Source organism: Salvelinus alpinus, chromosome 9, assembly GCF_045679555.1.
Source record: "Salvelinus alpinus chromosome 9, SLU_Salpinus.1, whole genome shotgun sequence".
Lineage (NCBI taxonomy): Eukaryota > Metazoa > Chordata > Actinopteri > Salmoniformes > Salmonidae > Salvelinus > Salvelinus alpinus.
The window spans coordinates 73,050,686-73,122,774 of record NC_092094.1 but is presented as its reverse complement, the minus strand read 5'-3'; the positions used below and the strand labels follow the sequence as shown (position 1 = coordinate 73,122,774).

The 72,089-nt window shown below is 42.5% G+C and overlaps 1 long non-coding RNA gene across 1 annotated transcript; it reads left to right on the top strand.

Annotated features, from left to right (window-relative positions):
- Positions 1 to 38,690: 38,690 nt before the first annotated feature.
- LOC139530595 (uncharacterized) lies at positions 38,691 to 63,565 on the top strand. The gene is made up of 4 exons (XR_011666076.1): positions 38,691 to 38,881; positions 39,186 to 39,316; positions 57,015 to 57,115; positions 63,399 to 63,565. It is a non-coding gene; the product is annotated as an uncharacterized lncRNA (long non-coding RNA).
- The last annotated feature ends 8,524 nt before the right edge of the window (positions 63,566 to 72,089 follow it).

Sequence of the window (72,089 nt, the reverse complement as noted above, 5' to 3'; positions counted from 1 at the left end):
CTGTCCCGACTGTATGACACAGAGGAGCGGCCCATGGATCCCACTCCCATACTCCCAGCCTCCTGCCTGGTGGCACCGGTAGTGTGGGAGCTGGACGCAGACATTGAGCAGGCGTTGCGTGCAGAGCCCGCTCCCCTCCAGTGTTTGGCTGGGCGTCTGTACGTTCCGTCTGTTGTCCGTGACCGGTTGATCTATTGAGCCCACACGTCACCCTCCTCTGGTCATCCTGGGATCGGTCGGACAGTGCGCTGTTTGGCTGGGAAGTACTGGTGACCTACTTTGGCCAAGGATGTGAGGGTTTATGTTTCCTCCTGCTCGGTGTGTGCACAGTGTAAGGCTCCTAGGCACCTGCCCAAAGGGAAGCTACACCCCTTACCCGTTCTACAGCGACCTTGGTCGCACCTGTCGGTGGATTTTCTTACCGATCTCCCCCCTCACAGGGAAACACCACGATCCTGGTCGTTGTGGATCGGTTCTCTAAGTCCTGCCGTCTCCTCCCTCTGCCCGGTCTCCCTACGGCCCTACAGACTGCGGAGGCCTTGTTTACGCACGTCTTCCGGCACTATGGGGTGCCTGAGGATATAGTGTCCGATCGAGGTCCCCAGTTCACTGAGGGGTTTGGAAGGCGTTCATGGAACGTCTGGGGGTCTCGATCAGCCTTACCTCGGGGTTTCATCCCAAGAGTAATAGGCAGGTAGAGAGAGTGAACCAGGATGTGGGCAGGTTTCTGCGGTCCTATTGCCAGGATCGGCCGGGGGAGTGGGCAGCGTTCGTGCCCTGGGCTGAGATGGCTCAGAACTCCGCCACTCCTCCACTAACCTCTCCCCCTTCCAGTGCGTACTGGGATACCAGCCAGTTCTGGCGCCTTGGCATCAGAGTCAGACCGAGGCGCCTGCGGTGGACGACTGGTTCAGGCGCGCGGAGGAGACATGGGACGTCACCCATGTTCACCTCCAGCGGGCCGTGCTGTGCCAGAAAACCAGCACAGACCGTCACCGCAGTGAGGACCTCAACCTGAAACTTGCCCCTCCGCCTGCCCTGCCGGAAGCTGGGTCCACGGTTTGTGGGGCCATTTAAAGTCCTGAGGAGAGTGAACGAGGTTTGTTATAGGTTACAGCTTCCCCCCGATTACCGTATTAACCCCTCTTTCAATGTGTCTCTCCTCAGGCCGATGGTGGTTGGCCTGCTCCAGGAGGCTGAGGTGCGGGAAGTTCCTCCGCCCCCTCTGGACATCGAGGGGGCCCCGGCACACTCCGTTCGCTCTATACTGGATTCGAGGTGTCGGGCGCGGGGCCTTCAGTACCTCGTGGAGTGGGAGGGGTACAGTCCGGATGAGAGGTGCTGGGTTCCGGTGGAGGACGCGTGGACTCTTCAATGCTGCGGGAGTTCCACCGTCTCCGTCCGGATCGCCTTGCGCTTCGCCCTCCGGGTCGTCCCTGAGGCCGGCGTTGGCGCGCGGCTCGGGTACTGTCACGACTTCCGTCGAAGTTGGGTCCTCTCCTTGTTCCGGTGGCGCTCGGCGGTCGGCGTCGCCGTTCTTCTAGTCATCATCGATCCACTTTTAATTTTCCATTTGTTTTGTTTTGTTTTCCTCACACCTGGTTTCAATCCCATCAATCACTTTTTGTGTATTTAACCCTCTTTTCCCCCCATGTCTTTGTGTGGGATTGTTTATTGTTTCATGTATGCGCACGTTAGACTGGTTGCTCTGGGTTATGTCATCCCGTATTGTATTTCGTGTTCGTTGTGCCGTGTGTTTTTTGTTCGCCTAAATAAAAGGCTCGGTTTGCTACCCAATATCTGCTCTCCTGCGCCTGACTCCCTTACAGCCATTTACGCATACCTAACCCATACCTTTTGACAGTGATTTGTAGGTCCCCGGAATGGAATAAGGTTGGGAAGCGCTGAATTTAAAGGGTTTACAGTTTTTTTTTCGATGATGGGATTCAACCCCATGACTGAGAATCTGTGTTTTTACCCTGACATATTATTTAGCTACTGATGTGATTTTTCCAACTCTAGTGTCTTGTCTTATATCCACACAACAGCAATGGTTAGAGTGCTTTCTCATGCAAGCTCTAATTTTAAACCAACTTTTATAGCGGAGTTAAATGTTCTGCTCCTAATGTGCTGAAAAAAATGCTGAATTACAGAATGATTATTTTATTTGTGAGAATAAATTAACCATGTTTTCTATGCATATAGAGAGCTGAATTGCACTTATAATTAAATCAGTGTTGTTGCATTAAACATAATTTGTGTTAATTTGAACACCTGTGGAATAAATAATTGAAGAACAACATTTTGGGGAATTATTACCCCCAAAAAGCTACAACAATCATTCAAGCATCACAAGCAATACATTTTTGCTCTGGAGTAAAAACATGTTTGGTCTGCCTGAATTTGATTCACTTGTATGTACCTGCAAGCAAACAGATATTTCAAGATAATAGGCTCAGCTTTATATACACATTCTCCATTGAGGATAATGATAGCAAATGTGCACCTTATCTGATCATTTTGATTTCAAATTGTATGTATTCCTAACAGATGGTAATATACTGCCTACAATTAGCCAGAACATGGCCAAGATCTGTCAATTTCTTGAAAATAAAACAGACATATTCCCCAGTTATCTGCCAGTATCTGACATAAGTCTGGCAATGGGAAAATGTACTTGGCAAGGCCTCTAATGCCAGTGGCATGCTTCCGTATGCAACTTCTGTTCTCCTCCCGATCTTGATAGTTTCACTTTTTGCTCATGTTGGACAGTAAGAAGTTGGGAACCAATTTCGATGTGATACTTAGAAAGTCAAACTACGACTCAATGAACATGCAGTCTTGTTTCATTTCAATCCAATGTCTTCCCTCTCCATTCATTCACTGAAGGCCTATCAATCTAAAACTTGAATTATATACACTGCTCAAAAAAATAAAGGGAACACTTAAACAACACAATGTAACTCCAAGTCAATCACACTTCTGTGAAATCAAACTGTCCACTTAGGAAGCAACACTGATTGACAATAAATTTCACATGCTGTTGTGCAAATGGAATAGACAAAAGGTGGAAATTATAGGCAATTAGCAAGACACCCCCAATAAAGGAGTGGTTCTGCAGGTGGTGAACACAGACCACTTCTCAGTTCCTATGCTTCCTGGCTGATGTTTTGGTCACTTTTGAATGCTGGCGGTGCTTTCACTCTAGTGGTAGCATGAGACGGAGTCTACAACCCACACAAGTGGCTCAGGTAGTACAGCTCATCCAGGATGGCACATCAATGCGAGCTGTGGCAAGAAGGTTTGCTGTGTCTGTCAGCGTAGTGTCCAGAGCATGGAGGCGCTACCAGGAGACAGGCCAGTACATCAGGAGACGTGGAGGAGGCCGTAGGAGGGCAACAACCCAGCAGCAGGACCGCTACCTCCGCCTTTGTGCAAGGAGGAGCAGGTGGAGCACTGCCAGAGCCCTGCAAAATGACCTCCAGCAGGCCACAAATGTGCATGTGTCTGCTCAAACGGTCAGAAACAGACTCCATGAGAGTGGTATGAGGGCCCGACGTCCACAGGTGGGGGTTGTGCTTACAGCCCAACACCCCGTGCAGGACGTTTGGCATTTGCCAGAGAACACCAAGATTGGCAAATTCGCCACTGGTGCCCTGTGCTCTTCACAGATGAAAGCAGGTTCACACTGAGCACGTGACAGAGTCTGGAGACGCCGTGGAGAAAGTTCTGCTGCCTGCAACATCCTCCAGCATGACCGATTTGGCGGTGGGTCAGTCATGGTGTTTCTTTGGGGGCCGCACAGCCCTCCATGTGCTCGCCAGAGGTAGCCTGACTGCCATTAGGTACCGAGATGAGATCCTCAGACCCCTTGTGAGACCATATGCTGGTGCAGTTGGCCCTGGGTTCCTCCTAATGCAAGACAATGCTAGACCTCATGTGGCTGGAGTGTGTCAGCAGTTCCTGCAAGAGGAAGGCATTAATGCTATGGACTGGCCCGCCCGTTCCCCAGACCTGAATCAAATTGAGCACATCTGGGACATCATGTCTCGCTCCATCCACCAACGCCACATTGCACCACAGACTGTCCAGGAGTTGGCAGATGCTTTAGTCCAGGTCTGGGAGGAGATCCCTCAGGAGACCATCCGCCACCTCATCAGGAGCATGCCCAGGCGTTGTAGGGAGGTCATACAGGCACGTGGAGGCCACACACACAGACCATTTTGACTTGTTTTAAGGACATTACATCAAAGTTGGATCAGCCTGTAGTGTGGTTTTCCACTTTAATTTTGAGTGTGACTCCAAATCCAGACCTCCATGGGTTGATAAATTTGATTTCCATTGATCATTTTTGTGTGATTTTGTTGTCAGCACATTCAACTATGTAAAGAAAAAAGTATTTAATAAGAATATTTCATTCATTCAGATCTAGGGTGTGTTATTTTAGTGTTCCCTTTTGAGCAGTGTATTTTCTAAATACATTACAATTGTATCAGTGTTAGATTTCTCTGCCTTTTTGATAGTTTAAAAAGTAACAAAGGGCCTGTGCGAACATTTAGGACATCAAAGAGAAAACTTTAAAGCTTAAACGATATGTACCCATAACATAACTTACAGATGCCTCATGAGCTTAGTTCGAAAGTCGCACCCCAACAGAACCCCAAATATCAGTAAATGTAAGCAAACGGTGTATAGCCTCAAAATATAGTTAAAACTATCAGGATTATATCATGAATGGTCAATCCTTCCATCCATGATGCTGTCTATGAATTTGATCGTGGTTACATTTCTCCAGCCCCATCCCTCAGCTTTTTACTGAAACAGCGGCAGGGTTCATTTGTTATCGTTTCAACTGCGGATTGCCCCTTTAAATGATTGAGTTTGAGAGCAGGCGTGATCAAACCCCCAGGGAACCAACACCTGCTAACACTACAGTGATTTCAATGGCTTCCCATCTGAGAAAACTTGAGCCTTGTGCCATGTAATCAACAGAGAGAAGGAGAGAAGGAGGAGGAGGATGAGGAGGAGGAAGTAAAGGGAACTCCCTCCTTTCACATTGTTCCTGACACACGACCACAACACTCTTTTCAGCCTCCGAATAGGGGTGGGGGCCTATGGAAAACCACAAGGAGTCTTTTATCTTTAGTTAATGATTGAACAAACATGCCTTGCCTCTGAGCCCTCTTTTCTTGTGGGTGTGGTTACCCTAGGGGTCACAGAGAAGCTTTCTAATAAGCATCCCTCACAAAAGCCCAATATTTGCTTGGCTAGTGGGGACTGGGTAGGGGGAGGGAGGGAGGGAGGGAGGGAGGAGGGGGTGCACCCTGGAGACGAGAAGCCGGAGGAGGAGAAGGGTTGGTGGGGAGAGGGTTGGCTGTAGAGTGGGGCAGTCAGATACCACCAGGAACAGATGGAGCCTGATAAATCCTGAAAGGGAGGCATTACCTGCCCAAGTCACCAAGCAGCCACAATTATCACAGGGCTCTGGGTTCATTGTCAATTAGAGTGGCAGTTAAAGCCAGGCAGCAGCTGTGGCAGATGGCGGAGATCCAGTGGGGCTGGGAGAGGCCGGGACAGGGGCCAGCCCCCAGGCAAACCTCTCTCAGCCTGATAGAGCACAGAGTTGTCACTCGTTCAAAGCAGATAGCAGCCAGGAGCATGGTGATCGGATCTAAAGCCACCAGAGAGAGAGAGAGAGATGCAATAGTCACTTCATAGAGAAAGTGAGAGAACATGAGAGAACAAGAGTGCTCACTGGTATTGAGACCTAAGTGAAATAAGTTTGCAGTAATGCCGCGTGTCAACACCCAACTTATGTAATTTTCTGGTTGTATAAGTTATATTCATGATTATTTGGGAGAGGAAATTATATTTTCCATTGCTGTACCTTATACAATAGCTAATCTCTGACCACAATTCTAACAGCTTGGAGGTGAGATCATAATCACATGTTTGGAACTGAAATGAAGAATTTTTCTAAACTGACTTGTTAGTTGCCATGTAAATAGGAGATTTAATACATTTACACATTCATAGAGTAACTGTTGCTATTTGTCACTTTTGTCGTCTTTCACTTCCAAGCTACCCACTCGAACAGCGCTGGAGGACACACAAACTCAAAACATTCCCTTTAGTTTTAGTGGGTTTAATTAGACTTTGTGCAGGAATATGTTGGAGTCCAGCTACAGTAGCCTTCCTCTTTGGTGCAATGCCCAAAGTCAGCCTGGAGTTGGCGACTCAAGGGCAGCCGTTTGCTGAGTTTGTCGCCCTGTTTTCCAGGCCTGGCTCCCTTGCCTCCCCTAAGCCCAGCCAAGGCACACCAGCAGGCTTCACATTCAGCAAGTGCCACCATTGATCACCAGGCAGGGGGCTGAGGGTGGGAGACTGGGGGGGACTGCAGGGGGCTGGAGTAGCCCCCCTCTCACTGGCTGCCTGATGAGAATATGCAGGCCTCCGCCATAGACATACATACAGCATCGCAACTACACTCCTCTCTTACACCCTTCACAAAGGCCCTCCGCTTTCATTGGGCCAGGCCTCTCCCTCTCCTCTCCTCCCTCCTCTTTCTCTCTCTTTCTCTTCCAACCCCTGTCCCCGTTACCCCTTTCTCCCCACAGAGGCATCATTCCTTCTACTTTGTTCTGCCACACTTGGACCTTGTGTCTGGGCCCTGCTGATAGCGAGGTGGGCCCATCCATCTGCCAGGGGCCAGGGGCCTGTGATGAAGAGAGCGGAGCAGAGGTCCTCAGTCTCAACAATGCCCATTAACAATGCTAACAGCACTGCTGCTGTAAGGGGGCCCGCCAGGGTAGCCTAGGCCGCTGTCGTCGGGCAGAGTTGGAGATAGCAGGGATGTGATAGGTCTACGGGACGGACAGCAGCTATAGTCTAATGCATGTTGTTAGGCGCTAAGCAAGCAGAGAGTCAGAGTCTCACAGGGTTTCTGAGAAATATCATTTTTTTTCCATGGCCGGCTGGTTGGCACGTGAAGTCAGCCTAGTGTGCTAGCTCGGCACTATCGCAGGGTGGTTTCTTGTCAAGTTAGGAGGTTGCAGTTCCACATTGGTTATCTGGGGTTACACAAACTGTTTGTTTGCGAAGAAGACTTGCACAAAATCATTAAGTTAATGCATATTCTGTGTTGGAGGGCGAACTGAAGAAAATAAGTGACTACCGACTACTTCAGTACAGCAACCTTTTGCTCCACAGGGAACGCAGAGGATACAGTAAGTTCAGTCAAAGTACCAGACTAAGCGGTAAAGTTAATGACAACCACACAATAGGTATAATGACTTCTCCACATAAGTAACACTTAACTTAAGAAAAGCCTGCGCTCCCCTCCTGCGTTTTGACATATTTTCACATTTATCAAGTTGTCTATCTATCTAGAGCAAACTACAAAAAAGACCCCCGTCCTCAGAATGACACCGCATGAGGCCTCCTCTCAGCAGCAAGTCCTCACAATGCTTTTTATCCCTGCAACCAAACTGTTTAAAAAAATGCAGTTCTTTACCATCACTCTGTTCTAATTAGATTTGGATGGTTTTCAGATCCGTTTTAGTTACCTGGAATTGAAAATTGTGTGGAAAAAGAAACCCACATTGAGATTAAACCCCTAATCCAACAATTGGTTACGTACCAAAAAATATATATTCACCCATCCGCAGACGCTGTGGCTGTTCCGGATGGTAAATTGAGCACATCTTACATTATCTTATCAAGAGATGATTTGAAACTTGGTACTTGCTTGTCAGAGTGAACCTATGCACCAAGTACCAGGGAAACTGGGAAATGCAGCCTAAATTTGTTGTCTAGACTGCAGACTGCTGCCGCTCAGAACTAGATGTTCCAGAGAGATCGGGCAACAATTGGGCAGTGTCTCGTTCTTGAGTTGACACTTTTTTCCTTCAGAGCGGTGTTCATGAAATCAATCATATATTTTGCTTACATGAATCCCCGTCACGTGTACATACACATGCATACACGTGATTGTGTCATACAGTACATGGTCATCAATAGAATTGACTTTAGCCGTGAGGCAGTGACACATTCAGCATGACGCCAATGGCCCCAATCAATATTCCCCTGTAATTTTTTCTAGGGGGCGCTGTTCATTTTGTACAATGTTACTGTCTTTTATTTGACACTCAGTAACAGAAACACACTTCTCTTTAGTACTAAATGATAAAACATAAAAATGAATAGATGTGAACATTGTACAGCCTCATTACTAACATGCTTTACCACGCGTAAAGATTTTTCAGAAAACCGTATTACTTTGACATGTTAACAGTCGCTTAAGTAGGATCACAAATACCGGTAGTAAACAGGTTGATATGGTTGTGATGAAATTGACTGGAAATGTGATGCCAACTATACCTAATTTGCTGACAAAATTCTCAATGAGTTAATGATCATGGAGAATTGGCAGAGCGTCGCCGCTTTCCATCTCCAGTGCTTTCATTTAGATTGGCAACGGTGATCTCTTTCCCTCTTCCACCGACTGACGATGCAGCGCACACATGTTCAGGATGTGAACAGAGTGTACAGAGGGTTGCTCATTGTTCCCCAGAGTTTTAAGTGGGCCAGGTGGTGGTAAAGCTGGTCCCCAAGCCCCATGAAGCTGCTCTCTATGAAGCCAGGTATATTATGGCTTAGCTGTACAAGTTTTGGAATCTATAACTGTTAGTGATATTTGAATCTATAGCAATAACTGTGACTGACGAGATAGCACGGTCTATCTGGCCAGTGTATTGGTGGTCCTCTACGTCTCTCCCACACATTGGTCCTACTCTCTGATGGTGTGAGGCTCTCTCTCTTCTGGATGCACACACACAGTAACATTCATTTGATTTTGCAGTGACAGTGTTGATAAAGCAGCACAGAGCTCAATGGTGGATCTCCCCGGTATCTGAACTCACATGGCCTTTGAGATGTTCTGATGTAAATGTAAAGTGTCCATATGTTTGATGCAGAAAATCAGCATAATACTCCTGTGTCTGGTTGATAAATCTGCCTTCTTATGCAGAGCTCAACCATCTCAAAAGTAACTTTGGAAAAATACAAGCTTCATTATTCAAAAGCTTAGAAGCAAATTATGTTTTTATTTGCATTAGCTAAAGGCATTATTTTTTTGGTGGACTTGCCAATAGAAATCGAACCCCGAAGCCATTCACATGCCATTAGTCTCTATCTAAGTCGGCATAATGTTTTGGGACATTTCATGTTTTGGGACAGTTATCAATTACATCTGGGCCGGTTTTATACACACTGACGTTTTGGCTCAAAAGTTGTTGTAAAAAGATAAGTTATTGCTGTTGGCTTATTGTTACTGGGGCTGATATTTGAGGAATATAGCTGAATTTATAGCAAGAGGAAAACAAAGTGAAAATGGGCTTTCACAAGAAATCTGTATTTATCCAAATCTCTCTCTCCATCCATCTATTACCCAGACTTACCGTTATTATTGGATCGTGATTGTGTTGACTAGGCCAGGCCACTACTCTATAAGCTCCCATAAATAATACAATTGAATACACACCATAATGCCTGGGCTTGGTGGCTCTGTGATTTGATAATTATTTAGATGACTACTGTATGGAGCTCAGAATAATCCCAGTTGCACAGTTAAATAAGGGCATGTGAGAAACTGGTGGTGTGATCCGGCTCTGCTTCTTTCAGAAGGCTCTTGTCAGGCACGTAAGTGACAGCCAAAGTGGGTCAGCGGAGAGGCCAGGCCCTGTTAATTTATTTTCGAAGACACGCCATCCATATTTATGAGCTCTTGCTATTTTGTCTATCACCGCCAATCAAACTTACTGTGTAATTGTACTCGGTACAGGCGACTGAGGCAAAGAGATGTACGAGTGGTCAGCCAGCTCCAGTTCAAATTATACTTATTATTTCAATAATTAATTCAATTCACAATCTCAGCCAAGAAGCAAACGAGTAAAATTTGAGACTGAAGTAGACCTCCACTTAGATGCTGGAACTGGTCATGATGACACCAAACTGTCCAGTACTATTATCATCTGTATACAACTAATTGTTGTGACTCTTTAGGGTGAAGTTCGTCTCTGCATTTCCCTAATATTCAAGTCTACTGCCAAAGTGTTGTGCTTTGTATGTGTACTATGGACCCAAATTCAATCAATCACAGATAAAGGAAAAGCATACTGCTTTCTCGGAATATGTCGTATGTGAGGTGATAACTCTGTTAAAACTGATTGACACTACCTCTAAGATGATACTCTCACGGACATTGCATATTGACGTGCCTTTACATTTGACCAACATTTGGGGGCTCGTCCGGCATATGGAGTGTAATTAAGTGGTAGAGCGGTCTAAACTCAATGCACTCTACCACTGCCATTTCATAACACAGTCTAATCATTGAGAGTAAACCTGCAGGTTCACTTTCCTGTATCTGCTACTAATGAAATGTTTGCCATTTATAATGTACATACAGTAACACAACATGCAGAGAAAACAATACAAGGTTCATCAAAGCTGGGACCGAGAGACTGAAAACAGCTTCTATCTGAAGGCCATCAAATTGTTAAACAGTCATCACTAGCCGGCCTCCGCCCGATACCCTGAACCTTAGACACTGTCACTAGCCGGCTACCATCTGGTACTCCACCCTGTACCTTAGAGACTGCTTCCCTATGTACATAGAGTGATTGAACACTGCGAAAACTTGGGACTATAAGGTTCTATCTGCAAAAAGATGATTCTGAGATAATTGGCTTTAAAGTTCCGAAACCTCATTGGCTTCAATGGTGTCAGCAATCTTTATATAGTATTCTTTGAAATTAACAACATGAATTGGGATATTCAGACTACTATATAGGTAGAGAACATTGAACAGCACAAGGCTATGTAAATAATTACATTTTTACAAAAATGCAGATAGAACTGTATAATCCCAAGCTCTCGACTGGTCACTTTAATAATGTTTTCATGCTGTTTAACCTACTTTATATGTATATACTGTATTCTAGTCATGGTTAATCCTATATAACTACTGCTGTACACACCTTTACTATTCATATATGTCCATATTGTCTATTCACACCATATATATAAGTATCAGTCAAAAGTTGGGACACACCTACTCATTCCAGGGTTTTTCTTTATTTTTTCTATTTTCTACATTGTAAAATAATAGTGAAGACATCAACACTATGAAATAACACATATGGAATAATGTAGTAACCATAAAAGTGTTAAAACTTCTTATGGCTGAGATCCAGCCAGTGAAAGTGCAGGGCGCCAAATTCAAACAACAGAAATCTCATAATTAAAATTCCTCAAACATACAAGTATCTTATAACATTTTAAAGGTAATCTTGTTGTTAATCCCACCACAGTGTCCGATTTCAAAAAGGCTTTACAGCGAAAGCACCACAAACGATTATGTTAGGTCACCGCCAAGTCACAGAAAAACACAGCCATTTTTCCAGCCAAAGACAGGAGTTACAAAAAGCAGAAAAAGAGATTAAATTAATCACTAACCTTTGATGATCTTCATCAGATGACACTCATAGGACTTCATGTTACACAATACATGTATGTTTTGTTCGGTAAAGTTCATATTTATATCCAAAAATATCAGTATACATTGTCGCGTTATGTTCAGTAGTTCCAAAAACATCCGGTGATTTTGCAGAGAGCCACATCAATTTACAGAAATACTCATAATAAACGTTGATCAAAGATTCAAGTGTTATACATGGAATTTTAGATCTGCTTCTCCTTAATGCAACCGCTGTGTCAGATTTCAAAAAAGCTTTACGGAAAAAGCAAACCATGCAATAATCTGAGTACAGCGCTCAGAGCCCAAACCAGCCAAAAAGATATCTGCCATATTGTGCAGTCAACAGAAGTCAGAAATAACATGATAAATATTCACTTACCTTTGATGATCTTCATCAGAATGCACTCCCAGGAATCCCAGTTCCACAATAAATGTGTTTTTTTTTCGATAATGTCCATCATTTATGTCTGAATAGCTACTTTTGTTAGCGCATTTTGTAAACAAATCCAAAGTCACGAAGCGCGTTCACTAGGAGCAGACGAAATGTCAAAAAGTTCCGTTACAGTCCGTAGAAACATGTCAAACGATGTATAGAATCAATCTTTAGGATGTTTTTAACATAAATCTTCAATAATGTTCCAACCGGAGAATTCCTTTGTCTGTAGAAAAGCATTGGAACGCGAGCTACCTCTCACGTGAACGAGCGTCACGAGCCTGTGGCACTCTGCCAGACAACTGACTCAAAGAGCCCTTATGAGCCCCTCCTTTACAGTAGAAGCCTCAAACAAGTTTCTAAAGACTGTTGACATCTAGTGGAAGCATTAGGAAGTGCAACATTACCAATATCCCACTGTATCTTCAATAGGAGCTGAGTTGGAAAACGACCAACCTCAGATTTCCCACTTCCTGGTTGGATTTTTTCTCAGGTTTTTGCCTGCCATATGAGTTCTGTTATACTCACAGACATCATTCAAACAGTTTTAGAAACTTCAGAGTGTTTTCTATCCAAATCTACTAATAATATGCATATTCTAGCTTTTATGGCTTTGTAGCAGGCCGTTTACTCTGGGCATGCTTTTCATCCGGACGTGAAAATACTGCCCCCTACCCCAAAGAAGTTAACAATGGATGTAATGGTGCGCCGTGGGATGTTCAAAGTTTCTGATATTTTTTTATAATCCAACTCTGATCTGTACTTCTCCACAACTTTGTCCCTGACCTGTTTGGAGAGCTCCTTGGTCTTCATGGTTCCGCTTACTTGGTGGTGGCCCTTTCTTAGTGATGTTGCAGACTCTGGGGCCTTTCAGAACAGGTGTATATCTCCTGAGATCATGTGACACTTAGATTGTACACAGGTGGACTTTATTTTACAAATGATGTGACTTCGGAAGGTAATTGGTTGCACCAGATCTTATTTAGGGGCTTTATAGCAAAGGGGACGCACCCCCATTTTTTTATTTTAGAAAATATTTTTAAAGTATTTTTTTTCATTTCACTTCACCAATTTGGACTATTTTGTGTATGTCCATTACATGAAATCCAAATTAAAATCAATTTAAATTGCAGGTTGTAATGCAACAAAATAAGAACAATGCCAAGGGGGTGAATACTTTTGCAAGGCACTGTGTCTGTGACCAGTCAAGTGAAATCCAGAGATTAGGGTTTATGACTTTATTTAAATTTTATTTCCTTATATGAACTGTAACTCAGTAAAATATTAGAAATTGTTGCATGTTGCGTTTGTATTTTTATTTCAGTGGGTGTGTATATACTGTACAAATCAAAAGTTTGGACACCTACTCATTCAAGGGTTATTTTTTATATTTTCTACAATGTAGAATAATAGTGAAGACCTATGAAACCTATGAAATAACACATATGGAATCATGTAAACTCAGCAAAAAAAGAAACGTCCTCTCAAGTTTCTGCAACGTGACAGACATAGCCAGCCAGTGGCTGTCTGGGGTAACATGATATTGTGGAGACACATGATATCACATAACCTCACATGAGTCTTGTCTCATATGTATTCACATTTCTGCATATGATTTGCGAAGTTTAATACACTTTCTTATCACCACTATTCAAATGTGTTCATATCAAGCCCAACCAATACGTCAGCCTTATCATTTGATTTATCCCATTCCTCACCTAAACTCAGCAAATAAGAAACGTTCTCTCACAGTCAACTGCGTTTATTTTCAGCAAACTTAACCTGTGTAAATATTTGTATGAACATAACAAGATTCAACAACTGAGACATAAACTGAACAAGTTCCACAGACATGTGACTAACATAATTTAATAATGTGTCCCTGAACAAAGGGGAGGTCAAAAGGAACAGTCAGTATCCGGTGTGGCCACCAGCTGCATTAAGTACTGTGGTGCATCTCCTCCTCATGGACTGCACCAGATATGCCAGTTCTTGCTGTGAGATGTTACCCCACTCTTCCACCAAGGCACCTGCAAGTTCCTGGACATTTCTGGGGGGAATGGCCCTAGCCCTCCGATTCCAACAGGTCCCAGACGTGCTCAATGGGATCGAGATCCGGGCTCTTCACTGGCTATGGCAGAACACTGACATTCCTGTCTTGCAGGAAATCATGCACAGAACGAGCAGTATGGCTGGTGGCATTGTCATGCTGGAGGGTCATGTCAGGATGAGCCTGCAGGAATGGTACCACATGAGGGAGGAGGATGTCTTCCCTGTAACGCACAGCATTGAGATTGCCTGCAATGACAACAAGCTCAGTCCGATGATGCTGGGACACACCACCCCAGACCATGACGGACCCTCCACCTCCAAATCGATCCCGCTCCAGAGTACAGGGCTCTGTGTAACGCTCATTCCTTCGACGATAAACGCGTGTGTGACATGTCTGGTGAGTATGCAGGCCATGGAAGAACTGGGACTCATACAGATCCTTTAGGCATGGGGACATGCATTATCATGCTGAATCATGAGGTGATGGCAGATGAATTGCACGACAATGGGCCTTAGGATCTCGTAATGGTATCTCTGTGCATTCAAATTGCCATTGATGAATTGCAATTTTGTTCGTTGTCCATAGTTTATGCCTGCCCATACCATAATCCCACCACCACCATGGGGCACTGTTTACAATGTTGACATCAGCAAACCGCTCAGTCACACGACGCCATACACGCTGTCTGCCATGAAACCGGGATTCAAACATGAAGAGCACACTTCTCCAGTGTGCCAGTGGCCATTGAAGGTGAGCATTTTCCCACTGAAATCAGTTTATGATGCCGAACTGCAGTCAGGTCAAGACCCTGGGGTGGACGACAAGCACGCGGATTAGTTATCCTGAGACAGTTTTTGACAGTTTGTGCAGAAATTCTTTGGTAGTGCAAACCCACAGTTTCATCAGCTGTCCAGCTGGCTGGTCTCAGACGATCCCGCAGGTGAATAAGCCAGATGTGGAGGTCCTGGGCTGGCGTGGTGACACGTGGTCTGCGGTTGTGAGGCTGGTTGGACGTACAGCCAAATTCTCTAAAATGACATTGGAGGTGGCTTATGGTAGAGAAATTAACATTCAATTCTCTGGCAACAGCTCTGGTGAACATTCCTGCAGTCAGCATGCCAATTGCACGCTCTCTCAAAACTTGAGACATCTGAGGCATTGTGTTGTGTGACAAAACTGTACCTATTAAACAGATAAAAAAAACACCTAATGGAACAACGGGGACTGTGAAGCAACACAAACATAGGCACAGGTACATGCATACACACACACAATAACATACACACTATACACACACATACACATGGATTTAGTACTGTAGATATGTGATAGTGGTAGAGTAGGAGCCTGAGGGCACATAGTGTGTTGTGAAATCTGTCAATGTATTGCAATGTTTTTTAAATTGTATAAACTGCCTTAATTTTGCTGGACCCCAGGAAGATTAGCTGCTGCCTTGACAGCAGCTAATGGGGATCGATAATAAATACGAATACACGTGGTTTCAAGCCAAAACAAATTTTATTCGTCACATGTGCCGAATACAAGAGCTGTAGACCTAACATTAAAATGTTTACTTATAAGCCCTTAACAAACAATGCCGTTTTAAGAAAACAAGTGTTAAGAAAGTATATAGTAAAACAAACTGAAGTAAAAAATAAATAGATAAAAGAAGAAAGAAAAAGAAAAATAACAACAAAAAATTGCGGTTGTAAGGCCGGTTGGACATACTGCTAAATTCTCTCAAACAACAATGGAGGTTGGCTTACAGTAGAGAAATAAACATTCAATTCTCTGGCAACAGCTCTGGTGGACATTCACACAGTCAGCATGTCAATTGCACGCTGCCAGAGACATCTCTGGCATTTTGTTGCGTGACAAAACTGCACATTTTAGAGTTGCCTTTTATTGTCCCCAGCACAAGGTGCACCTGTGTAATGATCATGCTATTTCATCAGCTTCATGATATGCCACACCTATCAAGTAGATGGATTATCTTGGTAAATGAGAAAAGCTCACTAACAGGGATGTAAATACATTTCTGCACACATTTTTTTTTTACATAAGGAAAATATCATGGATCTTTTATTTCAGCTCATGAAACATGGGGCCATCACTTTACATGTTGTGATTAGTTATGGTGCCAGGTTTCCTCCGGATGTGACGCTTGGCATTCAGGCCAAAGAGTTCAATCTTGGTTTCATCAGACCAGAGAATCTTGTTTCTCATGGTCTGAGAGTCCTTTAGGTGCCTTTTGGTCAACTCCAAGTGGGCTGTCATGTGCCTTTTACTGAGGAGTGGCTTCTGTCTGGCCACTCTACCATAAATGCCTGATTGGTGGAGTGCTGCAGGCATGGTTGTCCTTCTGTAAAGTTCTCCCATCTCCACAGAGGTGCTCTGTCAGAGTGACCATCGGGTTCTTGGTCACCTCCCTGAACAAGGCCCTTCTCCCCCGATTGCTCAGTTTGCCCGGGCGGCCAGCTCTAGGACGAGTCTGGTGGTTCCAAATGTCTTACATTTAAGAATGATGGAGGCCACTGTGTTCTTGGTGACATTCAATGCTGAAGAAATGTTTTGGTACCCTTCCCCAGATCTGAGCATCGACACAATCCGGTCTTTGAGCTATACGGAGCTTGGCTTTGCTTGGTATTTGCTCTGACAAGAACTGTCAACTGTGGGACATTATATAGACAGGTGTGTGCATTTCCCACTGTGAAGCATGGAGGAGGAGGTGTGATGGTGTGGGGATGCTTTGGTGGTTACCCTGTCTGTGATTTATTTAGAAATGTCCCTGTTCTTCCATGGCCTCCATACTCACCAGACGTGTAACCCATGGAGCACGTTTGGGATGCTCTGGATTGATGTCTACGACAGCATATTCCAGTTCCTGACAATATTTAGCAACTTCGCACAGCCACACTGTGTGTACAAAACATTACGAACACCTTCCTAATATTGCCCTTTCCTTTTTCCCTCAGAACAGCCTCAATTCATCGGGGCATGGACTCTACAAGGTGTTGAAAGCGTTCCACAGGGATGCTGGCCAGTGTTGATTCCAATGCTTCCCACAGTTGTGTCAAAATGGTTGGATGTCCTTCGGGTGGTGGACCATTCTCAATGCTCACGGGAAACTTTTGAGCGTGGAAAAACCCAGCAGTGTTGCAGTTCTTGACACACTCAAACCGGTGCGCCTGATATCACGTTCAAAGGCACTTAAATATTTTGTCTTGCCCATTCACCCTCTGACTGGCAAACATACAGTACGCAATCCATTACTCAATTGTTTCAAGGCTTAAAAATCCTTCTTTAACCTGTCTCCTCCCCTTAATTCACACTGAGTGGATTTAATAGGTGACATCAACAAGGGATCAGAGCTTTCATCTGGATTCACCTGTTCAGTCTGTCATGAAAGGAGCAGGTGTTCCTAATGTTATTGCATTACTAGTTATTACTGCACTGTTGGAGCTAGAAACATAAGCATTTTGCTACACATCTGCAAATCTTTGTACGCGACCAATAAACGTAGATTTTTATGGAATACTGCAATTTACATAGACAATCATTCACATTGCAGGCGTCTTGCTTCCCCATGGCAGTGAAGCTCATTACTTATGTAGGAATGCTTACGCACATGACATGTTTTGTGTTTATCTCATTTTTTAAAAGTCATCCCCCTTAATTACTTTAATTTGTTTACAAACTAAACCTCAAGGAAATGTTTGTTGGAGAGACCTTGATGTTTGCCCTGTTAGATGGAGCATACCTGTATCGTCAGGGATAATGGTGTAATTATGTGCTATTTTGATCCTGCAAAGATACATTAATTTCCATTCATTATGAGTTGTTAGGTTTCAACCAAACAACAACACAGCCTGGCCTGATGTAAGCATGCGTAATGTGGATTAGGCGGTCTCAAGGTTGGATCCTGTTTCACCCATAATCCTCATTTAAAGTCAGTTTGCCCTAACAGAGGGGCATACAGAGATAAACTGTAATTGTGCTCAAATCAACTGAGCTGTAGATTACTAGATGATGTCAGTTTGTACACAATTTGGGGAGTTGTTCAGCTGGGAATTTCCCATTCCAAGCATGCATCTAGCCTACATTTCTATGTGGTTTCTGAGGGAAATATTTCATAAGTGTCGTACATTTGGATTTAAATGACGCTCAGAAGCTGAATAATGGACACTTAGCATAATATGTGACTTAATAAACCCTAAATAAGTGTCCAATTTTCTTTGACTCAACTGATTTCTTTTGCATTTTATTTCACAGTTTTTTCCCCAAACATCTGATTGAGTGCACCCCTAATTGTGGTATTGTGAGTCAGAGAGGACAAACGAATTATCCTAAATCCAAATGGGAAACTTAGTCGGATGCGGTGTCCAGGTATGCCTTGATGAAAATAGAAAGCCTCTCTGTGAAATTGTGTTTAACATTGTCTCAAACATAGACGCTAATATCACAATTCAGACGGCAGGTAGCCTAGTGGTTAGAGCGTTGGGCCGGTAACCGAAAGGTTGCTGGATCGAATCCCTGAGCTGAGAAGTTAAACATCTGTTGTTCTGCCCCTGAACAAGGCAGTTAACCCACTGTTCCCTGGTAGCCTGTCATTGTAAATAAGAATTTGTTCTCAACTGACTTGCCTAGTAAAATAAAGGTTCAATTCAAAATATTTGAGGGGACAGCACTAGACATTAGCAAGCATTTCAAAATAAGATTATTCCCAAACACAGCATTGGCATCTCACACATTGGCATTTTTCTTCAAAATGTTGTCTCCAACAAATGTACTACAGGTATAACCACATGTAGTGTGTTATATAGGAAGAAAAACAATAGGGAAGAGACAATGAAATTTAAATATGGGCCAGGGGTAAAATTATATAATGTGAATGCTTTAGATTTAAATGCCATATGGAAACTATTTTTATCCACAACAACAACTTAAAGCAGTTTTGTGGTGTGGATCAAACAGTAAAACTCAACTATGCCTGTAATTATACATCCACATCTATTCCACAGCATATTGTCTCTACACTACAGTCTGTGTATATACAGTACTGTCTCCGTACATATTGTTCATTTCTCTTGCTGAGGCCTCGACTCTAAACAGAGAAATCACTCTTCAGTGAAGTCTGGGTCTGCGTCCCAAATGGCCATTTGGGACAAAGCACAGGTGTGACTTGTCATTAGTTTGACTTTGACTTCCGAGAAAACAGAGGTTGAACCTGCGTGGCCTGATTAATCAATGCCCTGTGTTTTCTACCCGGCTTGAACCAAAGGCCAGTGTAATATTTCACAGGAACAAATTGACTGAGGCTACTGACACTAGGTTGACCGTAAAACCTTTAGTAATCAGGAAGTGAGGCGAAGTTCCATAAAGAAAGTGTCTCAGTTAGAGACATTCAATATGAAGTTTCTGCAACGTGACAGACATAGCCAGCCAGTGGCTGTCTGGGGTAACATGATATTGTGGAGACACATGATATCACATAACCTCACATGAGTCTTGTCTCATATGTATTCACATTTCTGCATATGATTTGCGAAGTTTAATACACTTTCTTATCACCACCATTCAAACGTGTTCATATCAAGCCCAACCAATACGTCAGCCTTATCGTTTGATTTATCCCATTCCTCACCTAAACTCAGCAAAAAATAAACGTCCTCTCACTGTCAACTGCGTTTATTTTCCGCAAACTTAACCTGTGTAAATATTTGTATGAACATAACAAGATTCAACAACTGAGACATAAACTGAACAAGTTCCACAGACATGTGAATAACAGAAATTGAATAATGTGTCCCTGAACAAATGGGTGTCAAAATCAAAAGTAACAGTCAGTATCTGGTGTGGCCACCAGCTGCACAAAGTACTGTGGTGCATCTCCTCCTCATGGACTGCACCAGATTTTCCAGTTCTTGCTGTGAGATGTTACCCCACTCTTCCATCAAGGCACCTGCAAGTTCCCAGACATTTCTGGGGGGAATGGTCCTAGCCCTCACCCTCTGATCCAACAGGTCCCAGATGTGCTCAATGGGATTGAGATCCGGGCTCTTCGCTGGCCATGGCAGAACACTGACATTCCTGTTTTGCAAGAAATCATGCACAGAATGAGCAGTATGGCTGGTGGCATTGTCATGCTGGAGGGTCATGTCAGGGTGAGCCTGCAGGAATGGTACTACATGAGGGAGGAGGATGTCTTCCCTGTAATGCACAGCGTTGAGATTGCCTGCAATGACAACAAGCTCAGTCCGATGATGCTGTGACACACCGCCCCAGACCATGATGGACCCTCCACGGCCCACAAAACCGCGACTTGTCAGAGAAGAGCACTTTTTGCCAGTCCTGTCTGGTCCAGCGACGGTGGGTTTATGCCCATAGGCAACGTTGTTGCCGGTGAGGTCTGGTGAGGACCTGCCTTACAACAGGCCTACAAGCCCTCAGTCCAGCCTCTCTCAACCTTTTGCGGACAGTCTGAGCACTGATTGAGGGATTGTTCGTTCTTGGTGTAACTCGGGCAGATGTTGTTGCCATCCTGTACCCGTCCCGCAGGTGTGATGTTCAGATGTACCGATCCTGAGCAGGTGTTGCTACACATGGTCTGCCACTGCGAGGATGATCAGCTGTCTGTCCTGTCTCCCTGTAGCGCTGTCTTAGACGTCTCACAGTACGAACATTGCAATTTATTGCCCTGGCCACATCTGCACTCCTCATTCCTCCTTGCAGCATGCCTAAGGCACGTTCACACAGACGTGCAGGGACCCTGGGCATCTTTCTTTTAGTGTTTTTCAGAGTCAGTAGAAAGGCCTCTTTAGTGTCCTAAGTTTTCATAACTGTGACCTTAATTGCCTACCGTCTGTAAGCTGTTAGTGTCTTAAAGACCATTCCATAGGTGCATGTTCATTAATTGGTTATGGTTCATTGAACAATTAATGGAAACAGTGTTTAAACCCTTTACAATGAAGTTGTTTAGATTTTTTTGAATTATCTTCGAAAGACAGGTTCCTGAAAAGGGACGTTTCTTTTTTGCTGAGTTTATATGGAAATGCCTAGCATATCATTATGCCTATGTTGATGAGAGGTAAAATAACATTGTGATCTGTAAAGTTTCCATATAGCATAATTAAGCTGTTCTGGAGATGGAGTGAAGCTCTCAGGCAAGGGAGCATGTCAGACTTACTTCAATGCCTCTACCTCTATATCTCTGGTCAGTGTGCTCTTCTAATACTGTACATACTGTTATGAAATCTGCCATGGAGTATTTATGTTCTGTACACTATCGTGTTTAATGTAGCTTGAAAAGCAAATGATTGGAGTTCCAGTCTCAGGCACTCATTAGAGCGAGAGAGAGATAGAGAAAAAAAAGCTCTCCTCTCTTTTTAGAGATGTATTTCTGATGTTTATATGCAACATCCCTAGTGGAACACACACCAAGCATTTTCGACCACTGATGAAAACACAGCCACTGTTATTAAATCTATATTTAGATGCATGGTGTGTGGGTGCCTAGGCCTGTTGCCTCAGCTGCATGGGACTCACCACTCTCCATATTAATGACCTTAATTTAAAGGAAAATACCACTCAAAAAACTATGTTTTGATATTTGTTTAATTAGTCCCCTGTTACTACAGTCCCAAAATGTTTGGTCCCTCTCTAAGCAGGTAATATCACAAACCCCATGTGTCAGCGGGGGCCAGGGCTGCTTATGCAGGGGGCGGGTGGCATATGTAGCACGACCCTGGTACAGCGTGGGGACGCGGGGTCGTTGTGCAAACAGACGAGCAGGTCCTCAGATGTGGGAGGCCCCCCGGGAGCCTGGCTGAATGAGATGCCCATCAGCCTCTGACTCTGCAGATGCTCTTCAACAACTGGCAGGCTTCACGCCTCATCAGCCCTGGATCAGATACATAGGAGGAGAGCCTAAGGCAATCACAGCCTCCTAATGATGGGCACAAGAACAGGCACATTTGGAATCGTTTTTGTTGAAGGGAACCAATTTAATTAAGTGGAAGGATATGATGGAGAGTTTTTTCACTGTGCTTTTAATACATATAGGTTTTTTTAAGAGTCCTGAAGATGTGTAAAGTGTATAAAATTGAAATTCTTGGTATGAACATGTATATATACTGACAAAAATATAATGTAACGTGTAACAATTTAAATAAATTCATAAAACCATAATCTATGAATTGCACATGACAGGGAATACAGATATGTATCTGTTGGTCACAAATATATATATATTAAAGAAAAGGTAGGGTCGTGGATCAGAAAACGAGTCTGTATCTGGTATGACCACCATTTGCCTCATGCAGAGCGCATAGAGTTGATCAGGCTGTTGATTATGGCCTGTGGAATGTTGTCCCACTCCTCTTCAATGGCTGTGTGAAGTTGATGGATATTGGCAGGAACTGGAACACGCTGTCGAACATGTCGATCCAGAGCATCCTAAACATGTTTCATGGGTGACATGTCTGGTGAGTATGCAGGCCATGGAAGAACTGGATATTTTATGCTTCTAGGAATTGTGTAGAGATCCTTTTGACATGGGGCCGTGCATTATCATGCTGAATCACGAGGTGATGGTGGCGGATGAATGGCACAACAATGTACCTCAGGATATCTTCAAGGTATTTCTGTGCATTCAAATTGCTATTGATAAAATGCAATTGTGTTTGTTGTACGTAGCTTATGCCTGCCCATACCATAACCCCACGGCCACGATGGGGCACTTTGCTCACAACGTTGACATCAGCAAACCGCTCGCCCACACAACGCCATACACGTAGTCTGCGGTTGTGAGGCCGGTTGGACGTACAGCCAAATTCTCTAAAACGACATTGGAGGCGGCTTATGGTAGAGAAATTAACATTCAATTATCTGGCAACAGCTCTGGTGGACATTTCTGCAGTCAACATGCCAATTGCACGCTCCCTCAAAACTTGAGACGTCTGTGGCATTGTGTTGTGTGACAAAACTGTACATTTTAGAGTGGCCTTTTATTGTCCATAGCACAAGGTGCATCTGTGTAATGGTCAAGCTGTTTGATCAGCTTATTGATATTCCGCGCCTGTCAGATGGATGGATTATCTTGGCAAAGGAGAAATGCTCATTAACAGGGATGTAAACAAATATTGTTTACAGAAATAAGCTTTTTGTGCATATGAAAAATCACTGGGATCTTTTATTTCAGCTCATGAAACATGAGACCAACACTTTACATATTGCGTTTATTTCAGTATATAAATATGTATATATACATACATATATATATATACATACATATATATATACAGTATATATACAGTTGAAGTCGGAAGTTTACATACACCTTAGCCAAATAGATTTAAACTCAGTTTTTCACAATTCCTGACATTTAATCCTAGTAAAAATGCCCTGTCTTAGGTCAGTTAGGATCACCACTTTATTTAAGAATGTGAAATGTCAGAATAATAGTAGAGAGAATTATTTATTTCAGCTTTTATTTCTTTCATCACATTCCCAGTGGGTCTGAAGTTTACATACACACAATTAGTATTTGGTAGCATTGTCTTTAAATTGTTTAACTTCACTAGGGTAGGGAGCAGCATTCGGAATTGTGGATGAAATGCATGCCCAATTTAAACTGCCTGCTTCTCGGGCCCAGAAGATATGATATGCATATAACTGGTAGATTTGGATAGAAAACACTCTAAAGTTTCCAAAACTGTTAAAATAGTGTCTGAGTATAACAGAACTGATTTGACAGGCAAAAACCTGAGAAAAATCCATTCAGGAAGTAGTTTTCTTTTTGGTTTTGTAGTTTTCTATTCAATGCCATTACAGTATCCATTGACTTAGGACTCAAACTGCAGTTTCTATGCCTTCCACTAGATGTCAACAGTCTTTAGAAATAGTTTCAGGCTTATATTCTGAAAAATTATGGAATAAGAGCATTCGGAATGACTGGACGCTAAAGTGTCGCAGAGCTTTTTCATGCGCTCGACAGAGAGAGCAATTCTTGTTTACCTTTTAAATTGACAACGTTATTGTCCGGTTGAAATATTATCGATTATTTAGGCTAAAAACAACCTGAGGGTTGAATATAAACATCGTTTGACATGTTTCTATGAAGTTTACGGATACAATTTGGATAATTTTGTCTTCCTGTTTTGACTGCGTTTGAGCCCGTGGATTACTGAAGAAAACGCGCGAACAAAACTGAGGTTTTTGTATATAAAGAGACTTTATCGAACAAAAGAAACATTTATTGAGTAAATGAATGTCTGCTGAGTGCAAGCATATGAATATCATCAAAGGTAAGGGATTCATTTTATCTCTATTTCTGACTCTGTTCTACTTGGCTGGTTACTGTTTGTAATGAATTGTCTAGTGGGCTATGTTCTCAAATAATCGTAAGGTATGCTTTCGCCGTAAAGCATTTTTTTAATCTGACACCGGGGTTGGATTCACAAGACGTTCATCTTTAAACCTATGTAAAATATGTTTTGTTTTCAGAATTTTTATAATGAGTATTTCTGTATTTGAATTTGACGCCCAGCAGTTTCACTGGCTGTTGAAGAGGTGGGACGCCACATACCCAAGAGAGGTTAACTCGGGTCAAACGTTTTGTGTAGCCTTCCACAAACTTCCCACAATAAGTTTGATGAATTTTGGCACATTCCTCCTAAAAGAGCTGGTGTAACTGAGTCAGGTTTGTAGGCCTCTTGATCGCACACGCTTTTTCAGTTCCTCCCACAAATTGTCTATAGGATTGAGGTCAGGGCTTTGTGATGGCCACTCCAATACCTTGACTTTGTTGTCCTTAACTTCTCTGCGCTACGGATCCCTTTTACGGGATCACTTTCCTAAACAACCACTAGAATTGCAGGGCGCCAAATGCATAAATATTACAAAAAATATTTATAATCATGCAATCACAAGTGAAATATACCAAAACACAGCTTAGCTTGTTGTTAATCCACCTATCGTGTCAGATTTTGAAAATATACTTTACAGCGAAAGAAATCCAAGCTTTTGTGAGTGTAGCAATCAATGCTACAACAGCTAGCCCCAAATTAGCATGGTCACGAAAGTCAGAAAAGCAATAAAATTAATCGCTTACCTTTGATAATCTTCGGATGTTTCCACTCACGAGACTCCCAGTTACACAACAAATGTTATTTTTGTTCGATAAATATTACTTTTATCACAAAAAAACACCCTTTGGGTTGTGCGTTATGCTGAGAAAACTACAGCCTCGTTCCGGTCCTGAAAGGAAGATGAAAATTCCCAAACGTATCAGATTTAAAAATATTACAAAAAATATTTATAATCATGCAATCACAAGTGAAATATACCAACACACAGTTTAGCTTGTTGTTAATCCACCTATCGTGTCAGATTTTGAAAATATACTTTACAGCGAAAGAAATCCAAGCTTTTGTGAGTGTAGCAATCAATGCTACAACAGTTAGCCTTATATTAGCTTGGTTAGCTTGGTCACGAAAGTCAGAAAAGCAATAAAATTAAATCGCTTACCTCTGATAATCTTCGGATGTTTCCACTCACGAGACTCCCAGTTACACAACAAATGTTATTTTTGTTCGAAAAATATTACTTTTATCACAAAAAAAAACGCTATTTGGGTTGCGCATTATGTTGAGAAAACTACAGCCTTGTTCCGTTCGACACATTTCAAAAAGTGTCCGTAATGGTTGTAGAAACATGTCAAATGTTTTTTATAATCAATCCTCAGGTTGTTTTTAACAAACATAATCGATAATATTTCAACCGGACCATAACCTATTCTTTAAGCCATTTTGCCACAACTTTGGAAGTATGCTTGGGGTCATTGTCACATTTGTAAGACCCATTTGCGACCCATTTAAGGCTAGGGGGCAGTATCCTGCATTTCCGGCTGACTGACGTGCCCAAAGTAAACTGCCTGTTACTCAGGCCCAGAAGCTAGGTTATGCATATAATTGGTAGCATTGGATAGAAAGTTGAAGTCTGAAGTTTCTAAAAATCCATCTGGAAAATTATTTTTTGGGGGGGTCACAGGCCTTTTCAATGCAAGCCTATGGGATATACAAAAAATTATAATAGCTCCCAGACTGCAGTTCCTATGGCTTCCACTAGATGTCACCAGTCTTTATACAGGGTTTCAGACTTGTTTCTAAAAAACGAACAAGTAATTGTAGTTTTTCCAAGGTGTGCTCAACAGGAAAGGTAGGCTTTTGACGCGCGTGAATGAGGGTGCGCTCTTCGTTATTTTCCTTTCCTATTGAACACCGTTCTTTCCGTCTGAAATATTATCATTAATTTACACATTAGGGTACCTGAGGATTGACTACATACATTGTTTGACTTGTTATGGACGAAGTTTACCGGTAGATTTTTGGATTCCTTTGTATACATGTTGAAGGAGTGGATTACTGAAATCAATGGAGCTAACTAAACAGACTTTTTTGGATACAAAGAAGGACTTTATCGAACAAAATTAACATTCATTGTGTAGCTGGGACCCTTGGGATTGCAAACAGAAGAAGATCTTCAAAAGGTAGGTGATTTATTTTATTGCCATTTGTGATTTTTGTTAAGCCTGTACTGACTGAAAAATTATTTTGATGCGGGGCGCTGTCCTCAGATAATAGCATGGTATGCTGTCGCCGTGAAGCCTTTTTGAAATCTGACAACGCAGTTGGATTTTCAAGAAGTTAAGCTTTTAAATGATGTAAGACACTTGTTTGTTCAGGAATGTTTAATATTTTGTTTGTAATTTGAATTTGGCGCTCCAATTTCACCGGATGTTGTCGAAAGTTGTCCCACTAGCTGTTTGCGTTCGCTAAGAGGTTTCTTCCTGTCTGATGTCTGCTTCAATATATCCACATAATTTTCCTTCCTCATGATGCCATCTATTTTGTGAAGTGCACCAGTCCCTCCTGCAGCAAAGCACCCCCACAACATAATGCTGCCACCCCCGTGCTTCACGGTTGGGATGGTGTTCTTCAGCTTGCACGCCTCCCCCTTTTTCCTCCAAACATATCCTATGGTCATTATGGCCAAACAGTTATATTTTTGTTTCATCAGACCAGAGGACATTTCTCCAAAAAGTACGATCTTTGTCCCCATGTGCAGTTGCAAACCATAGTCTGGCTTTTTATGGCGGTTTTGGAGCAGTGGCTTCTTCCTTGCTGAGCGGCCTTTCAGGTTATGTCAATATAGGACTCGTTTTACTGTGGATATAGATACTTTTGTACCTGTTCGCTCCAGCATCTTCACAAGGTGATATTTCACTGTAAGTGAAATATCTGTCTGTAAACAATTGTTGGAAAAATGACTTGTGTCATGCACGAAGTAGATGTCCTAACCGACTTGCCAAAACTATAGTTTGTTAACAAGAAATTTGTGGAGTGGTTGAAAAATTAGTTTTAATGACTCCAACCTAAGTGTATGTAAACTTCCAACATCAACTGTACATTTTTTTTATTTTTTTATTTAACCTTTATTTAACCAGGTAGGCAAATTGAGAACACGTTCTCATTTACAATTGCGACCTGGCCAAGATAAAGCAAAGCAGTTCGACACATACAACAACACATAGTTACACATGGAGTAAAACAAACATATAGTCAATAATACAGTGAAAAAAAATAAGTCTATATACAATGTGAGCAAGTGAGGTGAGATAAGGGAGGTGAAGGCAAACAAATATATGTATAAATAAATAAAAATATAAAAAGGCCATGGAGGCGAAGTGAGTACAACACAGCAAGTAAAATAAAAACTAAAAAAACACTGGAATGGTTGGTTTGCAGTGGAAGAAAGTGCAAAGTAGAGACAGAAATAATGGGGTGCAAAGGAGCAAAATAAATTAATAAATAATACAGTAGGTAAAGAGGTAGTTGTTTGGGCTAAATTATAGATGGGCTATGTACAGGTGCAGTAATCTATGAGCTGCTCTGACAGCTGGTGTTAACTGCACCTGTTTGAACTCGTTACCTGTATAAAAGACACCTGTCCACACAATCAAACAGACTCCAACCTCTCCACAATGGCCAAGACCAGAGAGCTGTGTAAGGACATCAGGGATAAAATTGTAGACCTGCACAAGGCTGGGATGGGCTACAGGACAATAGGCAAGCAGCTTGGTGAGAAGGCAACAACTGTTGGCGCAATTATTAGAAAATGGAAGAAGTTCAAGATGACAGTCAATCACTGTCCCATGCAAGATCCATGCAAGATCTCTCCTTGCAAGATCTCACCTCGTGGGGCATCAATGATCATGAGGAAGGTGAGGGATCAGCCCAGAACTACACGGCAGGACCTGGTCAATGACCTGAAGAGAGCTGGGACCACAGTCTCAAAGAAAACCATTAGTAACACACTACGCCGTCATGGATTAAAATCCTGCAGCGCACACAAGGTCCCCCTGCTCAAGCAGGCGCATGTCCAGGCCCGTCTGAAGTTTGCCAATGACCATCTGGATGATCCAGAGGAGGAATGGGAGAAGGTCATGTGGTCTGATGATTCAAAACTAGAGCTTTTTGGTCTAAACTCCACTCGCCGTGTTTGGAGGAAGAAGAAGGATGAGTACAACCCCAAGAACACCATCCCAACCGTGAAGCATGGAGGTGGAAACATCATTCTTTGGGGATGCTTTTCTGCAAAGGGGACAGGACGACTGCACCGTATTGAGGGGAGGATGGATGGGGCCATGTACCGCGAGATCTTGGCCAACAACCTCCTTCCCTCAGTAAGAGCATTGAAGATGGGTCGTGGCTGGGTCTTCCAGCATGACAACGATCCGAAACACACAGCCAGGGCAACTAAGGAGTGGCTCCGTAAGAATCATCTCAAGGTCCTTGAGTGGCCTAGCCAGTCTCCAGACCTGAACCCAATAGAAAATCTTTGGAGGGAGCTGAAAGTCCGTATTGGCCAGCGACAGCCCCGAAACCTGAAGGATTTGGAGAAGGTCTGTATGTAGAAGTGGGCCAAAATCCCTGCTGCAGTGTGTGCAAACCTGGTCAAGAACTACAGGAAACGTATGATCTCTGTAATTGCAAACAAAGGTTTCTGTACCAAATATTAAGTTCTGCTTTTCTGATGTATCAAATACTTATGTCATGCAATAAAATGCAAAATAATTACTTAGAAGATAGCGAAGGAGTCAGGCGCAGGACACAAGTAAGAGTAAAAGAACACTGTATTTACTCAATCCAAGAACGTAACAAAATCCGGTTATAAAAGAAGGACAAAACAGGACTCGAACTCCAACACACGAAAGACAAATCACGCACAAAACAGAAAGGGAAACCAGAGGGTTAAATAAGGAACATAATTATTAATGGGAACCAGGTGTGTAAACAGACAAAACAAAAGGAAAAATGAAACATGGATCGGTGGCAGCTGGAAAGCCGGTGACGTCGACCGCCGAACACCGCCCGAACAAGGAGAGGGAACAACTTCGGTGGAAGTCGTGACACAATGTGATTTTCTGGATTTTTGTTTTAGATTACGTCTCTCACAGTTGAAGTGTACCTATGATAAAAATTACAGACCTCTACATGCTTTGTAAGTAGGAAAACCTGCAAAATCGGCAGTGTATCAAATACTTGTTCTCCCCACTGTATATATACAGTTGAAGTCGGAAGTTTACATACACTTAGGTTGGAGTTTATTAAAACTCGTTTTTCAACCACTCCACAAATTTCTTGATAAACTTCTTATGGCTGAGATCCCGTTAACGGGATCGACTTGACAACAGCCAGTGAAAGTGCAGGGCGCCAAATTCAAACAACAGAAATCTCATAATAGAAATTCCTCAAACATACAAGTATTTTACACCATTTTAAAGATAAACTTGTTGTTAATCCCACCACAGTGTCCGTTTTCAAAAAGGCTTTACGACGAAAGCACACCAAACGATTATGTTAGGTCAGTACCTAGTCACAGAATAACACAGCCATTTTTTCCAGCCAAAGAGAGGAGTCACAAAAAGCAGAAATAGAGATAAAATGAGTCACTAACCTTTGATGATCTTCATCAGATGACACTCATATGACTTCATGTTACACAATACGTGTATGTTTTGTCGATAAAGTTCATATTTATATCCAAAAATCTTAGTTTACATTGGCACGTTATGTTCAGTAATGTTTTGCCTCCAAAACATCCGGTGATTTTGCAGAAAGCCACATCAATTTACAGAAATACTCATAATAAACATTGATAAAAAATAGTATTATTAGTATTAATATCCAAGTATTACACATGGAACTTTAGATAACTATAGTTAGTTATTAAGGAGAAGTTTTTGGCAAGTCGGTTAGGACAACTACTTTGTGCATGACACAAGTAATTTTATAACTTCATTAGAGTTACCAGCCTCAGAAATTGCAGTCCAAATAAATGCTTCACGGAGTTCAAGTAACAGGCAGATCTCAACATGTTCAGAGCAGGTTGCGTGAATCAGGACTTCATGGTTGAATTTCTTCAAAGAAAACACTACTAAAGGACACCAATAAGAAGAAGAGACTTTGACATTAGACAGGAGGAAATCTGTCCTTTGGTCTGATGAGTCCAAATTTTTGGTTCCAACAGTTGTGTCTTTGTGAGACACAGAGTAGGTGAACGGATGACCACGCATGTATGGTTCCCACCGAGAAGCATGGAGGAGGAGGTGTGATGGTGTGGGTGTGCTTTTCTGGTGACACGGTCAGTGATTTATTTAGAATTCAAGGCACACTTAACCAGAATTGCTACCACAGCATTCTGCAGCGATTCTCCATCCCATAATTTGTTTTTCAACAGGAATATAACCCAACACACCTCCAGGCTGTGTAAGGGATATTTGACCAAGAAGGAGAGGGATGGAGTGCTACATCAGGTGACCTGGCCTCCACAATCACCCGACCTCAATCCAATTGAGACGGTTTGGGATGAGTTGGACTGCAGAGTGAAGGAAAAGCAGCCAACAAGTGCTCAGCATATGTGGGAACTCCTTCAAATCAAATCAAATTGTATTTGTCATATGCTCCGTATACAACTGTCACGTTCCTGACCTATTTTCTGTTAGTTTTTGTGTGTTAGTTGGTCAGGACGTGAGGTTGGGTGGGCATTCTATGTTTTCTGTTTCTGTGTTGGTTTTGGGTTACCTGGTATGGCTCTTAATTAGAGGCAGGTGTTTGGCGTTCCTCTAATTAAGAGTCATATTTAGGTAGGCGTTGTCACAGTGTTCGTTGTGGGTGATTGTCTCCTGTGTCCGTATGTTATGTTCGTACCACATAGGACTGTAGCGTTTGTTTGTTTTGTTTTCGTTTCGATGTCGTCTGTTACCTGTACGTAAGTTTATGTTTAGTTATGTAAGTTTATGTTCAGGTTTCGTTCAACGTCGTTTTCTTGTTTTGTAGTTTGAAAGTGTTTGTTTCGTTTCGTGTTGCCATCTTTATCGTTGTGTTAATAAAGATGGCTTATTTCCCTGAGCCTGCGTTTTGGTCTGAAGATCCTTCTCTCCTCACCTCATCCGAGGATGAGGAGAGCGTCACCCGTTACAGATGAGCCTACAGAGCCGTCCGCCAGACAGGAGCCGCTAGAGCCGTCCGCCAGACAGGAGCCGCTAGAGCCGTCCGCCAGACAGGAGCCGCTAGAGCCGTCCGCCAGACAGGATCTGCCAGAGCCGCCAACCAGACAGGATCTGCCAGAGCCGCCAACCAGACAGGATCTGCCAGAGCCGCCAACCAGACAGGATCTGCCAGAGCCGCCAATCAGACAGGATCTGCCAGAGCCGCCAGCCAGACAGGATCTGCCAGAGCCGTCAGCGAGCCATGAGCAGCCAGAGCCGTCAGCGAGCCATGAGCAGCCAGAGCCGTCAGAGAGCCATGAGCAGCCAGAGCCGTCAGAGAGCCATGAGCAGCCAGAGCCGTCAGAGAGCCATGAGCAGCCAGAGCCGTCAGAGAGCCATGAGCAGCCAGAGCCGTCAGAGAGCCATGAGCGTCGAGAGCCGTCAGCCTGCCATGAGCGTCGAGAGCCGTCAGCCTGCCATGAGCGTCGAGAGCCGTCAGCCTGCCATGAGCGTCGAGAGCCGTCAGCCTGCCATGAGCGTCGAGAGCCGTCAGCCTGCCATGAGCGTCGAGAGCCGTCAGCCTGCCATGAGCGTCGAGAGCCGTCAGCCTGCCATGAGCGTCGAGAGCCGTCAGCCTGCCATGAGCGTCGAGAGCCGTCAGCCTGCCATGAGCGTCGAGAGCCGTCAGCCAGCCATGAGCATCGAGAGTCGTCAGTCAGCCATGAGCTGCCCTTCAGCCTGAAAAGGCTAGATACCCAGAACTGCCCATCAGTCCAGAGCTGTCTCTCTGTCCGGAGCTGCCTTTCAGTCCGGAGTTGCCCCTCTATCCTGATCTCCCTCTCTATCTTTATCTACCTCTATAGTCTTATCTATCCCTCTGTCTTGGTTTATCTCTCTGTCCCGGTATTGTCATTATTAGATTTGTTATTAGGAGGATTTTGTGGGGGAAGAAAGAGGGTGGACATTCTTGGAGGGAGGAGGCTAGGATGGATTATGGTGGGGTGGGAACCGCGCCCGGAGCCTGAGCCACCACCGTGGTTAGATGCCCACCCAGACCCTCCCCTAGACTTTGTGCTGGTGCGTCCGGAGTTCGCACCTTGTGGGGGGGGTACTGTCACGTTCCTGACCTATTTTCTGTTAGTTTTTGTGTGTTAGTTGGTCAGGACGTGAGGTTGGGTGGGCATTCTATGTTTTCTGTTTCTGTGTTGGTTTTGGGTTACCTGGTATGGCTCTTAATTAGAGGCAGGTGTTTGGCGTTCCTCTAATTAAGAGTCATATTTAGGTAGGCGTTGTCACAGTGTTCGTTGTGGGTGATTGTCTCCTGTGTCCGTATGTTATGTTCGTACCACATAGGACTGTAGCGTTTGTTTGTTTTGTTTTCGTTTCGATGTCGTCTGTTACCTGTACGTAAGTTTATGTTTAGTTATGTAAGTTTATGTTCAGGTTTCGTTCAACGTCGTTTTCTTGTTTTGTAGTTTGAAAGTGTTTGTTTCGTTTCGTGTTGCCATCTTTATCGTTGTGTTAATAAAGATGGCTTATTTCCCTGAGCCTGCGTTTTGGTCTGAAGATCCTTCTCTCCTCACCTCATCCGAGGATGAGGAGAGCGTCACCCGTTACAACAACAGGTGTAGACCTTACAGTGAAAAGCCCTTAACCAACAATGCAGTTTTAAGAAAAAATAAGTGTTAATAAAGTATTTACAAAATAAACTGAATTACAAAATGTATATTTTTTTAATACAAAAATAAAAATGGAAAAATAGAAAATAATTAAAGAGCAACAATAATGTAACAGCAACGAGGCTACATACAGGGGGTACAGGCTAGTCAATGTAATATGTACACGTCGGTAGAGGTAAAGGGGCTATGCATAGATAATAAACAGAGAGTAGCAGCAGCGTAAACATGGGGGGCGGGGTCAATGCAAAAAGTCTGGGTAGCCATTTGGTTAGCTGTTCAGGAGTCTTATGGCTTGGGGGTAGACTTCTTCAGGATCGGTGGGTCTACCCCCAAGCCATAAGAAAAGCTAACGCAGGCTAATGCAATTAGCATGAGGTTGTAAGCAACAAGAACATTTCCCAGGGCAATAAAGCTTACAGTCTTGTTAATCTAACTGCACTGTCCAATTTACAGTAGCTATTATTGTTTGAGGAGAGTGCAGCATTTTGATCATGAAAAGTGATTAATAAACAAATTAGGCACATTTGGGCAGTCTTCATACAAAATTTTGAACAGAAATGCAATGGTTCATTAGTTCAGTCTAAAACGTTGCACATACACTGATCCCATCTAGTGGCCAAAATCTAAATTGCACCTGTGCTGGATAAATACATTATGGCCTTTCTCTTGCATTTCAAAGATGATGGTACAAAAAAATGCAAGAAACCAGATTTTTTTTTACCAGATTTTACTAATGTGTTACATTCTCCTAGATTCCTTTTACATTTCCACAACCTTCAAAGTGTTTCCTTTCAAATGAAACCAAGAATATGCATATCCTTGCTTCAGGGCCTGAGCAACAAGCAGTTAGATTTGGGTATGTCATTTTAGGCGAAAATTGAAAAATAGGGTCCGATCCTTAAGAGAGTACTTGCCATGCGGTAGTAGAGAGAACAGTCTATGACTAGGGTGGCAGGAGTCTTTGGCAATTTTTATGGCCTTCCTCTAACAACGCCTGTGTCATGACGTGGCCCATTCTGGGTATAGATTGTGACATCCCCCTCTCTCTCTCTCTCCTACACCCAGGTTCTGTTATCTCAGGTTGTAAATTCCTGGAGGAGGCTCTCTCCCCCTGGCCATGCAGAAAGAGACACATAGAGAGAACAAAGGATTTCCCAAAATGGGGATTTGATACAAAATGTCCACTTGTGAAAATTTCTCAATGGTACTCTGAAGTATCCATTCTAAACACGACAGACTTTGATCTTCAGGGAAGCAGAGAAAGAGAGACGCTCGGATGAACTCTCCAACAGACAGACGGACGATTCCAACAAAGATCACAACGACACACTGAGCGTAAATATATATTGATTGCAGTTATTCCCGAATGAGTGAGCGTTTATGTGCAAAGGATTAGCATTTTAATTAATATAATTATCAACTATGTAGTGATTCCTTTTTTTGTCTTTCCCGCTGTTCTCAGTCCACACCCACTTCCCTTTGTTCACCAAGCCGTCATATCGGCTTAGCCCACTAGGCAACCTCCCCTATCATTTCCTTGTAACCATATCTACTATGTTGTTTGTTTATGCATTTCTGTGATTATTTAGTTAGTTAGTAAATAAATGATTAAGACAATTGGTGTATGGATGATTCATAGTAAAGGCTGGGTTCGTGCAGATAACCAACAATTTATGACGTTTGGAATGAGACTAACGTGAGGTCAAGAATAATTAATTAAGCTCTCAACCTGCTCCATTATAGCCCAGTCGATGAGAATGGAGGCGTGCTCAACCCTCCTTTTCCTGTAGTCCACGATCATCTCCTTTGTCTTGCTCACGTTGAGGGAGAGGTTGTTATTCTGGTACCACACTGCCAGGTCTCTGACCTCCTCCCTATAGTCTGTCTCATCGTTGTCGGTGATCAGGTCTACCACTGTTGTGTCGTCATTAAACTTAATGATGGTGTTGGAGTCGTGCTTGGCCGTGCAGTCATGGGTAAACAGGGAGTACAGGAGGGGACAGAGCACACACCCCCGAGGGGCACACGTATTGAGGATCAGCTTGGCAGATGTGTTGTTACCTACCCATATCACCTGGGGGCAGACCGTCAGGAAGTCCAGGATCCACTTGCAGAAGGAGGTGTTTAGTCCCAGGGTCCTTAGCTTAGTGATGAGCTTTGAGGGCAATATGGTGTTGAACGCTGAGCTGCAGTCAATGAACAGCATTCTCACGTAGGTGTTTCTTTTGTCCAGGTGGGAAAGGGCAGTGTGGAGTGAAGTAGCGATCGCATCATCTGTGGATCTGTTGGGGCGGTATGCAAATTGGAGTGGGTCTAGGGTTTCTTGGATAATGGTGTTGATGTGAGCCTTGACCAGCCTTTCAAAACACTTCATGACTACAGACGTGAGTGCCACAGGTCGGTAGTCATTTAGGAAGGTTACCTTGGTGTTCTTGGGCACAGAGACTATGGTGGCCTGCTTGAAACATGTTGGTATTACAGACTCGGTCAGGGACAGGTGGAAAATGTCCCCAAGTGTCGGAGATGGTGTAGTAGGATTCAATCTTAGTCTTGTATTGACGCTTTGCCTGTTTGATCGTTCGTCGGAGGGCATAGCAGGATATATTATACGCGTTTGGGTTGAAATCACACACCTTGAAAGCGCCAGCTCTAGCCTTTAGCCCAGTGCGGATGTTGCCTGTAATCCATTGCTTCTGTTTGGTGTATGTACGAACAGTCACTGTTGGGACGACGTCATTGATGCACTGATTGGTGACTGATTTGGTGTACTCCTCATTGCCATCGGAAGAATACTGGAACATATTCCAGTCTGTGCTAGCAAAACAGTCCTGTAGTTTAGCATTGGCGTAATCTGACTACTTCCATATTGAGCGAGTCACTGGTACTTCCTACTTTAGTTTTTGCTCTTAAGCAGGAATCAGGAGGATAGAGTTATGGTCAGATTTGCCTAACGGAGGGCGAGGGAGAGCTCTCTGTGTGGAGTAAAGGTGGTCGAGTTTTTTTTCCTCTGGTTGCACATGTGACATGCTGGTAGAAATGAGCTAAAATGAATTTAAGTTTCCCTGCATTAAAGTCCCTGGCCACTAGGAGCACCGCCCCTGGATGAGCATTTTTTTGTTTGCTTATGGCCTTATACAGATCGTTGAGTGTGGTCTTATTGCCAGCATCTGTACATGTTGGTAAATGGACAGTTACAAAAAATGTAGATGAAAACTGGTAAATAGTGTGGTCTACAGCTTATCATAAAATACTCTACCTCAGGCGAGCAAACCTCGAGACATAATTTTTATTAGATTTTGTGCACCAGCTGTTATTAACAAATAGACCGCCACCCCTTGTCTTACCGGAGGCAGCTGTTCCATCTTGCCGATGCATTGTAAACCCAGCCAGCTGTATGTTATCCATGTCGTTGTTCAGCCATGACTCGTGAAATATTAGATATTACAGTTTTTACTGTCCCATTGGTAGGATAGTCTTGATCGGAGCTCATCCAGATTATTATCCAATGATTGCACGTGGCTAATAGGACTGAATCATAGCGGTGGGTTTCCCACTTGCCGTCGGATTCTTACAAGGCACCTCGACCTACAACCCTTATATCTCCATCTCTTCTTCATGCGAATGATGGGGATTTGGGCCTTGTCCGGTGTCTGAAGTAAATACTTCGCGTCCGACTCGTTAAATATAGAATCTTAGTCCAGTACGAGGTGAGTAATCGCTGTTCTGATATCCAGAAGCTCTTTTCGGTCGTACGAGATGGTAGCAGAAACATTATGTACAAAATAAGTTACAAATAATGTGAAAAAACACACACAATAGCACAATTGGTTAGAAGCCCGTAAAACGGCAGCCATCTCCTCTGGCGCCATTATCTAACTGTTGGAAAAAGCATTCCAGGTGAAGCTGGTTGAGAGAATGCCAAGGGTGTACAAAGCTGTCATCAAGGCAAAGGGTGGCTACCTTGAATAAATATATTTTGATTTGTTTATGTCACGATCGTCGTAAGGAATGGACCAAGGTGCAGCGTGGTAGGCGTACATATTCCTTTAAATAAATGAACACCGGACAAAAACAACAAAATCAACGAAACGCTATACAACTAGTGCTGACAGGCAACTAAACATAGACAAGATCCCACGAATAACCATGGGGAAATGACTACCTAAATATGATCCCCAATCAGAGACAACGATAAACAGCTGCCTCTGATTGGGAACCATATCAGGCCACCATAGAAATACAAAACACCTAGATGACCCACCCAAGTCACTATCACGCCCCAACCAACACAGAGAATAAACAGCTTACTAAGGTCAGGGCGTGACAGTTTAACACTTTTTTGGTTACTACATGATTCCATATGTGTTATTTCATAGTTTTGATGTCTTCACTATCATTCTAATAATTTTGTGAATACTGGCCAGAAATATCCAAAACCCTAGTTAGTATACACTCACATTCACTTTCTAGATTATAATGCTGCAATATGTTGTCAGTAAATTCTAACTCCCTTAACAATTGACTACAATTAAAATATATAGGTTTGAGGTTAAGGACACTTCACACAGAGACAAAAATAACATTGAAACATAGAACTTACTGAGGAAAAGATCACCCTCCCAGCCATAATCACTCCTGATTGATAGGTAACGTCCTCAACATCTCACTTCCAATCAGCCAATGACAAAAAAAATGTATCACCAGTGGCAATATCCCTGCTTAAAATATTTAATTAGTGTGTAATTCCTTTCTCTTTTTGAAATGAGACCAAAGAAGTATGATGCGAAACCGTAATGCGATATTAATTTAGAGTCACTCCAGATAGACATTTATTTTATTAGAATTTTTTCTTCTGATATGCGATGCAGTAGAAGTTATTACAGAGCCCCGATGTAGATATGGTTATTACAGCTATTTGTGTGGGTAGCCAGTGTTTCATTTCCTCCTTTGTATTTCGTTTTCTCATTAGAATCCCAATCCCCATCCGTAAATTGTCTAAATTTGTTTGAATAAGTTATCGCGGTCGTTAATGCAATGGAAGAGGGCACACCAAAGGGAAAATGTGCAAGGGAATACACACAAACATACACACCTTATCTGATTACTGTGTGTGGGGGAGAGTGGGATAAGTTGAGCTAAAGGGTTAGTTGAGCCATCCATGGTTTCTCGGAAACCATACACAAAATGAATCATGTGACCAAATATTAAGGAAGAGGTAATCCTTTGTCACGCCCTGACCATAGAAAGCTTTTATTTTCTATGGTAGAGTAGGTCAGGGCGTGACTGGGGGGCTGTTCTAGTTTATATTTTCTATGTGGGGTTCTATGTTTGATTTTCTATGTTGGTGATTTGTATGATTCCAATTAGAGGCAGCTGGTTATCGTTGTCTCTAATTGGGGATCATACTTAAGTAGCAGTTTTCCCACCTGTGGGTCATGGGATATTGTTTAGGTTTAGTTGCCTGTTAGCACTACATTGTCGTCACGGTTCGTTTAGTCTTTATTTGTTTTGTATTTGCTTAAGTTTCCCTTTACGTACGCTGCGCCTTGGTCCGACCATCATTATTACGAACATTGTGACATCCTTTCATGGAGTCTGTGAAGGAAGAAACCACATTGAAAAAGTAGTAAGCAAGTTAGGTCCAAAAAACAGATTTTCATAAAGGCAAATTAACTTATTGTGTTAGAGGTTTCATGATGCTTGTGGTCTCTATCTCTATAAGCTACAATAGGAGGTCCTAAACTTGGCATGAAAGTACATCCTTGTAGCTGTGTGGGGTAATATAGTCAAAATGTTTTCCTTGGGATAAGTTGAGCCAATGGCCACCATACCCTATACAAATTATGATTACATTTAGTCAGTTTTATGCATAATTCGCATTGTATTTTTTCAATGTGTCATGCATATCAGGTTTTTTTTAAATGTTACAGAGCAGACGTCATCATGCCCTGTGTATACAAAAGCAAAACGAGCAGGGGTCTTGAGGTTCTTGAGAGAGCAGCCAAGGAAGTGAAGAAGTACATTCGAGCACCAGCAAAAGATACAAAAATATACTGAAGAGGTACATTGAAAAAAAAGAAAACAAACATGTGCCTGTGTGAAAGCGAGTCTATGATAATATAGCAGAGTTTCATGCGGGCTTAATTGTCTCAAATGAAGAGAACTTGCTGGTACAACGAAAAAACATCCCTATCCCAGACAACTTGTTAAGGTAAGTGATACTCAGAGAAATGTGTATCTGAACATAGGCATACATTTGATTTATACAATAAAATACACCCCCATTCCATTAATTATACATTTACCTACCATCACCCACAGGACACCACCGGTGATGGTGTCACAGGACACCATCACCCACTTACCCCATGGTGGCTCAACTTACCCTATCCCTACTCTCAACTTACCCCATACCTTGGGAAAGTTGTGCCAGGAGACCACTTTTTTTTAGGACAAGCTATGTTTTCAAAACTGTTATGTTTAAACAAATTCTGATTATTTCCAGGGATACACAACATCCTGAAATAAATGCATATACAGTTGAAGTTGGAAGTTTACATACACCTTAGCCAAATAATAGTAGATAATAATAGTATCTTGTATTTCTTTCCACACATTCCCAGTGGGTCAGAAGGTTACATACACTCAATTAGTACTTGGTAGCATTGCCTTTAAATTGTTTAACTTGGGTCAGACGTTTCAGGTAGCCTTCCACAAGCTTCCCACAATAAGTTGGGTGAATTTTGGCCCATTCCTCCTGACAGAGCTGGTGTAACTGAGTCAGGTTTGTAGGCCTCTTTGCTCGCACACGCTTTTTCAGTTCTGCCCATACATTTTCTATAGGATTGAGGTCAGGGCTTTGTAATGGCCACTCCAATACCTTGCCTTTGTTGTCCTTAAGCCATTTTGCCACAACTTTGGAAGTATGCTTGGGGTCATTGTCCATTTGGAACACCCATTTGCGACCAAGCTTTAACTTCCTGACTGATGTCTTGAGATGTTGCGTCAATATATCCACATAATTTTCCTTCGTCATGAAGCCATCTATTTTGTGAAGTGCACCAGTCCCTCCTGCAGCAAAGCACCCCCACAACATGATGCTGCCACCCCCATGCTTCACGGTTGGGATGGTGTTCTTGCAAGCATCTCCTTTTTCATCCGAACATAACAATGGTCATTATGGCCAAACTGTTATATTTCTGTTTCGTCAGACCAGAGGACATTTCTCCAAAAAGTATGATCTTTGTCCCCATGTGCAGTTCCAAACCGTAGTCTGGCTTTTTATGGCGGTTTTTGAGCAGTGACTTCTTCCTTGCTGAGCGGCCTTTCAGGTTATGTCGATATAGGACTCATTTACCTGTGGATATAGATACTTTTGTACCCGTCTCCTCCAGCATCTTAACAAGGTCCTTTGCTGTTGTTCTGGGATTGATTTGCACTTTTCGCACCAAAGAACATTCATGTCTAGGAGACAGAACCCGTCTCCTTCCTGAGCGGTATGATAGCTCCGTGATCCCATGGTGTTTACACTTGCGTACTATTGTTTGTACAGATGAACGTGTTACCTTCAGGCGTTTGGAAATTGCTCCCAAGGATGAACCAGACTTGTGGAGGTCTACAATTCATTTTCTGAGGTTTTGGCTGATTTCTTTTGAGTTTCCCATGATGTCAAGCAAAGAGGCAGTGAGTTTGAAGGTAGGCCTTGAAATACATCCACAGGTACACCTCCAATGGACTCAAATGATATCACTTAGCCTATCAGAAGCTTCTAAAGCCATGACATCCTTTTGGGGAATTTTCCAAGCTGTTTAAATGTACAGTATGTAAACTTATGACCCACTGGATTCGTGATACAGTGAATGATAAGTGAAATAATCTGTCTGTAAACAATTGTTGGAAAAATGACTTGTCATGCACAATGTAGATGTCCTAATCGACTTGCCAAAACTATAGTTTGTTAACAAGACATTTGTGGAGTGGTTGAAAAACGAGTTTTAATGACTCCAACCTAAGTGTATGTAAACTTCTGACTTCAACTGTATGTATATTTCCCTTGATGTAGTGATGCTGAATGTAATATACAGCTCAACTTACCCCACTCTCCCCTAGGCCTATATACAGTGGGGAGAACAAGTATTTGATACACTGCCGATTTTGCAGGTTTTCCTACTTACAAAGCATGTAGAGGTCTGTAATTTTTATCATAGGTACACTTCAACTGTGAGAGACATAATCTAAAACAAATATCCAGAAAATCACATTGTATGATTTTTAAGTCATTAATTTGCATTTTATTGCATGAAATAAGTATTTGATACATCAGAAAAGCAGAACTTAATATTTGGTACAGAAACCTTTGTTTGCAATTACAGAGATCATACATTTCCTGTAGTTCTTGACCAGGTTTGCACACACTGCAGCAGGGATTTTGGCCCACTCCTACATACAGACCTTCTCCAGATCCTTCAGGTTTCGGGGCTGTCGCTGGGCAATACGGACTTTCAGCTCCCTCCAAAGATTTTCTATTGGGTTCAGGTCTGGAGACTGGCTAGGCCACTCCAGGACCTTGAGATACTTCTTACGGAGCCACTCCTTAGTTGCCCTGGCTGTGTGTTTCGGGTCGTTGTCATGCTGGAAGACCCAGCCACGACCCATCTTCAATGCTCTTACTGAGGGAAGGAGGTTGTTGGCCAAGATCTTGTAATACATGGCCCCATCCATCCTCCCCTCAATACGGTGCAGTCGTCCTGTCCCCTTTGCAGAAAAGCATTCCCAAAGAATGATGTTTCTACCTCCATGCTTCACGGTTGGGATGGTGTTCTTGGGGTTGTACTCATCCTTCTTCTTCCTCCAAACACGGCGAGTGGAGTTTAGACCAAAAAGCTCTATTTTTGTCTCATCAGACCACATGACCTTCTCCCATTCCTCCTCTGGATCATCCAGATGGTCATTGGCAAACTTCAGACGGGCCTGGACATGCGCTGGCTAGAGCAGGGGGACCTTGCGTGCGCTGCAGGATTTTAATCCATGACGGCGTAGTGTGTTACTAATGGTTTTCTTTGAGACTGTGGTCCCAGCTCTCTTCAGGTCATTGACCAGGTCCTGCCGTGTAGTTCTGGGCTGATCCCTCACCTTCCTCATGATCATTGATGCCCCACGAGGTGAGATCTTGCATGGAGCCCCAGACCGAGGGTGACTGACCGTCATCTTGAACTTCTTCCATTTTCTAATAATTGCGCCAACAGTTGTTGCCTTCTCACCAAGCTGCTTGCCTATTGTCCTGTAGCCCATCCCAGCCTTGTGCAGGTCTACAATTTTATCCCTGATGTCCTTACACAGCTCTCTGGTCTTGGCCATTGTGGAGAGGTTGGAGTCTGTTTGATTGCGTGTGTGGACAGGTGTCTTTTATACAGGTAACGAGTTCAAACAGGTGCAGTTAATACAGGTAATGAGTGGAGAACAGGAGGGCTTCTTAAAGAAAAACTAACAGGTCTGTGAGAGCCGAAATTCTTACTGGTTGGTAGGTGATCAAATACTTATGTCATGCAATAAAATGCAAATTAATTACTTAAAAATCATACAATATGATTTTCTGGATTTTTGTTTTAGATTCCGTCTCTCACAGTTGAAGTGTAACTATGATAAAAATTACAGACCTCTACATGCTTTGTAAGTAGGAAAACCTGCAAAATCGGCAGTGTATCAAATACTTGTTCTCCCCACTGTAAGTAAACTTGATCATAACATGAAGCAGCCATGACGCAGCAGTGTGAAAATCACACACAAACAATGTGCTCAGTGTTCATGTGAACATGAAATACATTTATTGGTCGTTAACAAGGACATTGCAGCTTGAAATTAGTTTTAAGATGTGCTAATGACCAAATCAAAAGCATGGCTTATTTATTATGGAATACTCATTGTAATCTTGCACAACCAAAATATGTGCTTCTGGGTGTATTTTCATGAGTGTTCAATCTAAAACATTTGGCTCAATTATGTTAAGTTGGTCCAAGGTGAAAAAAAGCGGGTGGCCTATCATTTAATTGAATCTCTCTAATTTACTTGGTATTCAACTTTTGAGTTGTACAAGCTCCCAATTTAGACGAAGTGGTCAAAATTTGACAAATTAAATATGAGGATTTGATTTCTAACATTGCAGAACCAATTTTATTTTTGATCTTAAGTTTACAATTTTAATTTAGAAAATAAAAATAACATTATTAGCACCCCGTAGCTAGTACTTGGTTGCACAGCATTTGCCCAAGAACTGCCAATAAATGCTTCTTGTAGCCATCATGAGCTTGCTGCACCTTTCTACTGGTAATTTGTCCCACTCTTCAGCAGCAAATTGCTAAAATTCTTCCATTTTTGAGGGGTGCCTCCACCAACTGATGTTTTCAGCTCACGCCATAGGTTATGGATGTGATTCAGTTCTGGACTTGTAACTGGCCACTCCAGAACAGTTCATAGTTTATTTTTGAACTATTACAGGGTGATTTTTATGTGTGGGGTGTTGTCCTGCTGGAAGACCCACAACCGTATTATCATTGTAGAACCTCCCACATAACTGATTGTAGGGAGCTTGTTATTTAATTTGAACGCTTCATTTGGTCATTGGTAAGCATAGGAAAGCCCCACTGCTGAAGGAGACATAAGAAAGCCTGATTGAGCTTCTCACAAATCCACCCAAAAAATTGCCTGAATCCTGGAGATAATGTTCTGTGGACCAACGAAACAAAATGTTAGTTTTTTGGCAATACAGCACTGTGTTTCCTGGCGACCAAATTAATAATACAATTTTTAAAACACAATCAAAGATGGAGGTTTGATAATGCTGTGGGATTGCTTTGCTGCCTCAGTTACTGGGGGGCCTTGAATATGCACAAGGCAATGTGAAATCAGAAGATGATTAGCTATTTTGTAGTCCAATGTTAAACTCAGTGTCCAAAACCTGGGTTTCCATTGAATGTTATGGGTCTTCCAGCAGGACAATGACCACAAACACATCAAAAAGCTCTCAGGAATGGCTAATAAAGAAGAGATGCTGGACTGTTCTGGAGTGGCCAATGAAGAGTCCAGATCTGAAGCACATCCAAAACCTATGGCAAAATCTGAAAACAGCAGTTGGTGGATGGCACCCCTCAAATATTGATGAATTGGAGCAGTTTGCTGCTTAAAAGTAGGCAAAATTGTCAGTAGAAAGGTGCAGCAAGCTCATTGATGGCTACACTAAGAGTTTGTCCACATAATAAGCCTTTATCTTGGCCAAAGGCTGTGCAACCATCTACGGGGAGCCAATAATTTTGTCCATGCCATTTGTCTTCATTTTCTAATATTAAAATGTTAAATTTAATTTAAAAATAATAATAGTTTATGCAGTGTTAAATCCAATGACAAGGTGTTTAAGTTTTTTATATGTCTACTTATTTTAGAAGAAATAGGGAATTATTTAAGAAAAGTGCAAAAGGTGTGAATATATTTATCCACAACTGTATATTTGAATATTTGGAAGAATTTGTCAATGCTGGTGACAATTCTTCATATGATTATGTCATATTCATTTTTGATGTACAATTGATATTGGAATAACTGTCATGAAATAATGTGGCCTCCAAAGCTGTCACATTAAGACCAATAGGAGTTCTAATTGGATATCACATTAAAACCAATTGGAGAACATTGTGCTCTTTAGATGAATGATCTAAACAATCTTCACAAAAGCCTAATAAAATTATTATGGAAATTTGAATATCTCATAAATATTTCTGCTCTTCATGAGATGTAATTCTAGTTGTGGCACCTATGTTGATTTGTATTTGTTGAAATATACAGTAAATCCATCTTCACCCAGCAAATCATCATAGCTCATATTGGAGAAATGACAGGTATTCTCAGATTGCATTTTTTGGCACTGTGCCAGAAGAGGGATCTACATGGTAGTTGGGTCATCTTGTTGCCTAGTAACAAGCCCCAGATTGACAAAGGAAGACCAATTTAAGGCTACTTTCCCAAGAAATCAATATGACAGGCCTGACGCAATGATGTGAGATTAGCGGTGGGAAAAAAGCCAGTGTGGTTGGCAGGGGTTGTTTCATTACAGTGGAAGAGAAGATTGCATCTGAAACATATTGAAAATAAGCTTCAGCTATAACTACTGTAGCATCTGAAACCTGTCTGTCTCGTATGAGCTTCTGCTAGCCTATATGTCTACGCTAGGGAGTAAGAACAGAACTCAGTGAGCACTGAGGTACTACAGAATCTGATTTGTCTTTCTTCTTTAAGGCTGGAAGACTAACTGTCACCGAAATGGCCCAAGGTAAATAGATACTGTAGAAACCTGTATGGTTGGGAAAGATATGCAACTTTAAGAAGAGAAAATGTAATCAAACTTACCATGCTAAAGTTTTTTCCTTTTCGACTGCTGAAATAAATACAAAATAATTGCTGGTGCCTGCTCAAACTTAAATTGTATATAACTTCTCAAAATTAAAGTAAATAGCATACCCATTGACAGTATAATCTTAGTACTTTCTATATATTAACGTTGATGCAAAAACATAAACACAGTAAAAAGCTATACAAACATGTGTTCCAGTAAGAAACTGGACAACATGTGGGCAACTCCAGCAATATAGATATGATATTTGCACACAAAACCACAATCTAAATGTCTCAGAGGATAGACAAACAAAACATAAATTACACTTTTGATACGTGTTTCTACAGTACTCTTTGGGGGAGCGGAGTTCTAAATATTGGCATGTTGGATAAGTAAATGGATGATTAGATTTTCTGGGAAACTGAACATATTAGCAAAGGTCTGTGAGTTTGTAAGTCTTACGTGGTGGATAGCCATTTCAAAGGAAAATTATCATTTTTAAAAGGTGGTCATCTACATTATTGCTTTGGAGAGAACAAACGACAGAGTTTGAAATAGACATTCAAAACTATATTTTTTCTAAAACATTTGTTATTTGGAAAGTTTTAAAATGTCATTTAAAAAACAATGTCAACAGACACCAAAGTAACATAGAACTAGATAATTACAGGTATCTTGAATATTACATAGGGGCATTTCCATGTAAAAGGACCCATGAGCAACAATTTGAAGTTCATAGGAGCATGTCAAATAGGATGTAAAATTAAAGCTTTTTAAATTAGGCTAAGACATTTTTAAACATTTTCCAATCTAAAAATGAGGAATAAGCAAAGGCTTTGATTTCTGGTCAAATATATGGAAAAGGTATCTTGGAAACATCTACCAAAAAAAGTCTTAATAGCTATAGTAATACATCAAAATACAATATTGTTGAAGTAAAGACGCCTGCCAACTAATATCAACACTCATATTTCGTTTTGGAGAAATTGTTTACCTTCTGTAAGTTTAAGAAACATTGCCTTGTGCCTTTAAATTCCGTGACCAAAAACCCACATACCTTTAAGACATTTTCTAATTTCTCTCCCTCGTGAGGAGGTAGGATAAAGTTCACAGAAGTAACAAGTAAAGGTAGACCTACCAATCAGTTATAGTGTTTTCACTGATATAAAAATTGTTTATGAATTATTAAGTTATTGAAACTTGTAATTCTGTTACCAATTGAATTGGCTACAATAGACATTGAAAAGTAGTCCGCGCTGACCAAATCTGAACCAAACATAGAGGTCTATGTTAAACAAGTTTGTACAGCACAGGAAAGTAAAGAAATTGACTGTATTGTACTGTACTGAACATATCTAGTATACTGTAGTCTACTGTTCTCTACTGTGCTGTGATGTCCAAACTTGTGAACCGTAGACTTCTATGATTGGTTCTGATGTGGTCTGTTCCAGACCAACCAAATGTGGTCTTGTTTGGGGGCCGAGCTCATTAGAATAATAACCCGTGTGTAGAACAATACCCAAATATGCAAAGAAGGATATTGCATACGTCTACATTTTTGTACCTATTCAGGATACATCACCATGAAAAATAATGAAATTAACATCCAAAATGATGCATTTCTGTTTAGTACAGATCAGGGACCCATGATGAAATTCTCTTACCGTAATTCTGTTACCGGGTGTAAATCCACTTATATTTTTGTTCAAAGTCAGTTTCAAAGTTAGTATCATAGTTCACACTGCGTTCTTTCTGCAGACATATTTTAACCTTAATTCAAAGCAGGTATTTAATGGCATCAAAGAAAAGCATGCAATTTCCTACATACTGTACACTGGTCAAATAAAGTCTCCACAACAAAATATATACAATACCTTAAGGATAATTAGGAACGTGGTTTCATTGAAATGGCAAATTTCCATTTTTCTCAGGTTGACCTTCCGCTGGACTTGCCCATGTACATTGATTATTGCAGTAAGCACTAGTGCGTGCCACAGATTTGAATAGGGACCTGTGGAGATAAAGGAAACAACAAGGGCGGATAATGAGGAAACAGCAGTGGTAAACCCAAGATGAAATACACAATCGATGTCTTTGAGGAGGATCAACGGCAGCTTTGACAGGCCAGGAAGAGAGGGAAAGAGAGGGAGAGAGAGAGAGGGGGAGAGCTGTCCCCGTCCCATCTCCCAGCAGGGGCTATGTAATTGGACGCCTGTATGGCTGGACTGTGGGAGCTGTGATGGGCAGGAATTTGGATCCTGAGAAAGCTGGGCCCTGTGGAGGGGGTGGATGGGGGGGAGTGAGGAGGAAGGGGGGAAGGAATGCACCGTCTCTCTCCCAGGTCAATGGGAATGAAGGAGAGGATCACTGTGACTCACGCTGACTCCTCTGTCATCGCATGTCCTTCGCAGTGAAAAAGGTATGGAGAGATGGGGGGGGGGGGGCTGTCTTCAGTGGTGACAACAGGATGGATAATGTGTCCAGACTTTCTAATAACATACGGTGGAAGAGAACATAGAGAAGGGGGGGGTTGTGTGAGGAAACAGTTAGCCGTGAATATTCGTGGCAGTCAGTTGGTGTAACAGTGTGAGTATTGAAGTTCACTTCATCATGTTTGAGAATTTTCAATATATAGTTTTCAGTATTTTTCTTAATAATTTTATGGACAGTGATAGTCAGAATGTAGAGGGGAGACAGAGAGAAAGGGCTGAGATGGGATTCGTACCCACGTCGGCGCCTTCGCCAGGGGCATGGTCCGGAGTGCTAACGACTATGCCAGACTCCAGGAACTAATATATGCCATTTAGCTGACCCTTTTATTCAAAGTGATTTACAGTCATGGGTGCATACATTTTTACGTATGGGTGGTCCAGAGAATTAGGAATAGTAGTTTGAAATAATTTCACTCTTCGAATAATATCATACATTTTTGTTGTATATCCGGATATTCGAAATACATGTTGTTTTTTAAACATAATTTTTTTTACCTGCGCGAGGGAGAGAGGCTGGTGCTCTATTGCTGCACCTGCGGAGGGGCCGGTGTGTGTGAGATGGGAGCTATGGAGCAGACAGAGGGAGAGAGAGAAACGCAGTAGCCAAAGCAACTCGGCTACAGCCATGACTAGTTAACTTGTAGCAGCCACATTATTTATCATCCCATATAACAGTGCTTGTCTTATAGCTAGCTAAGCTAATTGAGGCTACATGCTACGCTTTCTCTCCAACCCCATTCAGATAAAACAACAGCTAATGTCATTTAATTCCATCTTGCATGAGTGAACTTTTACTCCACTTGCTACACATTAGCCTCTTTACAGCTTTGATTGGCCAACATAAACAACAAGCTACACATGTCAATGTTACTGGCAGGCTACTGGTCTTTTTATGGAGTGCATGTAATAAAAACTTTGTTGAAAAGTTTTATTAAAAAAATAATTTGAAATGTAATTTTATGTAACAATGTCACATGGATATTTTAATTTAACTTTCCAGGGTTAAGATATGCCTATAATTTCTAACACTAAAGTATTTTTGGATATTTGACTAACCATGCACATCTCCACTGGGAATCAAACCCACAACCCTGGCAGTGCAAGCGCCATGCTCTACCAACTGCGCTACAGAAGACTACTACCAAGGCAATTTTCAAGGAAAATTCTTACAATTCTAGGAGTCCTGCAATTTGGTTTGCTGGAAGGTTGAACTTTCAAAGAGTGACTGTTCATGTCAAGGGTAACATGGGTGGTTATCAGTCATTTCCTCATGTTGAGTTTACTGGTTAGCTGTTAATTGTTGACCATGGTAATGTTTCCAAAAACATGCAGTTTGTTGCTGTATTTGCTCTGAGATCTTTCAGGAAAATGTGGTGGTCAGAAACTAAATCAATACTTTCTCAATTCGGTTATCTATGAGTAAAAAAAGACATGAAACCAAAATAAAACATAACCAGACAAGTTCTGGAAGCCTAACCATCAAAGAGTCGGCTTATTGTTAGTCGAATGGAGTAAAGAACAGGACTCTCAGACCAACATGGACATCCTGTACTGAACTACTTGTACATTACCAAACATAAATAATGGACAGGTTGAGACATTGGTCAGGCGAACCCACTGCAATACCACTCAGTGTCACTCAACTCGCCCTGGCTCTTATATCAATTACATAATCTATCCATTGATTAGCCCCTTGTACCAATGAGAGAGACTGCAGTGCAGTCAGACTGTGAAATGAACTCTCTATCTCTCGCTCGCTCTCTCTCTCTCTCTCTCTCTCGTTCTCTCTCTCTAATGATGAGGTAATCAGGCTAATCGGATCTCTCTGCTTATTCATTCGCCAGGCTCACGATTGGTGGCGAAAGGTAATATCGCCTGTCATTTCCCTATGTCTGCAAAGTAGTCTGCCCCAGACTGATGTCTCTGTGTCCGAGCTCTGTGGATTAGGCCACTGGGCCAGGTGATGTAACTCACCTCTCTGTGGGCTTCAGGTCAACGGGGAGATGGGCCCCGGTGGTTATTACGACTCTAAGGAGAACACAAGGGTAACGCCAGGGTCATGGAGGGTCACTGTTGTTAGGCAGAGCGCACTCGGTTCAGAGACTGGATTGGTTATTATTGCCAGATGTATTGTCAGAGCGAAGGCAAGACTTACGCATTCTCAGTACCTGGTCAAAGATCTCAGTTGTAGACATCAGAAAGAGAGAATGTCTTTAGCTGTAATATTCCTCAGAAATTGTTCTTTATACTCAAATGATAATGTTACACCTGTCCATTCCCTTTAGAAAATAGCAAAATATAACTTTTCATAGAAACAATAAAACTATTCAGTCATTTGTTGATTTGGGCATTCTTTCTTCATGAATATTATTCATATAGAGCACATTACAGCATCTAATCTCTCTATAGCAGACTGACTGGAAAATGGACTTCCCTGCTTGTTTCGCTTGGCATTCATTGAGGACAGTACTGTACACGCTAAACACCCTCCCTGAAACTAGAAAAATAGGCACACTGAAGAATAGAGTGACTCAAGCTTAGCTGGCATTCGGCTTTGTCTGAAATATCTGCAAACAGACTGCTTCCTGACAGAGTTACATCAGAACTGGCACCAGCCAGGCAGTGCGAGAGAGCCATTAATCAGCACTATTTTTCCAGTGTAGAGAAGCAGGGGAGTTCACATATCAGTTGATAGGCCACTTACAGAATCTTACAGCGACTTACATGCCCATTGCAATGCCTAGCATGTGAAGATGATAACAGCAAACATTGTATATTAAGCCTTCTTGACCATGATTTCATCTTTAATTCAGCTAATGGGTGGATTTGATATCAGGACACTGTGTGTGGGTTAAATTTCATGACTCACTCCTATACTATGTGAAGTGATTCAACAGCTATGATGGCCCATACCAAAGCCGTGCTTGTTGTTCCGAAAGGCTATGGAAATGAATGGGATTCACCAAAGCACACAAACAGGCCACGCTCTGTTTTATCTACACGAATCAAGTGTATGTAGATGTAGGAATGCAGCAACCGCGTGACTGTTGGCCACTCAACGTGACGGCTGCATAGACACCCAGTCTTTAGGGGGCTTCCCTTGTCCTGATAGCGGCCATTATTCTGTGGCAAATTGCTTAATGCGAGGCATTGAAAGCGAGGTGACAAGGAGAAACGCAAGGAATGAATCTTCTGCTTGTAATCTGAGCCTGGGATGTCTCACGCTCGGGGAGTGTTAGAACCGACACAGCATGGGATGAATTCCGCCATTTTCTCCCCTGGTTAGTGACAGAGGCCTTCTTTCTAGTGGGCCCAGAGGGAGAGGAGTGGATGGGAGGAAGGGAAGAGGAACCCAGGGAGGAGAGCACAAAGAGGGAGGGAGGACTGACTAGGAGCTGTTGATAAACTTTCAGAATAGTTCTCTGTTGGGTTACGATTCTGTGGGCCCGTTATATGTGATGGGGGAGAAAAGAAACAGAACACTAAGGGCAAAGGATTGAAGGGTTTCATTGCTTAATCAGAAGCAGCTGAGTGAGAGACGCTGGTTGGGAACAAGTGCTGTTTCACTCAGAGGAAAGACCCTGACTTATGATGAGGTTCTGTAAGGCTGACTGGTATGGGTGAAACTAAATTAACACCACTGAACGTTGTTGGTGGATGCCTATATAGCTTACGAGGAAACATTCAGCTTGTGATACTGTTTTTCATTTCATTAGTTCAATTGTTCTTTCATTACAGTCATACAAACCAAACCCTCAAAATAAGTTGTTTGTATTAAATGAGTCATCATAAATTATTTTCAATCAAACAGGATTTGGTGTTCTCACATGCCATGAGAATGTGACAGTCCCTAATAATTCCACTTCAGAAAATAATGTTGAAGTAATGACTTATTCTAATTACGACGGGTGAGGAGTGTTACATATTCTCTTTTGATAGCAATTCTAATTTGCATATTTTCATTACCCTGGCAAATGAATAATTTAGAGGTCTGTTATAGACATGAATTATTCGACTTTGTACATTGATGGATTTAAAAGGACACCGCGTTCAATTTGTATCTCAATCTACTATGGTGTGTCATGAATAATTAGCAGAATCTCTTCTCTAACGAGCAAAATGGACACAACACAAGCAGTACAGAAGAACTGTATTCAAGGTTGGGCTCTGAAAGTCTTATCTCTCATGAAAAGACTACGCAACATGAGTAGTATCATAACGTCTGTCAAAATACTGTGGGATGCGTTGACTAACGGGCAACAGTTGTTCATGCGCACAGGTTTTTCATCACTGGTTATTTAAAACAAATAAATAATCATATTTAGTGGACGTGCATCTTTGGAAATTCAAAAGGGCAGGACACATCTGGCCCATAGGAGGGGTGGGGGAGGGATTATGGAATCTTTTCTCATATATCTCCCTTAGAACTTAATTGACTATCTGACGCAATTACTACTTGAGATCTTAGTTCTGGGTTTCCGAGATGAATGAGCGTCTGACCCTGCTTGTAACAGTATTCAGCTAAAGTAAAACACTTGCGACTTTCATGTACCAATATTTTGTAATCATTGACTTTATATATTCTTTATATGATGTTATATATTCTTCTGACATATTGACTAAAGAAGTCAACTTGGTATGACTCAGTACAGAGATGAACATTTCCCATCACAACAAAGCAGTTGTAACATACACATTGGTCCTACTCTGATGGTGTGAGTCTCTCTCTCTCTCTCTCTCTCTAGTCTTCATAGGCAGTCAGTTATGTATGAACCTGGTATGAAATGAAATATGATTTATATTGTCCCCCTCCCCACTTGTTCAAAGTAATGAGATTCCATATTTCAGCAGTGTTGACAGAGGGATTGAAAATTAAAAGCACCAGAAAGTAATGCCTTTTTGATGTCGGACTGTGAATAACACAGAGTCTGATTGATTTCAAAACTCCGGTGACAAACAGAAGTATTGCAGTGCTGTACGGGTAGAACAAATATACGGCGCTATATGTCGTCCGTGACTCGATGTGGAACATTTCATCAAATTCACTTTAAAATAACCTTATTCGTATTCATTGCAGAGCATTAGTCTATGGTCGATACTTACAGGAACAATTGTATCCAAACCCAGAAGAGAGTCGATGCATAATGTAGGGTGGGGACCACCTTGAACATGACTGTATAGCCTGGGATTTGATGTCTGGTTAGAAGGTATTTTCTAGACCTAACAAATGTGCATTGCTGGATGTTGTACAACTGCAACATGAGTGACTCTGGACTGACATACAGTTTGTAGATGTACAACAATGTTACAACATTGCCCTTTACCTCTGCAGGAGACTAGAGTCTCCAGCACAGACAAGATGTTCTACCGCTATGATTACATTACACAAACACCTGCTGTCAATTTGTAAAGAGGTGTCTGTTTTAGATGTGAACAGATCGAACATACATGCATGCTCGTAAAAAAAACGCATAACAAATTGTTGTAACACAAAAATGTGTTAAAATAAATATTTGACAGCAAATGTTTGCATCAATGATTCATCAGAAAAGGTGCATAGTCTGCATAGGCTTCACATGCTTCACATGTTTCAGGTCTAAAAGTAATGCTCTATCTGTAGGACATCCGTCATTGAAAGTATGTAATGTTATGAATGTTAATACAACTTGTCACCTAGTGCTGAAAGACAGAATGTTTAAATATGTATGCGACTGCGTGATTGATTATGCCAATACATTTTGTAGAGGTCATATTGATTGGCTATCGAGAAGTATACTCCCCTCTCTTTTAAATCGGACCAAACAGACCTCCCGCCAATAGATATTGACATGACCCCATACATTCATATGGAATATATAATCCGCCATAGAGAATACATTGACATTGACACGTTGGCACGTTGATAGTGTGAAAATTATTGACATGTATATTTCACCTTTTTGAGTGCTATAGGAACGCATCTTCTCTTACCTCCAGATTCATTCAATAAGGGATCTTTCTCTGATTGTGAATAAAAGCAAAGTAATTAATTAATTGATTTCTCGTGTTATTACTTTGCAATACAATTTCCTGTTTAAATGAGGAGGCAGGCAGCTGAAACTCAGTTAGAGGATTTGTCTTATTTTAGAGCTCTGAGACTCATTAGTATAGCAGGTGTGTAACCAGATCATCCATCCCCTGTTGTTCCTGGGCTGCTCCCTACCGTTGGGGGAGCACTTAACGTGCAACACAGAGGTGAGGTTATCCATGCTCTTCATCATCGTGACCCAAAAATATAAATCGCAACATGCAACAATTTCAAAGATTTTACTGAGTTACAGTTCATATAAGGAAATCAGTCAATTGAAATAAATTCATGAGGCCCTAATCTATGGATAAGACTAAATACAGATATGCATCTGTTGGTCACAGATGCCTTTAAAAAAAAGTCAGGGGCGTGGATCAGAAAACCAGTCAGTATCTGGTGCTATGGGATTATAATGATGACAGAACTACATGAGTTTGTATTTTGAGTTTCGTGGTCGCACATTCAGATTCGTGGTTGCAAATACGATTCGCAAATGTGTAATTTAATTTCGCAAGCTTGCATCATGATGTGTGAAAGGTTTAACAACGGTCACAAACTTGAATACATTCAATAAGATTTGCAAAAAAGGTATTTTCAGAATTATTGCAAGTCAGTTTATGGCCATGAATATTCTGCTGTGAATAAAAAAATACACTGCAGCTTTAGTTACGAGGGGAAAACAAAAATATTTGCTACTTGACCATCTGATTGATTGTTTATATAAATGCCATTTAACATTCAATTGAACCTGCTTAGTTGTAACTGCTGGGGGGACAGGTAGCTAGTTAACTCCCACCATCATCACTGCAGTGTAGCTAATGTTAGCTAGGTTTCTAGAAAAAAAAACGATTAACTCTAGCTGTATTTGACTTGTTACTGACTTTTGAACACTTTTTTGTCAAACTTCTTCATTCCACTGCCTGTTTGTTCATTAATAACTTTAAGGATAGGGGGCAGCATTTTTACTTTGCATGAATAGCGTGCCCAGAGTGAACTGCCTACTACTCTGTCCCAGATGCTAATATATGCATATTATTATTACCATTGGATAGAAAACACTCTGACGTTTCTAAAACTGTTTGAATGATGTCTGTGAGTATAACAGAACTCATATGGCAGGCAAAACCTGAAAAAAATTCAGCCAGGAAGTGGGATATCTGAGGTTGGTCGATTTTCAACTCATCGCCTATTGAATTCCCAGTGGGATATGGATCTGTTTGCACTTCCTACGTCTTCCACTAGATGTCAACAGTCTGTAGAACGTTGAATGAAGCTTCTACTGTGATGTGGAGCTGAATAAGAGGGGAATGAGTCAGTGGTCTGGCAGAGAGCCAGGTCCTGGTCACGCGCATTCCACATGATATCGACTTGCATTCCAGTACTTCTATAGACACAAAGGAATTCTCCGGTTGGAACGTTATTGAATATTTATGATAACAACATCCTAAAGATTGATTCTATACTTAGTTTGACAAGTTTGGAACTAGGATTCCTGGGAGTGCATTCTGATGAAGATCATCAAAGGTAAGGGAATATTTATAATGTACTTTCGTATTTCTGTTGACTCCAACATAGCGGAGACATTTTGTTTCTATCTGAGCGCGGTCTCAGATTATTGCATGGTTTGCTTTTTCCGTAAAGTTTTTTTGAAATCTGACACAGCGGTTGCATTAAGAACAAGTGTATCTTTAATTCTATGTAAAACATGTATCTTTCATCAAAGTAAATGATGAGTATTTATGTTATTTGATGTGGCTCTCTGCAATTTCTCTGGATATTTTGGAGGCATTTCTGAACATGGCGCCAATGTAAAATGAGATTTGTGGATATAAATATGCACATTATCGAACCAAACATACATGTATTGTGTAGCATGATGTCCTATGAGTGTCATCTGATGAAGATCATCAAAGGTTAGTGATTAATTTTATCTCTATTTTTGCTTTTTGTGACTCCTATCTTTGGCTGGGAAAATGGCTGTGTGTATTTTGGACTTGGCGGTGATCTAACATAATCATATGTTGTGTTTTCGCTGTAAAGCATTTTTTAAATCGGACACGATGGGTAGATTAACAAGATGTTTATCTTTCATTTGCTGTATTGGACTTGTTAATGTGTGAAAGTTACATATTTCCCCAAAATATTTTTGAATTTCCCGCGCTGCCTTTTCAGCGGAATGTTGTCGAGGAGTTCCGCTAGCGGAACGTGTGTCCTAGAAAGGTTAACTGGTGAATGAATAAGTTTCCAAGAAAAATAGCCCTCTCAATTACACTGCAAATAGACTAGCAAGCTAAAAATAAACTGGTGACAACTGGTGACAATAAGCAAGCTTATTAATATGAAAAACTGTTTACAAAATGATGGCACATTCAAGGTAGTTGGGGTTCTCAGCAACTTGAAGGAGCACGGACATTTAAGCAGTGAGGTTAATTTCTCCCCCCTCTGCTCTTTTCCTCAGGTTGAAGCATATCTCTAACACCCAGACAGATCTAAAGAACTTGGGAACCTCCCAGCCACCAGGAAAATCATCTTGTTCGTGGAGTTTATTCACAAGAATTGAAGAATTGTAGCAAAGCTTATAACTTGGGAAGCTCATTCAATAATACAGACATGGGTGATTTCTGTCCCAGGGGACTAAACTGTGCAAGTTTTAGTTCAATTTAGACCACAATTAGTTGAATGAGGTGTTAGAGAAGTGCTGGAACAAAAACCTGTACACTCCAGTGTAAAGAACCTATGGCTGGCATGACTTCAATTGACTAAATACAGTTACCATTTTCTTTTGTTAATCTATGCAAGTTTGTCATATGATTTCCAGGAGCCTGGTGGAGATGGATACAACATTACTCCAAGGCAGGACATATCCCTGCATCCAGGTTGAGGCCTGCTACCAGCAGGAACATGGAGTACTCCATGTTAGTAAGTCATGCATATTTGTACTCCACTCATATGATGAGTGGAGAAGCCCTGTGCACCATAAACCTGTCTACTCCAGAAGTAACTCCCTGTCAGAGATACTGTGATTATGTAACTTTTATTTAACTAGGCAAGTCAGTTAAGAACAAATTCTTATTTACAATGACGGCTTACACCAGCCAAACCCGGATGACGCTAGACCAATTGTGCGCCGCCCTATGGGAATCCCAATCCAGGCCGGTTGTGATACAGCATGCATTCAAACCAGGGTGTCTGTAGTGATGCCTCAAGCACTGTGATGCAGTGCCTTACACACTACCCAAACCGGACGACCGTGTGCGCCATCGTGCACAAATTGATTTTGTCCCCACACACCAAACGCGATCACGACACGCAGGTTGAAATACCAAAACAAACTCTGAACCAATTATATTAATTTGGGGACAGGTCGAAAAGCATTTAACATTTATGGAAATTTAGCTAGCTAGCTTGCAGTTGCTAGCTAATTTGTCCTATTTAGCTAGCTTGCTGTTGCTACCTATTTTGTTCTGGGATATAAACATTTTGTTGTTATTTTACCTGAAATGCACAAGGTCCTCTACTCCGACAATTACTCCACACAAAACGGCCAACCGAATCGTTTCTAGTCATCTCTCCTTCTTCCAGGCTTTTTCTTCTTTGGTCTTTATACGGCGATTGACATCTAACTTTCATAATATACCACGACAACCAACCAAACTCAGGTAATCTTTCAATCACCCATGTGGGTATAACCAATGAGGAGATGGCACGCAGGTATCTGCTTCTATAAACCAATGAAGAGAGGCAGGACTTGCACCACGTTCAGCATCACAAATAGAACTGGCTTCTATTTTAGCGCTTGGCAACGCAGATGCTCGTTGGCGAGCGCGAGCAGTGTGGGTGCAATGATTGAATAACATGTATGTGCACGCAAAGCAAGCAGTGTGGTTAGCATGTTAGATCACTGCGCCACTCGGGAGCCCAAAACCCTGATTAGATGGTTTTGTAGGAGGCCCTGGGCCAATTGGAGGTCAGGGTAGAGGTTTAGGGTTCAGAGGGTAGTGAGAGCGAAGTTAAACATGAAGATACAACTTTAACCATATAGTAAGGCTACCTTCAAACCAAAATGCATGTCCAATGAGGCTGTTTGGTGGGGGAAAACACTAATACATTTTTTAATTGGTTGATGGATAGTCTTTGCAACTTTTCTGACGACAGCACAACACAAGCCTAGGGTTGTGGTATATGGCCACTACACCATAGCAAAGGGCTGTATCCAGGCACTCCAAATTGTGTTGTGCATAAGAACAGCCCTTACCCGTGGAATATTGACCATATGCTATCAAGGCTCAGGAGAAGACCCAGATGCATACAGTTTCAAAGTAACAAAACTTTATTACAGAAACAGGGTGGCAGGCAAATGACAGGTCAAGGGCAGGCAGAGGTCAGTAATCCAGGGTGGTGTGAAAAGGTACAGAACAGTAGACAGGCTCAGGGTCAGGGCAGGTGGAATGGTCAAAAACCGGGAAAGCTAGAAAACAGGAACTAGAGAAAGACCGGAGCACGGGAAAAAAACACTGGTAGGCTTGACGATACAGTTGAAGTCGGAAGTTTACATACACTTAGGTTGGAGTCATTGAAACTCGTTTTTCAACCACTCCACACATTTCTTGTTAACAAACTATAGGTTTGGCAAGTCGGTTAGGACATCTACTTTGTGCATGTCACAAGAAATTTTTCCAACAATTGTTTACAGACAGATTATTTCACTGTATCACAATTCCAGTGGGTCAGAAGTTTACATACATTAATTAAGTTGAATGTCGCTTTAAACAGCTTGGAAAATTCCAGAAAATTATGTCATTGCTTTAGAAGGTTCTGATAGGCTAATTGACATAATTTGAGTCCATTGGAGGTGTACCTGTGGATGTATTTCAAGGCCTACCTTCAAACTCACTAACTCTTTGCTAGACATCATGGGAAAATAAAACAAAATCATCAAAGACCTCAGAAAAGAAATTGTAGACCTGGTTCATCCTTGGGAGCAATTCCCAAGCGCCTGAAGGTACCACATTCATCTATACAAACAATAGTACCTAAGTATAAACATCATGGGACCACGCAGCCGTCATACCACTCAGGAAGGAGCCGTTCTGTCTCCTAGGGATGAACGTACTTTGGTGCGAAAAGTGCAAATCAATCCGAGAACAGCAGCAAAGGACCTTGTTAAGATGCTGGAGGAAACGGGTACACAAGTATCTATATCCACAGTAAAACGAGTCCTATATCGGCATAACCTGAAAGGCCGCTCAGCAAGGAAGAAGCCACTGCTCCAAAACCGCCATTAAAGAGCCAGACTACGGTCTGCAACTGCATATGGGGACAAAGATCGTATTTTTTGCTTGCAAGCCGAAGAACACCATCCCAACCATGAAGCACGGGGGTGGCAGCATCATGTTGTGGGGGTGCTTTGCTGCAGGAGGGACTGGTGCACTTAGAAAATAGATGGCATCATGAGGATGAAAAATTATGTGGATATATTGAAGCAACATCTCAAGACATCAGTCAGGAAGTTAAAGCTTGGTTGCAAATGGGTCTTCCAAATGGACAATGACCCCAAGCATACTTCCAAAGTTGTGGCAAAATGGCTTAACTTCTTTAGGGCCGTGTAAGTGATATTTCTGTCGCTATTTTTGACTTTCGTGACGCCTCTGCTTGTTTGGAAAATGTTTGTAATGCTTTTGTACGCGGGGCGCTGTCCTCAGATAATCGCATGGTATGCTTTCGCCGTAAAGCCTTTTTGAAATCTGACAAAGCGGCTGGATTAACAAGAAGTTAAGCTTTTAAACGATGTAAGACACTTGTATTTTCATGAATTTTTTACGATTTTGTATTTTGAATTTGGCCCGCTCCGAGAATTGGTCGTTAGGAGAGAGAGAAGTTAAACCGGGTGAAAAGCAGGTTAAAAGCAGGGCCCACCTAGCTTGCCTGGAATTGAGATGCTTGGCCTTGCGGAGATATTCCAGGTTCTTGTGATCCGTCCACACAATGAATGGTTGTTCCACCCCCTCCAACCAGCGCCCCCTCCAACCAGTGTCTCCACTCCTCCAACGCCATCTTCACCGCGATAAGCTCACGATTTCCCACATCGTAATTCCTCTCTGTGGCATTGAGGTGACGGGAGAAGAAGGCACACGGATGTAACTTGAGGTCCAGGGCAGAACGCTGGGACAGCCCCCACTCCGACATCCAAAGCATTGGCCTCCACCTCGAAATGACGGGACGGGTCAGGATGAACCAATATGGGAGCTGTGGGGAAGCGGTGCTTGAGGTTCTGGAATGCCTGGTCCGCAGCTGGGGACCACGTGAACGGAACCTTGGGAGAGGTGAGTGCATACAAGGGGGAAGCCAGGGTGCTGTAACCCCGGATAAAGCGATGATAAAAGTTAAGAAATTCAAAAACATTGCAGCTGCACATGGACGTAGGCTGGGGCAAATCCACCACCACTCTCCCCTTCCCGGGATCCATCTGTACATTCCCTGCAGCGATGATGTAACCAAGGAAGGGGATGGTGGAGTGATGGAATTTGCATTTCTCCGCTTTCACAAAAAGCTGGTTCTCCAGGAGAAGCTAGAGGGCCTGTCGGACGTGGAGCACGTGTTCTTGGGCTGAGTGGGAGAAAACGACAACATCATCGAGGTAGACGAAGACAAACCGGTTCAACATGTTGCGGAGAACGTCATTGACCAGGGATTGGAACACAGCTGGAGCGTTGGTAAGGCCAAATGGCATGACCAGATATTCATAGTGCCGCTGGCCGTGTTGAAGGTAATCTTCCACTCATCCCCTTGCCGTAGTTGCACCAGGTGGTAGGCATTCCGCAAGTCCAACATGGAGAAAACGATGGCCCCCTGGAGCGGCTCGAAGGCTGAGGCGATGAGCGGTAGCGGGTAGCGGTTCTTCACCAGGATGTCGTTGAGGCCCCGGTATTCGATGCATGGGCGGGGGAGGCAGAAGGACGTATACACCCTGCAGCTAGGGCGTCCTCCGTGTAGGTCTCCATAGCATTGTTCTCCGGACCCAACAGAGTACAGTTGTTCCCTGGGTGGTGTGGTGCCTGGGAGAAGGGTGATCCCTCTGTCATAGGGTTGGTGCAGAGTAAGTGAAGTGGCCCGGTCCTCCCGGAGGTCCTGGTACTCCGCGGGAATGGCGGAGAGGTCCGGGGCAACTTCCCACCGGAAGACGTCACGGGGCGCTGCGCTGACTTCAGGCAATGGGCGTGGCAGAACGGGCTATAGCAGATGATGGCACCAGCAGGATTGTATTGCTGGAGCCATGAGAATCCCAATACCACAGGAACCTGAGGAGAGTTAATTAGCATGAATTGGATAGCCTCGCTGTGGTTCCCTGACACTCATAGGTGTGGTGTTGTGGGTGACCCGGCCTATAGAGCTCCCGTCCATAGCTCTAACATCCATGGGAATGGACAGGGGCTGAGTGTGGATGCCCAGCTCCGATGCCAGGGTAGTGTCCATAAAGCTCTCATCGGCCCCAGAGTCGGAGTACCCTGAGAGATTTTGACTGGTTCCCCCACAGCAGGATGGCATGGAAAGGGGTAAGGGGAGTGGAAAAGTTATCCGTATGGCCCACTAGAGTACTCGCTCCTACTGGTGAGCCTGGTCTTTTAGTGGACAGGAGGACACGAAATGACCAGTAGTTCCGCAATACTGGCAACTCTTTGTGTGAAGCCGGTGTAGGCGTTTGGCTGGGGACAGCCTAGCTCTGCCTAGTTGCATCGGCTCAGGAAGGGGTGAATCGGCAGACTTCGGGGACACTCTGGGGAACTCGGGTGGCCTCGGGACCTCTTGGCAGCGGAGACGACGGGGACTTCCGGGATGCCTCGGAGGCGATGTGGAATCCTTGGGCAGGCGAGTGAAATCAGACTTCCTCTCCTTCCTATGTTCCCGTAGCCGTCCATCAATCCGGATGGTCAAGGCAATGAGCGAGTCGAGATTCGTCGGTAGTTCCCAGGCTGCTAGTTCATCCTTAACTTCCTCAGATAATCTGTGCAGGACCGTGACGAACAGCGATTCCGGGTTTCAGGCTCTCTCAGCTGCCAACGTGTGGAAATCCATCGCATAGTCTGCCACACAGTGGGAGTCTTGCCGAAGCTGGAGTAACTTCCGGGCAACCTCTCTCCCGGACAATGGAGAATTAAAAAACCTCTTCACCTCAGCCACAAACTCCTCCAGAGTGAAGCATACGGCCAACTGTTGTTCCCACACGGTCGTAGCCCAGGCGAGAGCCCTCCCGTATATCAGCGTGATGAGGTGAGCGTGATGAGCGTGAGACCTTATCTTCGAGCGGTCCGAGGGGAAGGAGGAGGGCTGCAGTACGATGATAAGAGAATACTGCACGAGAAACGCCCGACAGGTTCCCGACTCTCCAGCGAAGTGTGCCGGGTGAGGTAAGCGGGGTTTTCGGGAAAACGGAGTGGCCGGGGACGCCACGCTGCTAACAGCTGGGTTACTGAGGAGCTGGGAGGTTACCATCGTGGTAGGCTGCCTGACAGACAACCCACGGAACTGCTCCAGTGCAGTCATGGCGTTCAGCCAAGGTCTGGAACCCTTCCATAAGACCACGAAGCAACTCCCCGTGCCTTCCAATGGTGGCTCCTTTGGAGGAGACGGCGTTGCGGAGCTGGTCCGAGTCTGCTGGGTCTGTCATGGCCAGTTCGTACTATCAAGGCTCAGGAGAAGACCCAGATGCATACAGTTTCGAAGTAACAAAACTTTATTACAGAAGGCAGGCAAACGATCAGGTCAAGGGCAGGCAGAGGTCAGTAATCCAGGGTGGTATGACAAGGTACAGAATGGCAGGCAGGCTCAGGGCAGGCAGAATGGTCAAAACTGTGAAAGCTAGAAAACAGGAACTAGAGCAAGACAGGGGCATGGGAAAAACCGCAGGTAGGCTTGACGAAACAAAACTAACTGGCAACAGACAAACAGAGAACACATGGATAAGTACACTGGGGATAATGGGGAAGATGGGTGACACCTGGATGGAGGGTGGAGACAAGCACAAAGACAGGTGAAACAGATCAGGTTGTGACAATATACCACACCCCCTCAGGACTTATTGCTTAATTATCCAGGGCCACTGGTTGGAGTTTTTTTACTGTACTCACTCAAGCTCATGCACTCTCCTCCTTCTAAGTCTCCCGGACTTTTATAAAAACGAACGTGTCCATCCTTCTATTCCCAGGTGAGTCTGATGGGCTATGGAACTCTAGAGCAGCACATCAAAAAACCTGCCACCCTGTTGTCAGCTATCAGAAGACAGTTCCCTGAGGAAGGATGCAACGATCAAGGCTGTAAATGGTCAAATTTGGGGGTTTGACCACCAAATGTAATAAAGTTTGGTATAAACTACTCATGTTCCCTTTTTGGAAGGTTACTACTCTGGTAACTTAAACATCTGACAACATGCAGACTTTCTCCATCAAGACAACATTTAGAGCTTATGATTCAAAAAGGTCTAAATTCAATGCAAGTCTCATATCCAAGGTGAATACATTTTTATTCACGTATATAAGACATCACACAGGTGTGCCAACTAAAATATATATCCCAGACAAGACTGAAGAATAGGACAAATAGGTTGTGTTTAGACAGGCAGCCAAGTCTGATCTTTTCTTCACTTATTGGTATTTTGACCAATCAGAACAGGTCTGAAAAAGAGTTAATGTAAAAAAAAAAAATATGTGATTGGTCAAAAGATCAGAATTGGGCTGCCAGTCTACATAGCCAGGGACAAGTGAATACAAGTTCGTTGTTGTGTTCGTGGCAGTTTATATGAATTTGAGTTGTTTGATACAGTACATGTTAAATGGCTACGAGACATTTTTTTATTTCAGCTCATGAAGAATGGGACCAACACTTTACATATTGTATTTATATTTTTGTTCCATATGCAACTGTATCCTTCTGAAACTGGCATCCACATACTAATAGATCATCACACAAACAAATACTGCATAAGAATTAATAAAGCAGAGGATCCATGGAGCTGCCACAGCTCTGGCAGAGCGTCTGCCCATTTGGAGAAACAGTGAGTTCTCTCATTAGGCCCTGGGATGACATCTAGTGATTCATTACAGGCACGGAGCTAAACCATGCTATTAAAACTCAAAAAGCCATTAGAGAAATCCATAATGAATCCGGCAGCAGGTGCACAGGGGCCAAGCGCTACTAGGCGCTACTAGATGGCACAAACACGCCACGACATGACAGTTTGGAACTCTGCTAGTCATTAACATCTCCAGTGTTGGTGCATCGGAAAAAAACTGAGAGCCCCAGCCACCTCTTCATTTGAAATGCAGTGTTTGGACCCCCGGCAACCGGCTCTGGTAAGTTACATGGCGAGGTGTTAGTCAAACGCTGTGTGACAGTATTGACTGGAGCCTGTTTACTGAAAGGAGTCCGAACAGGATCAGCTAAACATATATTATGGTGGATCAATACGGACTGGAGAACAGAGCAATGAGGTAAATATTAGCCTCCCCTTTCAGCCGGCATTAGTCTCTACTAGCTTCCCTGCAGCTTCTGTCTCCCAACATGGAACAACTTGGCCTACCGCTGTAGGACGATACCGTTACAGTACCATTCCCTTACAGTTCCCAATAGCATTGATTGATTTAGTTTAAATGTGTTGTCGTCTTCACAGATGTGCAACAATCTCACCTAACATGTAAAGATCAAATACAGGGGGAGGAAAAAGAAATTGGGCCCCCAGGGCATGGCTCACCATCAACATAACCTTAGTCATACTTCATACATACTGTCCCTTTTATGTCCTCCTTCCCCTCATCTGGCTTCCATCATGTAATACCAGTGTATTTATGTGGTATCAGGATATGGTTGCCAGATACACTGTATTTGATTATCCCAGTTCACTTTTACAACAGATAGCTTTAAACTACACTAGAGCACTGGCTTTGTATTGTACTGTGCAGAGACCACAGGTACCAGAACCATAACTCTACCATCTGTAACAGCTATATGTCAGAGGCAGAACAGCTAAATACTTACCTCATGGGAGAGCAGGGTTTGAGACCCACAGCCCCTTAAATTCACCTCAGCACACAGCCAATGGAGATCTGCTTATGCATGGGTCATGGTTCCTATGGCCCTTGGATAATAGTCCTGTCTTTAGCCTACTCAACTTCTAGCTGCGTGGGTGGAGGCGTGCAGAGACCCCCATCCTGTGGGGAGAGGGGTTAGAGGGAATAGACTTGATGCATGGCTGAGGGGGACGCCCCATGGCATCCTCGCCCCCGCCACTGTGCGTTTTGGTCCGTTCATCTAGGGCAGGGTTCCCCAACTGGTGGCCTGCGGACATAAATTAGCCCGGGGGTCATTTTATTAGTTTTCTGAGCAAAATAGTTTTTCTTCTTATTATTTTATTATTAATAATGAGCAAATCAGCTCTAAGTGATTTACACTTTGGACATTTTGTTCCAAAGTATTCCCATGCATAATAGAGATACGTGATACAAATGTAAACAAGGTTTGAAAGTAAGTTGTTTTTGTCAAATATTTTATATTTAACTAGGCAAGTCAGTTAAGAACAAATTCTTATTTAAATGACAGCCTACCCCGGCCAAAACCAACCTGGACGACGCTGGGCCGCCCTATGGGACTCCCAATCATGGCCAGTTGTGATACTGCCTGGAATCGAACCAGGGTCTGTAGTGATTCCTCTATCACTGAGATGCAGTACCTTAGACTGCTGCGCCATTCAGGAGCCCTATATGTTGGCTTCTTGCAGGCAATTTGCAGTCAACAAATTATTTGTAATTATGTTCTGGCCCCCTAACCATCCACTCAAAAAAAAAAAAACGACACGCGGTTGAATCTAGTTGAAGATCCATGATCTAGGGTATGCAACCATGCAGTCAATCAGCAGGAGGCGGGATCATCAATCACCAACACTTGCATCGAGATGACATGGGATGTGCAATTGGAAAATTCACAAAGCAAAAGCCATCGTACATGCTTTAGATGCTTGTTGTTTGAAGAGGGGTTTGAATTAGTCTGTCTGACACCCAACTTGAAGTCCTCCTGACTTCATAGTCTGTAAAGACTGTTTTGATGCTGTCAGCGTGATGCGATGATATTGAAGGAGGCTGTGCTTTTACTGGTCGGTTCTCCTCTGTGTCTTTCTCACTCAAACACCCACAGGCACAGCCACACGTAGCCCCAGTGCGCCGCCCTTTTTCATTACAACTGTTGGATTTTTAATTCCAAACAACAGGATTTTTTTTTAAAGAGCGCGAGAACCAATCAATGCGTCCTCATGCGTCCGCTCAATTTCTGCATTAACAAACGGCTTCCTGTCCAGACCAGTGAGTCACAGCTCTGCTTCGGTGTGTTGTCACATGTGTCGTGTCAGCCAGGCTGGGATTGAATGTGCTGTGCTTGTTTTACTGAAGTCTGTCTAATTCCGTTAGGGCAGACCAAATGAGAACAGAGAGGGGTACAGTGTCCATATTAGGACAGCAACCATATAGGGGGCTTTGGGGAGTTGAGGCAGGATTACATAAAACAGGCAGTGCCAGCCTAGATGCTATACTAATCGATCTCCTGCACTGGTCTACTCAAGAGAAATAATTAGATATAAGGATTACTTGTCCTGGAAGAGCATGTTTTTGTTTTTTACTTAAAAAAGAAGTGCAATTGCCTATTCCACTGTAAACTCATTAGTTTCATCCTTTTCCACAGGAGGTTTTTTGTTACAGACAATAAAAGAGGCACATTGCAATCTTGGTCACTGAATATCCTGTATCTAAAACTTTCAATGTGTTTCACATCAATACACCAAGCTTGAATTTCAGATTCTGGGCCTATTCTTCCCTATTTCTTTATAATAGTCACCCAATTTTATTACATCCTACATAGAAAACTTTGGCTCCAAAGGCCCCATCACCATTAATAACAACAGCTCCCTAATCCACACCATCCATCAGATTCTGGGTTCTTTCTCCCTCAGACCTTTCCATTTGTCACCTGCACTGAAACTCTATCAACACCTCCTCCTCTCCCTCTGTGCAGAGTTCACTGCCTCTGATATCCTGCCGTTTCGTTTTAAATGAGCTCTAACAACTGGATAATCTGAAATAACATTGCCTTGTGCCAGGCCTGAAAAAACATGTTCCGAGCTAATGGTTGTTCCCCTGGACGTGTAATGTAATAATTTCGGTGAAAAGGAGTGTTGGGGAGGGAAGAGAGGAGAGAGAGAGGAGGAGGGTGATGATTTAATCTTTTCTCTGGGTCTCTGGTCCCTCATTTCACAGTCCACTCTGACAGGCAGACAGGAACGTGGCAGATTAATCAAAATTAGACGATCATCCTACACTTAGCTCACATTGGCAGGCAGGCAGGCGGCGTGCATGTGGTCATCCTCCCACCTCCCAGAGCCAATGATGACATTGAACCTGTCCCGCCTCATGATGATGCATAATTATATATGTAAAAACACTGGAATATGGCTTGACTTCACTAATTCTGTTCCTTGTGTCCAAATAAACACACAACCTATGTGATCATGAATGTAAAAGACACAGAGTGACACTTTCTATGGGGAACATGCTAATAATGCCTATGATACACTTATAGTTCATTGTAATACTTGCTACAAGTAGTCATAATAATACATTTATTTTATATAGCACTTTTCATTACAGGTAGTCATAACAATCCGTCTCTAAGTGCCTTGCTTTGCATTGAGTTAGCATTCTTAGCTAGTGTTAGCTACAGTAGATATCTCTACATGAATATCCCCCATATGGCAGCTAACGATCTAACGACTTGGGCCAGCTGGCTGAAGTGCCTCTGATGTTTAATTCATATTGGTAACATAGTCTTAGCATCAGTCTGGCCTCAACACATTTTCATTTGAACCCAAATGATCTCAATAGGCTTCATTACAATCCTCAATGCTGTAGAGAGTGGTATACTACATATAGCCTCTTCTCCAATGAACATTATTTCCTGGTACTTCAAATATTTCATAATGAGGTCATCTTTAAGTATCGCTGACAATTAGATTGAGTACCGTTATGCATACAGTCTATTGTGAAGTGATTTCATTTTTTAACCCTTATTTTACCAAGTAAATTGACTGACAACACATTCTCATTTACAGCAATGACCTGGGGAATAGTTACAGGGGAGAGGAGGGATGAATGAGCCAATTGTAAGCTGGGGATGATTAGGTGGCCATGATGGTATGAAGGCCAGATTGGGAATTTAGTCAGGACACCTGGGTTAGCACCCCTACTGTTACGATAAGTGCCATGGGATCTTGAGTGACCACAGAGTCAGGACACCTGTTTATGTCCCATTCGAAAAACATACAGGGAAATGTCCCCAATCACTGGCTTGGGGTATTGAAATATTTTTTTAGACTAGAGGAAAGAGTGCCTCCTACTAGCCCTCCAAAACCACTTCCAGCAGCATCTGGTCTCCCATCCAGGGACCAACCAGGACAACCCTGCTTAGCTTCAGAGGCAAGCCAGCAGTGGGATGCAGGGTGGTTTGCTGTTGGCCTTCACAATAGTTAATACATGGAAATTCATAGCAATTAAGAGACATTTGGTCTCTGGTCATTTTTAGAGACCATTTTTTTAGTTGACCTGATTCTACATTGACGATGGTCTCTTTTAGATACATAGGCCTACTGCATGTTCATTTTCTAACAATACAACATCATAAAAGACGAATACTGTTGATCAAATAGAATAGATAAAATAAATAACTTGAATTATAGATGACAATGTAAAGACACATATACTGTACAGTAGGTTCCAAATCATGCGTCCTTTTCTACGCTGCTCTGCCTTACCATGCAAGTTCACACTTCAATTTTTAAAAATCATACACTTAAAAATATGACTCAACAAACAGTATATCCCAACTATGCTCTCACGCTCACAGCAGCTCCTCATTTAGGCCAATTCACTTTCGTTTTCTCCACCTAGCGCTAAGTACCCTGCTCCTTCCCCATGCTTGGTGTTGGATATCATAAACAGCACTTACTGGTTTCTAGCTCCAGTAGAAGCAGCTGCTTGGCTGCCAGTCCCTGGTGGTGGGAGCACCTCTGTTTGTGCCATGCCATTGATTGGGAGTAATGGATCTGGCTTGGCCTGATAATGCATGATGTAATTGTCAGAGGAGTTTAATTATGCACTTATTAGATGAGGGACTGAGCTTCCACTCACACACATATACAGTGCCTAGTGAAATTATACATACCCCTTGCACAGTCTTAACATTTTGCTGCCTAAAAAATGTCACCTGAAATGTTATTACATTTGACTTTTTTCCTACAGATCTACACAATCTACTCCACATTTCTAAAGTGAAAGAAATGTATAGAACATTTTCCAAATTAATAATACATAACAAAATATGAAGATGTCTTTATTGTGTATGTCTTCACCCCACAGAGTTAATACTTGGATGAAGCACCTTTGGCAGCCATTACAGCTGTGAATATTTTTTTATAATATTCAACCAACTTTGCAAAACTCTTAGGACAACATATGTCTATTGTTTATGTCAAAAGTACATTTGGTTTGGAATCATTGATGTACAGCAACATTCAAACCTTGCGTCTGATTTTCACATTTAAGTCAGGACTGAGACAACACCACTGAGGAACACTCAACACAACTTGGAAAGACATTATTGTGTGTAAATCTTGCTGAAAAATACAACTCTATCCCATGCTTAGGTAAGATAGTCTAGTGTTAGCTAGCTAAATTTTCAGATATTACACGTTTTCTAATTTTGACAGAAAGTGGTTTCATTTCCAGCTAAAGTGTACTATTAGCTTGTTAGCTAACATTAGCTGGCTGGCTCCCTAGCTGACAGTATTTGTTTCCAAGAGCTAGCTAACATTGGCATTGTTGGCACTGTTTATTGTTTAACTAGGTAACATAGGTTGGCTGGCTGGCTGGCTAACGTTACGTGACGTGTGTAAAACACCCGTTGAATATGGCCGGTGTCAGTAAACGTCTGCAAAAAAGCGTAACGAAATTGTTGCCAGCAGATCTGGTTAGGCTGTTTTCATGTTAGCCAACGGTAAATAAATAATTGTCCAGAGTGTCAAGTGTACGCTTCGAGAGTGAAACGAGATGGGTGGGCCTAAGGCTTAGGGTGAGGTTTGGAACTCTCTTTCTTATTGGTCTATGAACTATTCACCACATGGACAATCACATTTTTTTACTGCACTTTGCATTTAGCTTTTTACATGGGCTTTGCTCCTTTCATGTTTATTTTGATCCTGACAAACTCACCAGACCCTGCCAAAGACAAGTATACCTATAACATGATGCTACCACCAACATACTTGAAAATACAGAGAGTTTCACTCTGTGTTGTGTTATATTTGAATTTTTACAAATGTTGCCCTAAGACAGTGTTTCCCAACTCCAGTCCTCGAGTAAACTCAAAAGCACACATTTTTGTTGTAGCCCCAGACAAACTCACACATTCATTGACAAGTTGAATCAGGTGTGCTTGTCCATGGCTACAACACAAATGTGTGCTGTTGGGGGTACTGGAGGACTGGAGTTGGGAAACACTGCCTTAAGAGTTGTGCAAGATTGGTAGAATCTTATTCAAAATTATTCACAGCTTTTAATGGCTGCCAAAGGTGCACCAAGTATTAACTCTGGGGTGTGAAGACATATGCAATCATTACATCCTCATTTTGTATTTCTTAGTCATTTGGAACATTTATTTTTCTTTAACTCTGAAAAAATGTGAAGTTGGTTGTGTATGTCGATAAGGGAAAAAATGAATGGAATCCCTTTTTAGATAACATTTTTAGGCTTGAAAATGTGAATACTGCAAGGGGAGTGTAGACTATGTGAGTAGATGCAGACACACACACACACACACACACAGACTCTCTAATTTACACTGTGAATGGCAGTAAAATGTTTGGCCACATACAGATGTACTGTATTTATTTATTTTTATGTATTTATTTCACCTTTATTTAACCAGGTAGGCAAGTTGAGAACAAGTTCTCATTTACAATTGCGACCTGGCCAAGATAAAGCAAAGCAGTTCGACACATACAACAACACAGAGTTACACATGGAGTAAAACAAACATACAGTCAATAATACAGTAGAAAAATAAGTCTATATACAATGTGAGCAAGTGAGGTGAGATAAGGGAGGTGAAGGCAAAAAAAAAGAGGCCATGGTGGCGAAGTAAATACAATATAGCAAGTAAAACACTGGAATGGTAGATTTGCAGTGGAAGAATGTGCAAATTAGAGATAGAAATAATGGGGTAAAAAAATATACTGTATACTGTATGTTCTATTGGACCTAGTATACAGTGGCGTCCGGAATGATTGGATCCCTTGATAAAGATGGGGGGAAAAAGAACACTGAGCTATATTGTATGCTCAAAAACCTCATACCAATGGTCAAGTATGGTGGTGGTAGTGTGATGGTTTAAGGATTCTTTGCTGCCTCAGAACCTGGACGACTTGCCCTAAATAGAAAGAACCATGAATTCTGCACTGTATCAGAGAATTCTACAGGAGAATGTCAAGCCATCCGTCTGTGAGCTGAAGCTGAAGTGCAGCTCGGTCATGCAGCAAGACAATGCTCCAAAACACACAATGAAGTTTACATGAAAATGGCTAAAAAGCAACAAATTTGAAGTTTTGGAATGGCCTAGTCAAAGTCCAGACGTAATCCTAATTGAGATGTTGTGGTAAGATTTGAAACAAGCACTTCATGCTTGAAAACTCACAAATGGCACTCAGTTAAAGCAGTTCTGCATGCAAGAGTCCTCCAACGTTCCTACACAGCGATGTGTGAGACTGATCAACAACTACAGGAAGCATTTGGTTGCAGTCATTGCAGCT